This window comes from Neopelma chrysocephalum, unplaced genomic scaffold (assembly GCF_003984885.1).
Source record: "Neopelma chrysocephalum unplaced genomic scaffold, ASM398488v2 Primary Assembly neopelma1_62, whole genome shotgun sequence".
NCBI classification, from domain to species: Eukaryota; Metazoa; Chordata; class Aves; order Passeriformes; family Pipridae; genus Neopelma; species Neopelma chrysocephalum.
The window spans coordinates 7,610,529-7,682,617 of record NW_020897719.1 but is presented as its reverse complement, the minus strand read 5'-3'; the positions used below and the strand labels follow the sequence as shown (position 1 = coordinate 7,682,617).

The 72,089-nt window shown below is 38.5% G+C and overlaps 1 protein-coding gene across 1 annotated transcript; it reads left to right on the top strand.

Annotated features, from left to right (window-relative positions):
• The first annotated feature begins 37,817 nt into the window (after positions 1-37,817).
• On the top strand, positions 37,818-69,944 carry PPP1R3A (protein phosphatase 1 regulatory subunit 3A). Its single transcript, XM_027682200.1, has 4 exons — positions 37,818-38,617; positions 60,966-61,024; positions 61,133-61,269; positions 63,491-69,944. Exons 1-4 carry the CDS (start codon positions 37,824-37,826, stop codon positions 66,002-66,004), a joined length of 3,504 nt encoding a protein of 1,167 aa, XP_027538001.1. The 5' UTR covers positions 37,818-37,823; the 3' UTR covers positions 66,005-69,944.
• The last annotated feature ends 2,145 nt before the right edge of the window (positions 69,945-72,089 follow it).

The window sequence follows — 72,089 nt, the reverse complement described above, 5'->3', positions numbered from 1 at the left end:
TAAGCAGCAGTTACAAAAGCTGGAGATTTTTAAATAAATAGACATAGATAATTGATATTCAAGAGCCTTAAAAGAGTGGGATGAGGTTTTGCTTTAGTATTAATATGGATTTCCAATAAATCTGGGAAAACAAATGAAGTTCCAAAAGAACAGAAGAATGCAAAAGCTCTAACTGTATTTCTAAGTGGTAAACAGGACAGCATGGATGGGCTTGTCAATCCGACATCAGTTCCAAACAATTAATGAAATACAGGCTAAAGTGATAGATGGGAAAAAGGAATGCAAAATATACAGAGAATATTTACTGAGAGGGGCTGAGGGTGAGACAAATAGCATGTTTTGGAAAAAAAAACAGCACTTTTAAAAACCTACAGGGATCAGGACAGATAATCAACCAAACGAAATCCTCAGAGCAAGGCTGTGATCAGAAGGAATATGTCTGCCCTTGTAGAGAGATCATTAAAACCTGGAAAAGGCTAATGGAAGAGGATCAAAAAACATGTATTCCAATAGCTGGAATATGTTTTGATAATAGTGGGGTCTTCACTGTAGCAGACAATGTGTAAAAGATTCCAAAGGATGGCATCTGCAGTGAGACAAATTCAGATTAGAGTGCAGAGGGACATTTTTAACAATAAGACCATTCTGGACAGTGAGACTATTCTCAAATTATTTCTTACATGCTGTCAGGGATTCCCCATCTCAAGAGTGGAAATTTTCCTAGGAATATACTATTATAAAATAAAAATTCATTCAGGAAAATTGCATAGCCTAGGTGGTATGTGTGGACTCATGATCACAAAAGCCAGGTCTGACTATGTAATCTATGAGCAGTGTTGAGTTAGAATTGTTATCACCAGGTATTTTACACCCCATGAAGATAAATGGGACCATACATACTATTCCTTATGGTGGCTCTTTCAGGCAGTTTAAAAATTCAGGAACACTGCTATATTATATTTCATATGGGAAGATGTATTCATAAACATAAAATAAATATTTCCAAAAGCAAGTGTTATTATTATGAATATTTAAGATTTCTATGTCAACAGCAGTTAACACTTGCAAGTTGAGGACTCTACTCTAAAAAGTCTATTTCAGTTAGTTTACAATGGATCTTGAAGACAACAGTAATTTGTAGCCAGTGAACAGACATAGCCTTAGCTGTCGAAGGTATGCATCCTATTACTCAGAAACAGTCTTCCACTAACTCGTGGCATGTATCACTTTACTACAGCACGGAAAAATTCTGGGTTCAAAGCTTAGCTGGATTCTATTTTGTAATTATTCTTGATCTTCTATTAATGTGCTAAAGCAAGTGGGAAGACACAAGTATAAAAGTAAAAGACAGCACATTTGCAAGTATTTAGTTTGTTTTGTTAAAGAATAGTCTGAAATGTAAAATTTACAGGGTTTGGTAGTCCACAAAATACTACTACAACAGTAGTACTGTTGGTTTTGTATTTGACTTCTCTGTAACATTGCAGATGAGAGGAAAATTTTGCAATGACACAAAGCATCTAGCCTCTCTGGTAAAACAGAGGGATGTTCCTCACAAACTACGATTACAAGTATTTAAGAAATTTACAATTATTTCCTTCCTACCCCTCATTCTCTTATCAATTGAGAGTAAAGACTTGACTGCTGGGTGCAAAAAGCTTCATTTGAACTAGCCTGAGTGATCTCTGTGTCCAAGGAATACTTTGCAAGGCATAGCTACATGGGCTATGATGTAATGAGATCTTGTTAGCTAAGCAAGACCAGACCTCAAGCTTAAGCAAAATAAATTTGGATACAGACTCTGCCCCTTGACCCAGCTATTTTGCAGTCTTTGAACAGTAAAGAAACTTGGAATCTGGTCAGAGATGCCTGTGCAAAAATTCCCCTGGCATAAGGGAACTGTCAAATGGTGTAAAACCAGAGGAGCTGGTTCCCACTGCTTTCTGTTTTGTCCAAAAAAACATATTAATCAAAAGAAAGGTTGGGAAATTCAGAGGGAAGATGAACTGTATCTTTATTGTGATGATTTCTGGCGTGAATATGGTCCCTTAAGGACCAAACCCAGCATCATAAATTACAATCATATAGAGTTAACAAACTTACTTTATATTGTAACTTCAGCTGAGGAGCAAAGCAAGACAGGACAGATTGAGAAAAGAGAAACCATAACTAGTTCTGAAAACACCTCCAACATTTCCTCTGAGCACATTTTTGAAGTGGAGCAAATATGAAGCTTTTTGCAAAATCTTCATTGTTTGTCCCAAAGAAACAATGGGACAATAATAAATATATTTACATATATACAATATGTAAATATGCAATATACATATATATACTTGCAAATATACACAAATAATACATATATAATAAATAAATCTGAATAACACTGAAGAAAATAACCATTACAAACTAGAAATAAAGGAACACATATCATGTATGTCGTATTTCTAGAAAGAAGTACAATTAAATTACCCTTTTCTGCCCACTGAAGGTTTCTTTCACTTCTCATTACTTAATGCTTTATTTGAGACAAGTTGGAGGGATAGTAAATCACTGAAATCTTGAAATTATCTACAGTCTGCTTACTTTAAAGATGGGACTGGGTATTCCTATTCAGATACACAGGTATATTCAGTATACCTGTAAAATCTGTAATTTTGTGCAGGACTTGTTCAAATATCACCTTTGGCTAAATACTTTTCTTTCAACCAAATCTTATAGTTTATGCGTTTTTTAACAGAACTGTAAATTTTAGTGTTACTTTTCAATTAAAACTCATCATATTATGAATTTCTTTGGCTGAGAGGCGAGAAAGGATGTTCTAAGAAATAGCTGGGATTCAGGAGGAGTAGTGTTTTCTCTGACACTGATATTATGTAACCTCCTTTGCAGAAAAAAATATAGTTTGAGGAGATTTAATTGGAATTTTTAGAATTGCAAAGCAAATTTAAAGCTATTTTACCCAATCTCTGTATATGCTGCCATAATACATATATACAGTATCAGTATCAGGTTAATGTAGAACAAAGGAAAGACAATTCATTTTCACACAAGTTCCTGAACTGTGGTGTTCAATACCAAAAGAGGGTATTGAGTACGTTTACTTTGAAAGGTCTTTCTTATCAATGGCCACATCCAAATTTATAACTGGTGGAAAGAAGGTGATCACCTTCCTTTCTCATGTCTGTGGGATTCAGAAATGCATCTTACCAAGTTGTGCCTGAGAATTAGAATTATATCATTCTCATGGGAATATGTTATGAAAGAATCTTCCTTCATCTGCTGAAAATTAAAGACCAGGTGAACAATCAGAGCTGGGCTGTCAGTGCTCACATTTGAAAACAAAACAGTGACTGGGGAAATGGTCGTTACAAAGAGCAGGTAATCAAATCACTTGCAAACAGTTTACTATGGCAAATGTTTTTAACATAGCTAAAAATCTAAAAACAGTCTAAATACAGTCTGTATTTAAGAGAGTGAATCCTCAGTTTGGGGAAGTAATGCTTCTCAAAAGGAGTTGGGGATCAGAGTTCATAGTCTTCTGGGTATAATTTCCAAATGTGACACAGTGCACAAAATGTCTAATATGAGCTTAATAAATAGGCATCAGAGGAATAATGAATGAAGATAGGTGTCAAGAGTTATTATGCTACTGTTGTATTTAGCACTGATGAAATCATTACTGTAATATTTTGTCCAGTTCTGGGGTCCATGGTTCAGGAATATTGTTGAAGAAGTTCAGAGAGGAGTCACAGGCATGACTTGGGGACTGTTAATCATGCTTCAGGGTAAAAGATTCAAAGAGCTCAATCTGCTTAGCTTATCAGTTGAAAATACTAAAGATTTATTTGGACCTAACCTCTAAGCTGTTACCATGGGGAATTATACAGATTTGCTTATGGACTCTTAAATCTATCAAATACATGAAATTAGCAATAACACAAGGAGGTAAAATAGAAAATCTGGACAAATTCATGCTAGAAACAAAGATGCATATTTTTGCCAGTGGGAGTGAGCAACTTGCCTAGGTCTGTGGTAGACACCTTCACAATAGAAATCTTTAAATATTTTTCTAAAAAATAGTTTGTAACTCAAACAAGAATTAATGTAGGCAGCTCTAACAGCTTGCTCTATACCATAATACTTCTGGTTTTATCATCTGCAAAACTTTGAAAAGACCAGGCTGAAATACTGAGTTTTGGGACCTTGCAGCCATCAAAACAGAGGCCTCCAAATGTATCTGTACATAGTCTATGAGTCTAAGGAATGATGGGAGTCCTTACTGGTAGCATATAATTTTCAGAACAAGGCTTTTAGGAGCTACTGCTCTATTAAAAAAAAAAAAGGTGCCAAACAAAACAAAACAAAATAAAACCCAAAAACCCCCCACCAACCAAAAAAAAAACAACAACAATGAGAAGCTCCAGAGAAACTATAGTTATGGTGGCACTGGAAGTTGTTTTACAAAATTTAGACCAGTTTATTAAGTGTATACTAGTGTATAAAGTAAAACTAGGGACTTTCATATTACTTGCTAGCAAAAAAAAATTCATATATAGCAATTAATGAGTTGTGTCACTCAGAAATCCTGTGAATTCAGTAACTATTATTATTTGTGTTATATAGATAACAAATTGAGAAACAGAGAGTGCCCAAGATCAGGGAGGAATTCTGGGACTTGTCTGGAAAGGAAACAAAAGCTTTCTGAGACCTGTTCCTGGGCTTTACCAACTTATTTAATTTTTTTTTTACTGGGCAAGCTGTAAAGATACTGGCAGGTGACATTCCTGTTCTTGTGTCAGTATTGATCCAATGCTGTGTCCAGTGCCAGAAGCCACACTGATGCTGAAAGTGCCATCTCTTTCCAATGACACATAGAAAGTGAAGTCCTGAGCATTTACCCTGTAACTTATCCTCACTGCATTCATATAAGGAAGAGGTGATATTGATTTTGGTGTCTTGTCAAAATTCCAACTTGGGGAATTAGTTTATTCTTACCTAAACTCCTTGAATTTCTGTATTGATGATACTTTTCATACACCTCCCTGCAGAAAAGAATACCTGTACTATTACAACAGAAAATTTTGTGCTATTAAATGAACCAAACTGTGCAGAAATAAAATATACCTGCCACTTTACACAATTTTTGTAAAGGACCCTGCAGGAAATCAATTAATGGTGCATCACTGACTTTAAAGGGGTACAAAGAAAAATAAATTTTAAAATTATATTTTAATGAAAGACCATCCTGTACCCCAAATCTAAAATATATTTTTATGCCTGTTTTTCAAAAATTAAGGAATTGTCTTCATGATACCAAGTGTCCATTCTTATGAGTATGTTATGGGTGGAAGACGAATTCAAGGATAAATGATGAAAATGGCACCTATTAAGCAACAATCAGCTTACTGCACTTAGAACAACAACAAAAAAGGACTTTAGCAAGAAAAAACTCCAAGTCCCATTTGTTACCAGCATTGAACAAAATCAACATAAAATGAACCAACATTATTTTGGCCTTTGATCTCTTGGATGTTTTATGAAAGAGGTCATAAATCACATAATTATTATCTGATATCAAGACAGCTTGAACTAACCTCTTACGTTCCTAAGGCAGTGAGAGCCTTCATTGCAAGTAAAAATTGCTTGTGTGGAATAAGTAACCTTTCCGAGGGAAACTAATCCCTTTCCTCTCAGTTTAATCTGGAGTTTTGAAAAGTTTTTAGTGGTTCAGAGGTGGAAAACGTCATACTGAAATTCATCAAATCACGGACATTTCCCACTTGTTTCTGGAAGTTGTGGTTATGATTTGTAAATCACATCATGGCTTGAGTTCTGGCTACTTTTAATTGTAGACTTCCTCCTTCATTTTGCACCTCTTCATCAGTAGAGGTCAGCTCAAGGTGGCTCTAAGTTTTGGCTGCTAAGACCCAGGAAAATTTGGAAGGCCTTTAATTCTGTCATTTCATTCCTGCCATCAATATGAAACAGCCTACATTTGATAAGCTTCAGAAAACACTGAAGAGAAAAGTACACACTTGGATTTTCTTTTCTCCAATAGGCAGTATTGAATAAGACTGGGCTTTGTTTTTTTAATTCCTTGAATAGAAAATTTCCAGGAATACCTGTGCTTCCTTTTTTCTTTTTTTTAACATTTTAGAAGATTTACTGTAAATTGCCTAGCAAGAATGATGGGCACATCATGATTAAAACACCTTATTTTTATGTATACAGCAGACAATCATTTGCAGCAGGCACCATACATATATATTGTGAAAAACAGGAACACAATAGAAGTTCTTTCACAAAAGAAATGTACTTTTCCAAAAGAGTGATGTACCTGAAATACTGTGTAACAAAAATATAGCAGCTAGACTAAGAACATCAGAACCAGGTCACACAGAACCATGACCAATAATTCACCATTTCCAGTACAAGAACAAGAAAAGAAGACAATACATAAGCTTCATAATGAAAAACATAACAGAATAAACAGAGAAGATTCTTTTTCTGGCAATACTTGGAGCTGAAAGGCAGCTCAAAGGGAGATGGGCCGGGTTTTGTGCACATCCTCACAGGATTAGGTAGCACATAGAATGGTCTGTGTTTGAAAAACAGTTATGTATGATGGCTGCCCAGGCAGATGGCAGGTCCTGTTTTCAGGCAGCCCTTGCACTGATTTCCCCACCACTGAAATGAAAAGCTAACAATAAACACAAATTTGAGAATCAGGAGTTTCTTCTAGTAGCATGCTACTTTTACTCTGATCAGCGTCTTAATATTACTTTCAAATGTGTTCAAACCACTTCTTTGCTCCACTCCACTTTTTGTTCTACTTATCACTATACCTTAATGGTGCAACATTATTATTTCTCTGCTTTTTAAATTTTGGACTTAGAATAATAAAGATAACTGCTAAAATTTCTGAGTACTTAGCCAGAATTTTATACACAGATATTGTATTAGAGACTCCCATGAGGAACACAATTGGCTCCATGGCCTTGTGTCCAGCTGGATGGTACAAACTAGACCCAGAGCTCAAGCCAGCATGTAAGCTGTGCAGAGTGAGCTCCTACATGGACCAGAGCACTGAGCTAACGCAGCAGTGCAGGTGTACCCAAAGCTGACATGCTGCGCAGTCAGGATCACACCAAAACAACCCTTCTCTTTTCTGCAAATACTGCATTTGCCATTGTCTTGGCATTTGCAAGAGATTCTTAAAATCTGAGGAAGGCTTCTATTGCCCTTTTGTTTTACATACATGAACAAAAGACAAACCCATCCAGTTCACAAAACATCCAGGCTACAAGACACTGACTGTGAATAATACATCTGATAATTTGTCCAGTGTGTTGGGAATAAGGACTTACACAAGTGAGCAAGCACAGTTTACCATTTTGATAACAGATAGGAAAAAGTTAGGTTTTCTGTGATATTGAAAGCTTAGTTCCACTTAGTTCCACTTAGATGGATAATTCTGACACTGGGATCATCGTCGCTACTTCATGACTCAGTGTTCCTTCCTCATAAGAAAGAAAGGGAAAGACAGTGTACTGTATGGCATAGGATCAGGTCTCAATCTCATGCAGAGCTATGAAATTATGAAGGAAATTACATAGTTGGATATATATATTTCATTATGTAATGAAATTATATAAAGACAAGCTATGCATATTATGGTATATTATAAGGTTTATTATAACGAGAAGGAATGGAAAAAAAGATTTCTGAAAAAATTCTACCAGCACTATTACCTAGACAAGATTAGATCTTTTGAGCAAAGTCCACATTCGACATACCACTATAAATTAGGGTGAAAGCCCCTGAAAATAGCATTATTATTAAAATTATTAAAATCTTCTGCAAAACACAGGAAAATATGATTTAGGAGTAGAGTCATGGGAGAATGTAGCAACTTTTTTTTTTGTAAGCTAAATTGCAAATACTCAAGAATTTCAGATGACCTCAGATTCCTCTAAAGAAGGGTAGGCCATATCTCGTGATTAGAATAAGTAATCACCTGAAAGTCCAATGTAAAGTCCATAGAAATCAAAAGAAATCTATTGACCTCAGGGAATTTTAGATCAGGCTCTGGAAGAACTCTGGGGAAATAACTCCTCCTGCACATCACTTCATTCATCTACTAAGTGACTACAACATTCCTACACATTCTGTGACAAGCCAGAGTCTGTCAAGTGACTCCCACAGCATTTTCCCTTTCATCTGGTAAACTCCTTCATTAGTGATAAGCCTCTGTGCCCTGGCATCCATGTACTAGCCAAGGGGAGGAACCTGTTTGTAAACCAAATGCTTTGACATAGCTGGAACTTGGAAGGGAGGCAGCAGTACTTGGCAAACAAACTTGTAATAAGTGCACTTTGCTTGAAATGTTTATAATTTGTTCATGAAAAATATGCTGAGAAGATGGGCACTAAACTTACTGCTCAACTTTGAAGTTCAAGTTTGAAGGTGGGGATCCTGAATACCTCCCAAGGAACATTTAAAAAAACCAACCTGGTGCTCTATAAAGTAAAGAATGTGCTTGAAGGGGAGGGGTCGGGAATGTTACTAAGTCCCATTGTCATGCCATCTGCAGAGAAATTATCAAGGTCCGGGGAAAGGCAGCTTCATTTTTGCAGCAACAGTTAATATGAAGCCTTCCTAATTTGCTGGTAGATTTGCCGGTGGGAAGCACACAGATATACCACACATCCCTTCAAAACCACGTTGATACTTTCAATTCAGCAACAAATGCAAAAATTAGTCAAACATGTAAGTACAAAAGGAGTCTCATTTGCTGCCTTAGACTCTCTTAAAATGAGACGTATAAAGGAGTTACTTTGCTCAGCTGAGAGGTATTTGATGATCCACAAAATGCCGATTGAGAAGGAAAAAAACCTCAGGTGCTCAAAATCTGAAGACTAACCTGAAGGTTTCTTCCCTTTGACAGTCTCATTGTTCTGAGGACAGAGGAGAAATGCAGGTGTGGAGGGTAACCTGAACGATTTTCCGAAATCAGGCTCAGCAAACTTATTGGCATTTAGAATTTGGCTAAATAAAAAGGGGGAAAGGTATGGCACTTTTATCTTTATAATCCAAAAAACTGAGCTCAGTTTAGATCTCAAGCTGTCAGGGATGCTACCAACATGAAGCAGGACTGTGCGAAGTTCGAAACCCTCAAGAATATTCCATCCAGTTCACCTCCTGTCAACTCCATTTCTTTTCCCTCCATACCTCCCTTTCCTGCTTTGCACTCTTCTCATGCGAGAAAGACCTCTTTCCTGTAAGTCTGTAACAATTAGTGAGAACCAGGAGGACAGAGAGACATGGAGCTTGTGTAGCAAGTGGCTGTCCAGACAGGAGATAGCTCCTTGACAAGGAAGGTGATTGGTTGTGCAGAGGGAAGATCTGTCTTTGGGGATGCTGTGAAGCTCTGGAAGCAGGTAAAAGGCAGGGACCTGGCATGGGCAAGGTGAGTTGGCTAAGGCTGCCTTGGTGGGCAAAGGAATAAAGGAGTACAGAGGGCTTCTGTTGGAACATAAATGGCAGGATCTGGGGTAGGGCAAAGTTGGAAGGTTGGACTGAGGCATGTTTATTGGACCTGGAAATGAAGTTTCAGCAAGGAGAAATAGACTCTTGTACTCCAGGAATGGTCAGTGTGCTGAAGGTTGGGGACCTAAAATCCCACAGAAAAGGTAAAAGGCTGAACTGAAATGACTTGGGAACCACTGCCTTAGAGCCTAAGTCAAAAGATATGCAAGATGGAAAGAACGAAGGAAAAGAATACCTAGAGATTAACAGTGGCACAAAAAGCAAAATAATAATATTACAATTTTTTTCTGTGTTAAATTAAGCATGTGAATAATTTCATTGATACCTAGTGGGAATACATGTGAGTAAAGAGAAATACCCAAGATAGAAACCTGAAATAGGAAATGGTGCATGAAACTGGGAATAGTGGATACAGAATAGGAAGGGCTGATGAAAACAAAAGCGGAGAGAAAAGAGAAATATAATTTTTAAAAGAAAAAACCTAATTTTAAAAAGAAATTAATTAGATGCAGGAAAAAAGATATTTTATTGATTATTTTCTGTTGATGGTTTAAATATATGAAAACATATTTAATACTGATAATGCTTTCAAAGGCTCAACTTAGAATATATATAAAGAAAGTATATTCAGCTTCTTTAGATTGGTAAGCAGCAAGATTTGCATTTAAAATAAGAGTCCAGATCATGCACCCTCTCAGACAGGGTTAAACTAGACCAGAAAAAATGGCAGGGTCAGGGCCAAGGCAGCTGCCTGCATGCCTGTTATGTCTGTCATTGTTTGTTTTGTCTTTCCAGACTTGTAAGCTCTTCAGGCCTGGAGCACTCCCCATGGGGCCTGGTCAACCTCCACTGCTTTCATGGGCACTGACTAAGGCTTTGTTTGTCCAGCATTTGGCTCAGAGGAGTTAGGTCCTGATCAAGACTTGTAAGTTATAGATGTAATAGTGGCAAAATATCATATATGGTCACTGAGATATGGCTGAGCTTGAATGTTTTTTTCTGATATTGTGATTCTGTGTAGCCACGAAGTTGGATCCATGTAGAGCAACACAGAGTTTTGGGGTCTTTGACACCATAGTGATTGGTGAATGCAATGTAAATAACCCAGGACAGATCAAAAGACAGTCTAAAAGTTGCCCTTAAAAGCACATATGCTTATTTTCACCTAGCTGTGGTGACAGGAGCTCTGCTGGCACTAGCACCACAGGGTAGCACTCAGTGGAGGAGAGGGTCTGGTTACTCTTCTGGCGTAGGTGACTTGCTGTCCTGTTTCCATGTGCCAAGAATAGAAAGTATTACAAGGGCAGAGAAGAGCTATTTTTATAGACACCCTGCCAACACCCACACCTGCACCCTGGCGCTGGTAAATCCTCCATTCACACTTGACAGAAGGGGCAGTGAAAGCGCCTCGCCCATGACATCCTTCAGATGGCTCTTCCCTTCGCTCAAACACCTGCTGGTTCCTGGCTGACGGGCCATCGCTGGGCCTGCTCGTCCCGCGATTTGGCCCTGGGAGCTCCCGCACGGAGATGGGAAGCGCCCTGCGGCCGCCACGGCTTCAGCGCTGCGCTCCGCCCGGGAGCGGGGACCGGGAAGCGCGGGTAGCAAGGGATCAAGAAGCGCGGCGCTCTGGTGCCCCCGCGTGGCGGACGGCGGAGCAGGGGGCGAGGGCTGCCCCCGTGGTTAATTACTCGGCGCCGTATTAACGCTGAGGCGTGGGGGGGTTGTTGTTTCCGGGGAGAGCCCGTGCGAGAGGCACAGAGAAGATTCCAGGATTCAACAGCACTTAACGGTTAAATTCTTCCTTTTTTTTTTTTTTTCCCCTCTAAATTGTTGTTGTTGGTTTTGGGTTTTGTTTTGTGTAGAATAACACCGGACCTTCAGGAGCGGAGGAGATGCGCAGGGTGGCGGTGGCGGGGTGGCCGCTGGTGCCGCAGCTGCCGTTGCGGCGCAGAGCAAGTCCCCGCGCAGTACCCGGGAATGCGCCACTCCCTGCGCAGCGGATCCAGTGACAACAGGCGCGGTTTCGTTTGGGGGGAGGTTCGGGGCAGCCCGTGGTGCCTGGGGTGCAGCAGGCCGAAGTCGTCTTCTTTGTCTACTTTACTTTTTGCAAAATATGTGAGTTTGGGGTTTTTTGTTTGTTTGTTTTCAAACTGTGTATTCTCGGGGCATATCTTTCAGAGTCCTTGGGTGCAACGTTTCTTTTAACATGGTGCCAGAGGTCAGGAATTGCCTCTGACAGGCTGCAAATCCAGAGAAACCAGAATAAATCTCAGGGTAAATTTTTACTTCTGGAATTGGAGGAGTCTCGAGGTGAATCAGGTCTGTGCCACCCTATGAGTATTTCATCTGGAAGCCTTGGCCATAATTCAGAGTGTTAAAGGTGGTGTAATTTGGGCTGTTTCTCTCCACTCTGTTTGTTGCAATAAACAATGAATAAAGTCCATTAGAGAAACTAGAAGTAAGTATAATGCTTGCAGGGGAAGGATGATCCCTTGTTTTATGATGCATCTGCACAAAGAGCAGCAAAATGTTCTCATAGTGCAGCCGCTTACCTATTTGGCCCAGCTGTTCCCCTTCCTTCATGGCGCTTACCATCTGAGGAGCGGTATCATCCTCCTCTTCACATTTAGGGCATGCAGAAAATCCTGTGAACAGCCGGTTAAAGGACTATGAGGGGCCTAAATACTCTTCGTTACAGATTCCATTCTTGGACCTTTAGAGTTGAAATTTAAAGTCTGGGTTCATACTGCTAAACGTATATTTCAAGTATTACTTGCTGTGTACAAATATTTATGATGCTTGAGCATTTGGACAACACTCTTAGTCACATGGCGACATGGTGTGATTCTTGGGGTGTCTTGCGCAGGGCCAGGAGTTGGACTCAATGATCCTGATGAGTCCCTTCCAACTCAGCGTATTCTATGGTTCTATGAAAGTAAAATGTGCTGTGGGTTCAGTGGCAAATTTTGTTTGTGCAAAGGAAATTCTGGTCTTATTGAATGCAATGGCAGAAGTTCTAGTTTTTTGAGAGTGCGAGAATTTCCTTCTATCCTTTTTTGATATAAAACTGCTCAGAGAGAGTGACAAACATTGCAGAGTTTTAGAGCTATTTCTGGAAATGAATTGACCATAAATCCACAGGTATTTTATGTTCTCCTGTGTATTATTTCAACTTATGAATCAGCTTTGGGACTGCAGAAAAAGGTTCTGTATTCCTGATCCTTAGGTTAAAGTTAATATATAGTAGTTTAAAGGCTATATAATATCTCAATCCATATATACATCTAGCTTATGAACAAAGCCACTTGTTCATAGCAATGGAAAAATGCATAAGAGGTTTCATATGGAAAAAAAAATCAAATATTGCAAGCCAAGAGAGAAAGACACCAATACCATGCATTGCCTCCAAGCGGAGGATGAGGACCTTTCACATGCTGGAATTTAGTGATGACCCATCTTGCATACCTGAACATCTGCAAACTACTTAGAGCTACCATTAGCTGAGTCACTTGCTACTTTCAGTTATAGCTCCCTCACAGAGAAGTATATTAGAAAAATCAATAGAGAAATCAATACATTTTACCCAAGTTATCAGATGTGCTCCAGATGCTTAAGTTGCTAAGTAGCATTTGATTCAAATAAAATGTATTTCACATCCTTTCTATTAAATTGAGATTTGGCATATATTTCCCTTCCCTCCCTCTCCATTCCCAGTTGAGAAGCATTTGCACTCTGGCACCAATTTATGTGGAATTTCAATGTGTTTTTGGAATAAAATTGATTAGCATTTTCTCTCCTGAAAAACTGTTTTAACATCATTCCAAAAAGTATGGAAAATTAAATTGTATAAAAAAAACTTTTTAGTATATTTCCCAAATAAAGTAATAATGCAACATAATGAAGAGTTGTGCAAGAGATCTCTAGGAGTACTTGAAAAAAAGCAACAGTCAGTGAAGTGGAAAAATGAGGGAACAAAGACTGGATTTCACAGTAAACTGTTTCCATTGGATTTCATCTCTAGATATTACACTGATATTTTACGAGCATACAAATTATATTCCATGGGAATAGTATGGGGTGAATTAACAGTGCATTGCACATGGATTTAGGCATGCAAATGACAAAAATGGGAGAAGTATGTAGAAAATATATTCCTAATTCAGCATGTACTTAACTTACTGACAAACGGGAACATCAGGAAAGGATTTTAGGACACACTAGATTTTACAGGAAGATGCATAGCTTTTGGTAGTAGTGTTGGGAATGCTCTTATTCAATTATCTCACAACACCATTAACCTTTAATGTAAGACTGATAAGCACTTTCTTGACAAGCTAATTCTTATGGTAGGTACATGAAAAAAGCCAAATCCAGGGACTGCAAGTTTTTATGGTGCTCATGGGACAGAGTGCCTCTCATATGTAGATTAGAATGACAGCTTGGTACTCTGTCAGTGAACTTCCAGTGAAACAGGAATTTCAGGTATTTCCAAACCTTTATGACTGTATCACCAAAGAAACACACCACTACAATTTGCAATGAAGATAACCCTCACTGTCCATCTCAGTTTGAGATAATTTGGAAACTTCAGACAGAAGTTTCCTCCCTCAGATTCAATACCCCTGGTTTCTCCAGTACAGAGAGAGAGAGACCAAACCTGAATGTAACTGAAAAAATAACTCTTTACCAAGAAGAAATACTAAAAGCAATATTGATAAAACTGGGTTAAGCCAACCAATAAGGAGAAACTCCCCTAGCCCTGCCCACCAGACCAAATCGAGATGGCAGCCGGCCTCCCCCACCTGGAAAAAACACGTGGCCACAGCACAGAGACAAGACGGCCACTCTTCCACATGGTTCCCCTCCCCCACACCCAGAAAACAAGCAGAAATGGTTGGAGAGTCAGAGCTGGCAGGAAACAGCAGATAGCTGGGATTTGATACTGGCAGACACTTGTGTGGTGCTGGAGTGAGGCTGCGGTGCTGACACAAGGCAGTCGGAGCAGGGCTGCAGACCCCAGGTGACTGGAAGGATCTGCAACACACCCATTGGATCCAGTGATGAGACTTGGTTGTTGCAATTTCAATGTTCATTGGTCGAAGTGGTGTTTGAAGACCTGTCCAAGAGGTGGTTGCAGTCCGGATCTGTCAAGGTAGTGGTGGAAGCCCTGGGAAGCCCCAAAACTCAGAGTTACATGTGCTCAGGTTCAAGTGGGAAGGCCTCCCGTACCTCCCCTGGGGCGAGAAGTTTCATACTGGATGATGTAATAATGTCACAGGATACTTCAGGAGTCTTTGACACTTTCTAAAATGTTAGCTCTCTCTTATGTCCATTATGAGTTCATTATGGTCCATTATGTCTCATCAACAAGAGATGAATACCTTCAGGCTTGATGTGAATGTCCCCGGGGAATTATCATAGCTGAATCATCTGTGTAAGAAAAAAGAAACACTACCCCATCTTGCAGGGTTTGCCCCTTTCCTTATCTTGTTTAACACCCAGTTTTTAGTCTGAGGTGTCAAATGTGCACACCTGCAGCCCCTGGCCTGGTGTCCACTCTGCTCAGTGTTACAAAGCACGCTGCTGATTGAGCCATGAGCACCAATAGTCCAGTCTCTCTGGGCTGTCAGTGCAGGTGGTGCAATGTTTGAGTCATTAATCACTAGCATTCAGTCTCTTTAAAGAAGGCAAAACACCAAAAAGCAGAAAAGGCATATTTCAGTAAAAGAGGAAAGAAAAGGTGGATACCAGAACCTTTTTATAACCCAGAACACTGACAGTTCTAACTAGGTGACCAATGTTTGAAGGAATGGGAACTCTGAAACTATGAAAATCGGGGTGAAAGGGGAAGGTCGTAATACTGCCTGTGTAGCTCACCCATGCATACTGAATTGCATCTGTTTAAACAAACTTGCATCCATGCAGTATAACAAAGTTCCTCAGGGATTGGTATTTGGACTGGCACTGTTTAACATCTTTGTTGGTGACATAGGATTGAGTGCACCCTCAGTAGGTTTGTGGATGACACCAAGCTGTGTGGTGCAGCTGACACACTGGAGGGAAGAGATGCCATCCAGATGGACCTTGTCAGGCTTGAGAGGTGGTCCCATGTGAACCCTCATGAAGTTCAGTAACTCCAAGTGCAAGTTCCTGCACCTGGGTCAGGGCAATACCAAGCACAATTACAGTCTGGGTAAAGGGTGAGTTGAGGACAGGTTTGAGGGGAAGGATTTGGAGGTGTTGGTTGACAAGAAGCTTTTCATGACCCAGCAATGTGCACTTGGAACTGTGAAAGCCAAATGTGTCCTGGGCTCTATCAAAAGAAGTGTGACCATCAGGTTGAGCGAGGTTATTCTTCTCTACTCTGCTTTGCCGAGACCCTACTTAAAGTACTGCATCCAGCTCTGGGGTCCCTAATGTAAAAAGGATGTGAACCTGTAGGAGCAAGTCTAGAGGGCCTTGAAGATGTTCAGAAGGCTTGAGCACTTCACCTCTCCTATGAAGACAGGCTAAGAGTGTTGGGATTGTACAGCTTAGAGAAGGGAAAGCTTCAGGGAGACCTTCTAGCAGCCTTTCAGTACTTAAAAGGGGCCTGCAAGAGCTGGGGAGGGATTATTTACAGGGGCGTGTAGTGATAGGACAAGGGGTAATGGCTTTAAACTGAATGAAGGTAGGTTTAGATTAGATATTAGGAAAAAAAATTCTTTACTGTGAGGGTGGTAAGACACTGGAACAGTTTACCCAGAAAAGTGCATTCCCCATCCCTGGAAGCATTCAAGGCCAGGTTGGATGGAGCTTTGAGCAATTTGGTCTAGTAAAAGGTGTTCCTGCTCTTGACAGGGATTTTGGAACTAAATGATCTTCAGGGTTCCTTGAAACCCAAATAATTCTATGATTCTCTAAGATACTCTCAGAATAAGCTGTTAAGTCTGTTGTTGACAGACTACCAGCATCACTCAGTATCTTTTTTCAGATAGGTCAATGCACAAAAGGATTGCATCTTCTGTCTCAGTCTCTTGTGTCAGTCTTGTGTCACTTGCCTCCATAAAGAAGACTGATATAAGGCACAGCTTTGGATAGCAGGGTGCTATTGATTCACCCAGACCCAACCAGGACCTCAAAATATTGACCTAGCCCCCTCCCTTCAGACCCATTGCCAACCAACCTCATGCCACTGAAAATATCTCATTTTGAGCTGAGTATCACTGCTGAGAGGACTGAAGAGCATGATTGCACATGCTTTAATTAAAAGTCACAGGTCTGACAGGCTGTGACGTTATCTAATATATAGCTTTTCCTTTAGAGCTGCAGATCACCGTTTTGTGAGGCTGTACTTTTTCTGAGTTCTGAGCGCTGTCCCCGTTCACTGACTCACACTACTGATGTGATGGACCCAAAGTGTGATGAACTTTGTGAGAATGCAGTAGCTCAGCTTCTGCTTGTGCCAGGTCACTGTGACTCTTCTCTTTTCATGTTTCCTCCTGACTGAACAAGGTTTTTGAGAGGCAGCTGGAGTCTGTGATAAGCCAGAGTGAGTAAACTCTCTAATTCAGGAATGGACAGACTTTCTGCCAGAGTCTATCCCTCTTCACCCAATTTTCTGTCTTCTCCACACTGAACAAGTGTCTCCGTCCCTGCCACAGGCTCAGTGTGGTGGCTCCATCTGTATAAAACCTTGTTTGTCAGAAGTCCTGTTCTTGGTTCCCTTAATTCCCCTTACACAATATGATAACTGCAAAATATTCAAAAAGACCAAGCAGTACAAGCTTGTGTATTTGCCTTCCAAGTCCAAAGTGAAGAGAAATTCTCAAAGACAACAATTTAAAGGACACAGAAGAAAGAGGAAGGGGAAGGGCTCTTCCCCTTCCCAGGGCCCCTTTGTGGGAAGGTAGCTGCCAGGGAAAGGATGCACTGCAATCAGGAGTGGAGTCCATTCACGGCATAGGAAAATGCCACAAATGGCCAGAAACGTGGTAACATGGATGATGACATAAAATACATGGAAACTTCAGTGAGGAACGTGCACCCACATGCTGCTGTTGTCCCCTATATCTCTTTATTTCAGGATCCCTGGAAACTCACATCAACCTTGACCCTCCCCGGCACCCATTCTACAAACTTGGGAGCAATTCTTTTTGTTATCAGCCTTCAGTGCACATACTGTTCTTACTTCTCTTTCCCTTATGACATGTGTCCTTATGATGTGTCTTTTCCCTTATGACTCCTCCAATCAATCAGCCTCATTTCGTACTATTTCAAGAGTCTGACCTGATCTGAAATACCTCCAAGAAGCTGGGATAATAAACAACTGTGAGATGATCTGCACTGAAACAGGGTTAGCACGTTTTGAATCCTTCTTTTACTCAAAAATATGGTGTTGGCACTTTTAGGAACATGGAGATGGTTTGTTTCAAGTGTCAAATAATATAATTGCCGAAAAGCCATGTATATTAAATATACTGGATACCTCTCTCACACTTAGTTAAGAAAATATACAGTTCAACTTAGCAGGTACAGAAAACCCTTCATTTAGTCTGTCTCCTCTTGCAAATCACAGAACGTAAAAATTCGTAGAAATATATTTGAAACTAATGTCTTCACTCACATACCCAGAGGAGCAGACTTTGTGTCGATATTGGCTTACACCCTTCAGTAAATCCTATTCACCATTATTTTGCGATAGGTGTATATATGTACTTTGTCTGGAAGAGTCAATCCCTAATGTAGAAAAATCTTAGGTATTTTGTTAAGATACTATACAGAAGACTGCCATCCTGCAGACAAAAGGTCAGTTTTGGTTTTCGGAGTAGCTGCTTTAATAGTTTTCAGGAAAAAGAAATTTCTTCTGAAAAAAGTTCTGTTTTCCAGTAGAATTAAAATTTTGTTTCTTCTTTCAGTATTTATCTCTGGTAGGTACTATTTAAGTCACAGCATAAATTCACAGCAACATCCGCTGGCCATGTTAGGCTATATTTCTTCTTATGTCTTTCAAGTGAGAGTATTCTATTGAAGTAAAGTTAGAAAAAATTAGCCATTCCAGTTGTTTTTCATATGCTTACATCAAACTGCCCTTCTAATAAACAATTCATTGGCATGTTGGATTCTGGATACTTGTCTTTGCTTTTGTTTGTTAGTAGAATACTCTGTTAATTCCAAAGGTTTAGCAAGCACCTTTTTTTCATCAGAGTTTAATTCTTCTGTTCTCATTCTATCTGAATAGATGTCTTCTGGTCACTGAGACACAGGACATTGCTTTCACATTCATACGTTTTCCCCATGCTAATTATTTGAAGTGTTTGATACCCCAAATGTACAAACAGTCATTAGCCTCTGTGGAGTTTGTCAGACTGCACATCGGCAATGGATTTTAGAAAAGTATTTGGGCATGTTCTGAATCTATCAAGCAATGTATTCACTGTTGTACATTGGGCCTGTCCTTTACTGCCCTTCATAATCTTTTACATCGGCATAAAAGTCAGAGCTGACTTCCATGAGTTAAAGATCAGGCTATTAAGGGAAAAAGTAAACTGTAATATGTATTTGACAAATGGAATTCCAGTTTGTATTCTCAGAGTTATCATGACCAAAGTGGGTTTTTTTGTTGTTTGTTTGTTTTTTAATTTTCTATTGCTTAGATTCTTTTCTTAGCAAGATACAGTGCTACCAGCAATCTCAAACTTTCACAAGTCAGGTTCCTAGAAGACCAGAAGATTGTCTTGAATACTGTCCATTTTGACTATAGTCTGAAACAAAGAAGAAAGAGAATTGGAGAAAGGAAGAGTGAGAGTCTGTGGGTGTGTACATGAAACCCGTTTGAGAGGCGGAGGAAGATCTCTTCTCTGGCCTCAGACCTACCATGTATTTGGAGTGAATAGTGAAGGATGTGCTGCAGCAGGGACTGCATTTCAGACATCCCTCCTTGCAGAAAGCTGCCCTTTGCCACTGGCCTGTAGGAACATGCAACATCTAGTTTAGCTCTTACTGGCTGTGTGTTGCAAGCTTTGCAATGCAGAGGGAAACACCTTCAGCAGGAAGAACAGCCTGGAAAATATCCCATGACCTCTTGGGTGGTGCATCTTCCTCTAAACTGAGGTTTAAGTCTTCTGAAGGTACTAGGATTGAAGATAATTGCTTTGAAACTGATAGAAAATAAATTTCGATTTTTAATTTAAATAAATACACACCAAAAAATAGCCCTATTTTTTCAGCTTGCTGTAGGATGCAACAGGTTTACCTTTATGTCTGTATGCTTGTGATAAACAAAGGTCATCAAGCTGGCTACTGAATTATTTCCTTACAAGATCACTTAACTTCAAAACTTCATATTATACAGGTCACATGTTCTGGTGATATTCAGAAGGGAATTGTCACTTTTAGATGACTAATATCAGTCATTCTTCTATCTATATTTGGATTGCAGGCTCAGGAAAGTGTGATGGCAGTTATTAACTGCTCTCAAGAAATCCACTTGCAAGATGGATTTATTTCTTGATTAATGATGGAGATTATTCAAGTATTAATTCCAGTTTTTTATATTGCAAACTTGATATCATCCTTGTTCTCTCCACCCTTAAAATTACTATGATTACTCTAATTGTTAGAAAGCTATTATTTGATTCAGATTTGCAAAGTAATTATGAGCTAGTAGCACATCTGCCATTTCTTACTAAATTTTGGTATGTATTGTTGTATCTCAATTAACAAAAGATCTACTAACTGAAGCACTGCTGTATGAATTCTAGTAAGGCTTTCAAGCATTACATAAATTTTGTCCTGATTGATTCTGACTCTTACTGTGTGCTGTTTAATTTGTTGCTTTGCATTTCAGAATTGTCTGTGAACCTGGTGCTTGATGTTTTATGCAATGATTTCTTCATCTGCAGCAATCAGAGGTACATCTAGAGGTTTTAACTGATGAAGTATCCTTTATGACATTATTTCTACTTCTGCTTTGTGAGTTGTATTCTCATTACCTTTTTTCTTTGATTGTGTCACAGGCTACAGGGATTAAACAGAATTAAACAGTTTTTAATCTCATCTTTGAGTAAGTACTATTAACATAATGGGATAATTATCTGTACATATCTAGTTTTTCTGTCATGAATATGAGGAGGAATAAAGGCAGCCAACATACCAACTATTAATACTGGGACATCATTGATATGCTTTTTACACCAGCTATACTTCTTATATGAAGTTGTTCAGCTTGTTGCAAAGTTATAAACCATTTAAGGATGAGATTTTTAGCATTCATAAGTATGCACAGGTGCTTCTGTGCACACCCGAACACACACACACACATACTTCAAATGTCTGCAAACATTTCTGTATTAGATAAACAATCTCAACAGCCTACTACTGAGATGTTTAAAATATGTCTTGTACCAAAAATATACGGTTAGTTCAGTTCATGTGCAACATTGCTTTCTTAACACTGTAAACTCTTCTGGATTTCCAAGTTTAGTTTACATATGATTTCCGTAAAAATACTTTAATGAAGTTTTTAGATGCTATTATCAGACAAATTCCATTTCAAAGAGTCTTCAGGCTTTTTTCAAACTCCTCCAGTCTCCAGATTTAGAACAATCTCTGATTCCAATGGTTTTCTTTTACAACTTTCTCTTATTTCAGTAATTTTACTTGCTGGTTTTACACATAAGGATAGTAATTAAAATAGTCCTAGAAAGTTCAAAGTTAGAAAGCAAATTAATGTAATTTGTTGAATCTATATCTGGATTAAGAAGAGTGGAATATATGCTGTTTCAATTTCATTTAATGACTGCTTTAAATGACTATTTAGATATTTTTATTGTCCTTAGTATTTACATACATTACCGTCATATGAGGAACCCCAGCATGTTGCCTGTGTATTAGACTTATTAAATAATTCCATAAGCCTTGAACAGACTGGATTGTGATCCATAGCTTCAGAATTTTTATGGAAGTGAAGCAAAGAGGGATAATAATTTTTTCTTCTATAGTGGAGCTGTATATCCTAGGCTATAGAGATATTGCTTTTTGAATTGTTATCTGGACTTTTTTTTAATTTGTTGGCTTTTGAAACAGTATAGTATTCTAATTATATTTTTTGGATTTAAATGTTTATTTTTAAAATGGAATTTCATATTCTGCTATTAATAATTCTGGTCTGAGCACATATGGCTAAATCTAATCTATTTACAGTACAGATATACATATACATCTGTGTCATGGCTTAACCCCAGCCAGCAACAAAGCCCCACACACCCGCTCACTCACTCCCCCATCAGCGGGATCAGGGATAGAATCAGAAGGGTAAAAGCTAAAAAACTCATGGCTTGAGATAAAGACAGTTTAATAGAGAAAGAAAAAGCCACACACACAGGCAAAGGAAAACAAGGAATTAATTCACTGCTTCCCATGGGCAGGCAGGTGTTCAGCCACTTCCGGGAGAGCAGAGTCCTATCACACATAATAGTTACTGGGGAAGACAAACACCATCACTCGAAAGACCTTCCCTTTCTTCCTCCCCTTTATATGCTGAGCATGATGTCATATGATCTGGAATATTCTTTTGGTCAGTTGGGATCACCTGTCCCAGCTGTGTCTCCTCCCAGTTTCCCATGTATCCCTTGTCTCGTCACCAGTGTGGCAGTACAAAAAGCAGAAAAGGCCTTGGCTTTGTGTAAGCACTGCTCAGCCCAAATCCAAAACACAGCCCCATACCAGCCACTGAGAAGATAATTAACTCTATCCCAGCCCAAACCAGCCCAATCTGTCAACATCAACACTAGAATATTGGAGCATTTGAATTGCTTGGTACAGAATGTGCCTTTCCTTTTAGTCTTGCTTCTACAACAGCAAACTGCTCAAATTGCATGTTAAATCATTTTATTTAGGGTGAAATTTCTATTTCTCATGTCAAAAATTCTGGTATGTCATTAGAGTAGCTATTTGGATCAGAACTATGCTCTCCTGGGCATGGAGAGTGAGGCAGTTTCTGTTACAAGTTAGGTGGCCTCTATTCCCTCTCTAGTTGCATAAGTAAGTATATACAAACTGATACATAGGGGTTTAATTTTTTTTAATTTATTCTGGCTCGGCTGTGTCATATCTTTACTAAAGCTTTCTCTTACATGCATTTGGGCAGCATGGAAGCATGGAAACCCTTTTCCAGCAAGCAGATTGATGTCTTTCTTCTTACTAATAGGAGTGAGAAAACTATTCTGTTGCAACTCTCTACTTAAAAAAGCAGATGTCTCCAGCTCTAAAACAAAACCAATACTCTGTAAAATAAGCCTATTCTTATGCTATTTTTTTCACTACAGGTTCAAATTTGTTTGATTTTTGTCCTGGTGCTGAGGTTTTACACCATTATTTTTTTACTCCTACACTTGAAGACAGGCAGCCATTTAAGTATCCAGCAGGTCTGGCACTTTGTCTTGTTTCTGCCTAACAAGATGTTCATTTTCAGCTTAGACACACTAATACTTCACAAGCATAGGGTAAACCACACACTGTCTTCAAAGCACACAAGTAGGTAAGCTCTATGTGCTGAAAACACATTACGAAAATGAATGTTCAAACAGTTAAATAAAAATTCTTAGTGTTGAAAGCTCCAAAGGGATTTTGAATAGCTGACAATTCTATCTGGAGACAAGAACTTCCCAGGAGCAAGTCCTTTAACTGAGAATTTACTTGCTGAGCTTTGAGGTTGAGTCAAGTTTACTATAGATTGTGCTAAGAAATCTGTTGGGCTCACAGGAAAACTACTGCAGTAGGGTCTATAATAGAAAGAAATCTGCAAGCCTGAGTTCTACTTACTTAGTGGTCTATTGCCCAGAATCAGGACCTATAGCTTCTTTCTACATTGTCCTTACAGGAGTGTCATGTGAAAGTGGAAGGCTTTAGATTTTTGCCTGTCAGTGCCCCCAGTAAAGTCAAGATCCTTGTGTCTGACAGTCTGTCAGCGTCTCTTAATGAGACTCTTCATCTACAGATTCACAAGATCGGAGGGTGATTCGACTGCCCTTGTCGGGGCGTCTCAGTCAACAGCACAAAGACCCCTCAGTGGGCCCTGCCAGTATCTGGAAGCACTCACTCTAACAGTTCACAGAATAAAAATCTTTATTAATACAAATTGTGACAGATTAATAAGGTTCAAGAGTTGTTGGTGATAGTATCTGATTTCAAAAATACATTTTAAAGCAATCTATTGTTATGTTAGGCAAACACAATCTCTAATACAAAGTAATGTACTAATATACTATAGGGCAAGCACAAACACAAGCTCTAGTCCTAAAAGCAGCATTCAATGCTTGTAGAGCATAATTCTTACCCAAGGCATCCATGTGGGGGGAGAAGATGAACTTAGCCTGCCAACTGACCCCAGTGGTTTCAGTGGAGTCTTCTCCAGCTTTCCCCTTATCCCCAACTTAATTTTATACTATTTTTTTATATTTAGGTGGAGCTTGAGTGGCTTTAGTCATAAATACCTTTTATTTCTGATTGGTGTAAAGCTCTCTCGCTATATCTAATGCCGGGGGAGGGTGCATGGTCATGGCTTGGCACCTGAGGAGGGGGTTCGACAAGGTTCTTGGCTTAGCAGCAAAACACCTTGATTCTCCCTTGGATGACAGGTACTATGCAGTCTCATGACCTTCAAAGTACCACAGTGTTCCCCCTCTCTGCTGGAATTTCAATGGAGAGAGGCCACATAGTCTTCACCTCTTTCCATGCTCTGTTCCATCCTCTGAGCAGATTATTATCGTATGGGGAGCATGTTGACCACATTCCATCCAGGCAGTAGCAGCTGCATTTTGCCCTAGAATTCCTAGTCTCCCCTAAATTTTAACCCTATCCATCATCCCACACGGGACTTCAAGTCTTATTCCAGTATGTTGTCATAAGCTTCATCTGTCTCTGATGAACTGGGAATACTGGGATTCATGATTCTGCTTTGACAGTGTTAGCTGAGCCATACATAAGAACGTAACAGAGTAGAGCCACAGGAAAACTTGAAGTGGGAAGTTCAGATTGCAACTGAAAGACAGCAAAGTGAACAGAAGAACAGAATAAATGTTGGAGGAGGACGAGAAGAATTAAAGGATGAAATAATTGATGCAGCTGACCAGATCCTCAGCTGTACTAGGAACAGGTAAGACACAGAGGAGCCATTCATGGAAGTTATATCTAATTTCCTACCAAAACATAATATAAATACAGACTAAAGCAGTCTTAAATATCTCAGAAGAGTCTGACCTCCAACTTTTTTCAGCCACATCATCTATGCTAACATGTCATGGAGGCAAGGTGGTACACGGCTACTACAGTGCCTTTCAGCCATTTCAGATGCTTCTTCCAGGGCATTTCTCACGTGCTGGGCTGCACCTTGTCAGGAGCCTATATTGGCAAAAAGGTTCAAAACTCGGTTTATGGTACAAAGATTGTGTTGTTTGACCCATGTCCACATGATACATTTGGAATGACACTACACCTTAATAACGCAGATAGAATTAAATTTGTAAGTGATTACCGCTATTTGGTGTATAATATAGATTAGGAATGTTACAATTTTTTTCATAGTTTCAACATACACTTATAATGTTATACCAACCTGAGAAGATCATATTTAAAATTATACTTCAAAGAAATTCAAAGATTTAGGTACTGGAGGACGCATTTAAATGTCAACCACATATGTGTCCTATATTGATGCTGTATTGTTTCCGTGTGAATGCGACATTTTCATTTTCATAATCTCCTTTCCAATTACACTAACTCTCAAGGAAGCTTGAGTGTTTCCTTTTTTCTTTTTTTCCCTCATGGTGTCACTACAGCCTAAACCTAACAAATCCTCCTGCATCCATGTATATGAACCTCAGCACACTGGATGAGGTATTTATGTTCTGCTGCCTTCAAAGGTTGCCTTCCATGACCTGTTCAGAGAGTACAAGAAACGGATAACTATTGAGTGAGTGTAAGTTAGTGTGCATAAGTTTGAGTGGCTGTAGGGGCTTGGAGGCTTCTTTTTCTACAAAGCTTTGTGCCTCTGGAGAGTGGTTATTTTCAATTTGAAAGAGGACAAATCTCAGAGTCAGCAGTTTTACTGGGCAGCAAACGTATCAGAAATTAAACTGGATACCAACTTTCTGTGCTTAACAGGCAGCTAAATTTTATTAAAGTTTTAGAATAAATATTTGTATAAATTGGTGAAAGTCAACTGCAAAGGCAGTATTATTATCTTGCATAAAATTATTACATGTATAATGTGAATAAAAGGTTCTCATGTTGAGGCCTAGTTCTTTTACTTCTCATCATTAAGATATAGTTTATTGAAAGTGTTAGCAAATGTATGGTTCAAAATTTTGCTTAGTGCAGAAAGAAGAGGAGCGCAATTGGCAGTTTTTATTTGTGTGAGCATACGTGACCTCCAATCCAGCTATTTATGTCATATACTGGCATTGCATCTGTGGACTCCCAAAGCAGACCTTCTGTGAAAAGATGACCACTGCCTTATTTATGGGCATAACAGAGGACAATAGTCAAAATGCTGAAATTCTGACTTCCTATCATTTTTATCAACCCCAGTAATACATTTCAGTTGGAAAATGCTGATGTTGTCAACATGCAGTTTTTAGATTTTGTGTTCTTGTCGGATTTTCTGTAATTCAGCATCTCTAACTGCTAGTTTTACTTCTGAGGGAGTCTCTTACGCCGTAAGTACTGCCTCAGATATTCCTGTACAAGCATGTAATTAATCCATTCAATTTTCAACAACATTTCTGTCTTCTCAATAAGTGGTAATTTCCTGTATCAGAAGTCTAATGTCTTCCTTAATTGGAGGATTATATTTCAAGATCATAAAAATATTTATTTTTATATGGTAAGTGGATTTGAGGGTTTGAAATTCAGGTAAAATACACAACTTGATTTGTTTCTTATTGCTTTTAAATTTTTACTTCAAGTTGTTTGCAAAATAGTACTTTGACATTTTCATCGCAAAATGACGTACTAACCCTACCCCTTCAGCTGAAATGAAAAAAACATTATGAAGATTCCAATGTCAAGCTTTCAGAGGCTGGGGGGGGAAACAGCATCTTGTCTAAATAGTGTGTTTATAACTTTGCCCTTACCTCAGCTGAAGGCATTAAAATATTGCCTTTAATTATATGAAAAAGTCTGATGTTGTCTTGCCAAATTTAATATCCAAGGTAGACCTGTTTTGTAGATTAATTGGAATCGTGCAATGAGGAAATTCTGGGTATTCTTTGCATCAAACTCTGTTGGGGATTATAGGAAGAAATACTGTTGTCTATATTGTGGCAGTTGCAGCTTGTCTTAAAGAGGTGGATTCATCTCTTTCATCTGCTGCACGATTTCTGGACGAGTTACCAAAATCAAACTTATCACAGGTGGTCACTTGTTTCTGTGTTTCTTGGGATCTTGGAAATATTCTGTACACTAAGAGCTGAAAGCCAGAGCAATGGGAGCTGGGCTGCTGGGCTTTGAACACAAAAAATGTTACACAGTGATTTCACAAACATAATGTCCAAAGTGAACATGTACATTTGACCTCAGACTTTTAGGCTAGTGCTTCAAGATGTTCCTCATCTCTCAGGTTAATTTGAAAATAAATTATGTTATGGTTTTGAAGGATAATAATAAAATAGTGATTGGATATTTTTGTCTTCAGAGCAGTGTTTGAATTACACACAGTAGAAAAATGATGGATACCCACTGAATGATGAGGACAAAATAAATAGTTGCGTATTACTTGAAAAGAATCCTTCTCCACTGCAGTATGCAAGTGCTGTACAAAAAACAAAAAAAAAACCACATTGAAAAAACCCGAAAACATAACAAAGTATACTGACAGCTACATAATCAGAGTGGAAATGCCTAAGATGGGAGTTCTCAGGCCATGGTATGTGTAGTGGTATGAAAACAATTTCAACGTGGTCTTCAAATAAAATCTGAACATATGAACAGAAGAACGTTTCCTCCTTCATAAGAGTTCCTAGTATTGCATTCCCATAGGAAACTGAGACAAAGATCTAGAAGCATGCGTATGGTTTGGTACATCACATTTCCACCATTGTCACTAATCTGGTAAAATACAATTCTTTTTCCAAAGCAAACTAAAATGGTTACTTCAGACTTGAGGAGTGACCTGGTAAGTGGTAGGTCACATTAGCTCAAGCAAGGTGTCTGGTTACACTTACTCTCCTCCTCCGACTCTTCACTAGCAGGGAAGATGAAGTCAAATAACATTGTGTCATTCTAGGGGTATCCTCAGGTGCGCTTCATAAACTTTTGCCAAGTAAGCTAATGGAGCCAGTGAGAACAAACAGGAGTAACTTCTTCTCTCTGTAATTTTCAAGTAATCTGCTGACAACTAAAGAACTATGAATATTAAATTATTTTTCAGGCGTTCCAGTACATAAACTACAGCAGGCAGAGACTTTTCCCCACTGCTGCTCATCAAACCTGCCCTGATTCTTCCCTAGCTTTCATTCTCATCTGGTTATAATTGCCTTGAATTCACAATCTGTAGTCCTTAAACTTCTTGTAGCTCCTTGATCAACATACCTGAGCATCTTGTCCCAGCCCTGGTTACTTCTGTTGTTTCCTTCGGCTGATTCCTCCATCTGGCCAGGCCCTGCACCCCACTTTCTCTGCCTTTGTCCAGGTCTTAAATTTTGTCCACATGCAAGGGAATGTTGTGACTGAGGCACAGCAGTGCCTTAATCTATATTTTCAGTAAGCAAGTATTTCAAAGGAAGTTTTTCTAAAATTTTATAATTTAGCATAGCTGTTTTTTTTCACCATACTGCTTGCTGCACTTCCCTGGTTAAAAGTTTCTGCTATGATTTAATTGAGCACTTTATATCATCGAATACTCTGTAGCTATGTAAGCAACCATGTACACAAGTATGACTATGTAAACTAAAAGTATAGATACAAGCCTAAGCAATTCACATAGGTGACATTATCTGAAAAATAAAAATTTCTCAAATTGATTATACCTAACTAATGGGTAAACTCATAATTAGTCATGCTGTCATTAACTAATCACATAACTAGGTTAATAATGTGTGGCCATGCATTTAAGAACCAGATTTGAACTTAAAAATGTATTATAGATAACATTGCAGTCCTATTTCACTTGGAATATTTATTAATCTGAACATTTATTCAAACAAGAACAAGTATCCAACTTAACTGCTAAAGATATATAAATATACAGAAATTTTTGGATCAATACAATGCATCAGAATTAATAATCCCAAGTGAGTCCTGACCAATGTGTAATATTAAATGAGTAAAAGAATAATTCGGGATTTTCAGCAGTACAGGAGGTGAAAAGTAGCATTTCAAAGACATTCTCAGCTGACAATGAAAATATTAGTACTTCCTACTCAGTGTAATATAAAAGTAAATATATGGGTGTACGCATTTGAATACATAGTCAGAAATATATATTTATTTTTATTAATTTGAATCCAATGGAGCAGTAGTATACAGTAATATGATTAACACAGGACAATTTAAAAATAGTTTCATTGGGCAGTCAGTGCTAATGGATTTACTTTTATACTAAAGTAATCTATGCATGGTCAATGCATGGCCATTGACTAGCCGAATTATTAAAACCAGTATTCATTGTTATGGTTTCAAAGCTAATACACTTTGGTAATAAACATGGATAATCACTGGCATATATAAGTAAGCAAGTTCTTCTCCTGTCTTTAAACATATACAAGAGTTCAAAACTGTGCTAAATGTATTAATGCATTGTATCTTGACAGAGTCCCAAGCTGCCTCTGAAGTTATTACACTTCAAATACTTTCTAGTACTTACAGATGTGCCTGAATGCTTCACTTTGCTGCTGTTTTTGAGAGGAGAATAAAAGGGAATTAGGGAAACCCTGTTGAATATTTAAGAAAATATTCTGCTGCATAACTGAAATGGCAGGAAATCCATAAAACAAGTTTTCAGTAATGCTGGGTGGTTTATCACTCTGTAGTTGAGGTGAAAACTTCCCTGTGCTTAAATCACTGTTTACATTGCATTTTTGGTATTCATGCACAAATGTCAGTCTCTCAGCATACAGCATTTTCCACAGAGGATCCAGAAAATAAGGTGTTTGGTAAAGCCAATTTGGTGCTGAGCAGAAAGAATAGTGTCCCCATGGCATGAAATAATTCACAGCAAGGCAGTGCTCCAGCTCCTTTTGATGCCCTCGCTTTCGTGACCTTCGATGTTGCCTGAAGTCCCCATGAACAAAGTCATTTAATTTTGATGGGTGAATACTCCAGTAGTTTCCTTTGCCATCTTCACATCTTCCCACCTTGATGAAACAATCATTTAGTGAAAGGTTATGCCTTACACTGTTCCTCCAGCCTCCACCTTTGTTCCTATAAAAGGGAAAGTTATCTTCAATATATTTGTAGATAGCAGCTAAATTCAGCTTATTTGTAGGGGAAGAAAGAATTGCCTTTGCAATCAAGGCTATGTAAGATAGAGGTGGTTTTTCCAAGAATCTTCCTTCATCCACAGTCACAGGAAGACCCTTTTTTGCATGTATGTGAGAGCTGGGAAGTCGAGGTGCAATACTGTGAACCAGCTTTTCTTCTTCTTCTTCTACAGTACAGATGTCTAGACTACCTTCATTGTTTTCAGAAAAGTCTTCACTCATTGTAGCAGAATGAAACCTAGCATTTACTTTAAGCATTGTGATACTTTCCTGCAAGTAGCCAGTTGAATAACTGGTCCGCTGAATATAACCAGCAGGAGAAATGAAAGTTGGACTTTAAACGTGCTGCTCTCACGTACCCAGATTCCTATTTTATACTCTGTTATGTCAACATTCTTAACAATGAAAACCGAACTGCCTATGTTTACAAAAGTCAAGGTGCAAGTCCTAGCTGAATGAAAAAAAAATTATACTATGTTAAGTATGAAGATAAACAGGCCGTGACGTTAGCCTCTCACTTCATTATAATCTGAGAAAACACCCTTCAGTGTTGCCCACTGAAACATAATGATTAATGAGAAATTGATGGTGGCTAGACAGAGTTGTGAAAGGATTAGACCCTCCAGTGATATGCAGAACAAACTGAAACCAACATGTTGGTTCCTGTGTTCTACACTTAGTCAAACATGTTGTATTTAGTACAATAAACGTTTGTTTTACACGCTAATAGAAAGTACTGTGTGAAAGGAAACTTCCTATCAGATTTTATAGCTGCCCCTTCTTGGTGAAATTGAATTAAAGCAAAAAAACAAAAAAAAAAATCCAACCAACCAACCAACCAAAAAAGCCAAACACAATTTGCTCCCCTTTTTTTCTTATTAACTCTCTGATCCCAATTGTGTAACTAGCTTTCATGCTGAGTATGCATGTGACCACTCCTGCTGACCCAAGAAACCACTTGAGGGAGCAAGTACCTCTCAGAGCCAGTGGGTACTGTGCTCTGGCACCCTCAAAGCACCCATTGTCACTTGAACTTTAACATGGCCCTCAGCCTCCTGAGGTCAGACACTATTAAGGAATAGACAGTTATCTCATCTTTGAAAAGGTCGCCCCGTGAAGTTATGGATGCTCTGTACCCATAGGTGTTCAAGGCCAGGTGGGACTGGGCTTTGAGCAATCTGGTCTGGTGGAAGGTGTCCCTGCCCATGACAGGGGGGTTGGAACTAGATGATCTTTAAGGTCCCTTCCAACCCAAACCTTTCCATGATTCTACGATCTCACAAGATTAGTCTAGGAAAGTAATTAAATATGTTGAAATATGTTCTAAAGCAAATCAAAACAAAATGGTAGAATCTTTGAAAGAGTGTCTCCTTTTGGGTCACTTTCGATGTTCAAAATACCATAAATAAGATATGTGTTTTGAGGCATCAATAATGTCATCAAAGATTTAATCTTACAAAGCTAAAGTTGATGCTGCTCTTCAGCATCATGTGTTTTGAAAATAACCTTTGTTTTCTCCCTTCAGATGCTAATTCTGTCAAAGAGAGAGACTAGGGTATCCATTAAAATGATTCCTTTCTTCCTGAGCTTGAAGTTCCCATCCTGACTGATCATCTTGTTTGGGCACTTATAAGCCTTGTCACAGGTTTTCAAATCCACCAGCCTATGTTTCAGTTGGTAGCCACAAAGTTTTTACATCAGAAAACAAGACTCATAATGCAACACTATGGTTCCCATGGGTTATCTAGTATTTTTGTGCCAGAGCAGAATTGTCACCGGCTTGCTTGCAAGATTTAATAGAGCACTTTTCCAGTAATCATTGTAAATGGGACATACCTGGTATTTTAACAGCCTTGGCAGTTCAAAAATCCCATTGATGACATGACGAGCTATTTAACTGGTTTTCCTAGGTCTTTCAGCAATCACCCCTTTTGAAGGCATTCATTTGACCTGCTCTATCCCTACTAGAAACTCCCTGCCTGGACCATCACAAAGTTGCCATCATCTTTCTGTTACTGATAGTTTTCCATAACCTTCTGATGACTAATTTATGCAGTTTATTCTCTTCTCTTGTTTGCAGCTGAACAGTTGCCAAATTGTAGTAGAAATTATTGAGATTAGCTCTGAAATGTGTGATCTTGAACTTTAGACTATTTATTACAACCATCCCATTTCTGTTGCTGCAACTGTAAGCAGGTCATGCCTAAAGGGGTTCCTACAATAATAACATCAAAAGTTTTATTTCAATTCAGAATACTGGATTCGCTGTAGATTATTAGGTTATTTCTACTGAGATTTGTGTTTTTATGGAACACCGCAGTTGCAGACTGGAGAACAAATGCTGCTCACTGTAACAAGGACTATGTGTTCTTTTCCTCATATCTCCAACAAAGAAACACAGAATCAACTATGTTCTGCTTTTTTAGTAGTGAGTTTGTAAACTGAGAGGATTTAAAGGACAAGGCACAGAACCTAGACTTTAAGTGCCTACAAATATCCCAATTAAATTAAGTAAAACAATCTTATTACAAGTTTCTATTTTAAGGACTGGTTTTCAGAAACTGAGGAAACTGAGGTCATTAAATGGATCTGAAGAATTCAGAAATTTAAATGTGAATGCCCAAAAGTAAAAGGCATGAAACTTGAACTCAAATCCTAAGCAAGAAGAAAAATTGTGTTGAAAAGAGCTCCATACCTGAACAGATAAACAGTTCTTTCCGTAAGTAAAAGAAGATTCTACAGGGAATGAAAGATAAAAGGATGAGCAAAAAAAAGCTTCATTTGAAAGGGCTGAAAACCCTGATCACCAAGATTTTTTTTTTCTTCAGATATGCCCTCAAGGAAAATATTAATCCCATGCTTCTGAGACTCTTGCTTGTTCCTTCTTTCTCCATGTTATTTCTGGAGCTAACTTTTATTTTCCTCTGAGTCTTACTATTAAAGGTGAAAATCTCTCTTTCCCAAATCAAGGTTCCTTCTAAAAAAGAAAGACAAATTTCCTGGTTTATCCTTATTCTTTGTGAGAACCCTCTTGTCACTGTCTGAACTGTCTGCAAAGCTTTTACATTAGAGGGAGAACAGCTTTCATTGGCCCAATGTCCAGTTTTATCTGAAAAGAAGAATGAGAGGCAAAGAAAGTGTATTGTCTACTCTTACTATGCAGACTTTTCCCAACCTGGGGAAGCAGATTCCTCTTCAAATATCCACACACACCTTAATAAAGCAGCGTTTTTGTTGCCACATTCTCTACAGCGCTGCTAAAACACTGGATGGTTAAAAACCTGAGATTTCCCACAAAGCACCGTAGCAAAGAAGGGACTAACTTTATCACTCAGATTATTTAAATAGGTTATGCTGCAGATTTGTCAATAAATGAAATATTCTTGAAAAGATGAATAAGGATGCCAAAGTATTTGGAAATTCTGTTCCAGTAGTGTAGTCTGTTCTGTATTTTCACTGTGCAAGGATTGTTTCTTCCTCTGCCACTGTTTGGCTCTCTGTCATCAATTTAGGTTAAAGAGAGTTTTGTCAGTGACTTAGCTGTGATTGTATGAATCCAGGCTATCCCTTTACAGTAATTCTAATGTTTCTTTTTCTATACATATATTTACAAAGCCTGCAATGTTTCTGCTGGCATTATGAAAGCAAGCACAAGTTTTAAAGAGTGATTTGATTTCTACTGTGGGTCATGGAGTAGACCAGTTGCAGTCAAAGGAAAAATTTTCTTTAAAAAGTCTGACAGTGCACACAACCTGTAACTAAGAGCAGAAAACAATTGAGGGCAGCCTTTGTCCTCAGTCAACCTTTATTACTGATATTTAACTACAATCATATAGAATTTTAAAAGAAAGTCTTGTTTAAATGAAATACTGTGTTTTCTTCCTTAGCTCTACATACTTTAAGAACGAATTACTGTTTTAAAATATGCCACCAATGTTTTTTTCTAAAGTACGTAACCTTTAAAATATTTCTTCTGTCTCTGGTTCAGCACTTTTGATCATTCAAGAGTCGACTAAAATAGTGTGCTCTGCAAGGAGAAAATCTATTTATGCCTTATACTAATAGATTTATTTAATAGCAGTGCAGCAAGTAAAATATCATACTATCAGCTGAAGAAATGCAGTTTTCTAGGGCAATGGGGAATACACTGTTAGAAAGCCAAGTGGAACCAGATTTTTTACTGCCTATCTTCAGTCCATGCTTAAGACATTGTTGTTTTTCAGTTGACACAGGAAGGTATAGTCTCTTTCTCTCAAGTTAAGGCAAAGAAAGATCAACTGGTCAGTGCTAATAATAGGTATGACAAAAACATAGGCAGGGACAAGTATTTGTTAACTAAGGTCTATTTGACTGTAGTTTTTGTTGCTCTGCTGTGTGTTTAATTAGGTCCCAAGTCTGCTAATTCTGTGACGTTTTTCCCTATAATATTTACTATGCTGTTCAATAGAGAAACTAGCCCATATAAAGCTGTCTTGTTTTCTACACATTCTTACTCAATTCTACCTAGTGATTCCACTGTTACTTAAACAGTGTTTAAGGACACATGGAAAACGTTTGTCTTGGTTCAACACTTAATTTTGGTGTGTTCAATAAGGAATGAGGCTTTAGGAAAAAAGTAATTAAAGAAATTATTCCATTAAAATGTTCTAAAATTACATGCTGCTGTTACACGTTGAAAGGAAATAGTTATTCTGTTCTCTAATTTAGGTATTTTAGGGCAACATTTTGCAAGGTGCAGAGAACAAAGATTATTTTTCATTATAGTATTCTCACAGTGTTAATGCGATCCTTACCTGTATAACTGTGCTTGATTTGGTGTAACTCTCTCTATGTACACTTTTGATAAGGTATGTGCACTGTTACGAAAAGTTTAACTCACTGCAAACTGTCCAGACAAGACCTAAATCAGTTGGAGAACAGACATTAACCCTTACCCCTCTGCACTGAAGAAGATGAAGCTTGTGTATAGGAAATTGTTTTCAACAAGAGAGTGGTCTTCCTCTGTTTCCAGCTATGCTTATTGGTCTCCATCTTTACAACCACTGGTATTTCTTTTTTTGCAAAAAGGTAGAATCTTTTCCCTCTTTCATATTGTTTATTTCTTACACAAAAATTTTCTGTTTCCTATTTTACGCGCCCTTACTAAGTACACGGTCTTTCTCTAAATAGATAATAGGACAAAACTTAAGATTTTATTGTTCAGTGGTAGCCCTTAGACTAAAATAACAAATAACCATTTGCTTCCCAGCTCACTTGTTTCTTTACACCCAGGACAGAGGTATAAGAATGACAAGATAGTTACAGATGCACAGAATAATATAAGTTAATTAATGTCACTGACAATACTTGATTTAAACCGAAAAAAGTCTTTAAATATGTCTTTGTTTTCAGAACATCCTGCAGCATATCCTTCCTTCCTAAACAGCCTCTGTCATGGCATGACAGCATGCAGTGATTTCTTTGATAATTTGGGAGGATTGTCTGACCTAGTACCTGCTGAAGCTAATGTAAAGGTTCTTCTTAACTGAAGTAGTGTTGGCCAAGACAAATCACTGTTTGGTGTCAACAAGCGTTAGGAAAAGAAAAATTAAAAATAATCAACAGACCAAAACCCTCTTAAACCAGACTTACACCTATTTTCATGAAGTCTGGTGGCAATACTAGTTTCCACAGATTTTCTTTTTCCGCTTTTCTCCTTCCATTTTCAACTAGAAATGAATTAATTTTCAAATTTTGCCTTAGTCTGAGATGTGCCCAAGATTAGTCTGTCAGCAGGCCTCCTCTTGCCTGCACCTCTTACCTCCATGTCCCACCACAGTCCACCAGGGAAATTAACTTCCCATTTGCATTTGTCTGTGCAGCTTTTTGTAAGAAATATACAGAATGAAAAAGAGGAAAGAGCTTTTCACAGAAACAGGTGTAACCATTAAGGTAACAGTATCATAAATAAATTCTCCTTATTTGCATAATTACTACAGTAGTATTTTTTTAGATTATGTTGACAGAAGAAATTGAGTTGCCCTTAGACCAAGAAGCCTCATTTTCCAAGCTGTACCTAATTCACACAGTAAAAAGTCAAAATGTGCATGCAGCAAATCAGCTCTGCAGCTCTGCACAGAGCCATAAGCGAGAGCAGGCAAAAGTGATGTTTCTGGTATCCCACTGAAAAAAACTTTGAACTCTTCTATGGGGGAAGTTCTGGAAATCTCACTCCTTTCTTAGACACTCATGAATACATAAATGGATAGTACTGCCATCTATCTTTAAACAAGAAGTCTTGAATGCTTTTACTGTTGGCCCTTTTTGAAAAATACAGCACTGTACAGCACTAGTTCAAAATAAATAACATCCCTGGTGTGTAGAGGTTATATAGTTTGTGGTAGAAATATAATTTTTAAGTCTCTCCTGGTATGCCATTGTCTCAAAGTGTGATCATATTAGGGAATTAGGAATGTTTTTACAATTGCAGGTGGGATGGATATTGAGGGGTTAAGATGGAGAGTGTTGGTAAGACCTGGAGATGATCTCATGGTGTGGGAGGATGCCTCATCAGAAAAGATGGTACCAGATGATTCATGATAAGACGGGTTTACCTTATAATCTGGTAATAGTCACAGCCAGGTCCATGCTAAAGTTACCTATAAGCGAGACTATAGCAATAGGGTGAAAGATTCAAAGTTTTTCTAACGTGCACTGAGATCTGTGATCATGCCACTAATGTTGTGAGTCTCTGGTATGGCTAATTTCAAGATAGTCTTGCTATATTTCTTAGCTTGTACTGTGAGACAGATGCAAGGAAAGAAGTAGAGATTAAATAATATGATGGAAAAACGGTGACTTTTTGAGTTCAAGATCTTTGTTCTGTAAAGACTGAATCTTTCCATGCGTGGAATTCCATAAATGTGAAAGCCAAATTCTAACCGATTAAGTTGATTAAGAAGACCCTGTTTCATTTCATATCATGTGAAGATGACCTGCACAAAGATCGAATACCCTTTAAGAAATGCAGTGTGTTTCTTTCTCCTGTTTATAGCTGTGTGGTACAGATTTGTGTTTCAGAGTTGGCTACACAAGTTAGTTCTTTCCGTTGCTTTTCTCTTTGTTTGGCTGGATGATGCTAAATGCAGTCTAGAATTAGATGATTTCATAGTCTAATTAGTGTTGAATTCAGCCATATTTGCAATGGTGCATTACAAGTTCAGCTCCAGTGTACTCACTTCAATGTTTTATAATATTTCTGTTTGATTTAAGTTGTGATGGCTAATCCTTAGCTACAAAAAGCTGGCATAGTCCTAGTATCTGGCCTACTGAATCAGCATGGTATAATGCTAGGGAAGCACGTGACATTGCATTTCTACGTCTGAAAACATTGTAAAAATGGACTTGAAAATATTTAAAGGAATAACTTACAATATAGAAACTATTTTATATATCCTAATCAGAGATTAATAGCTCCTCATTTGTCCAATATGATTAATTTGTTCTGCAACATAAATTTATCATCTAAAAATAGCTCTGGTTGTGCAATTTGACAATGTAAGGAAGTTAGTTTTTAAATAGTGTTTTTCTTCTTAGAACATAGAGCCACCTAAAAATAGGCAATACAATATTTTAAATGTATCATTGAAATTATAACACCTAACACTGTCAGATGGAGAAAGGCCAACATATCTCTCACACCATAGCATCTATTAATAGGCCTGACTCCCTTTTGCAATGTCAACTGTAACATTAATCCTTGTTTTAAATCATAGTGTCTCAAATATCAGCTGCTATACAGTTCTCTTTCAGTTTATATCAGAGAGCCCAATGGAGTCTTTTGAAGAACCTAGTCAGGTTAACAGGGCTAACTTATTACAAGTCCCCACTGTAAATGATTTCGCTTCAGAGGATGAAGACATTAAAACTGACATTGAACTTCGTTACTCTCCACGACCCCGAAGGCGGAATTCTGCATCTTCAGAGGAAGAGGAGGCATATACTCCCACCAACATCTCAAGAAAAGTTTCATTTGCTGATGCATTTGGGTTTGATCTTGTGTCTGTTAAAGAGTTCAATATCTGGGAATTTCCAAATACGGGACAAGACAATGATATAGAAGATGGAGTTTTTCCTCAGGATGAATATTTTTTCTCTCAGCTGTTTACATTACCTCCTTCTCAAGAAGAACTTCTGCAAAAAGTACGAGAGCAAAAAGTAATGTTGGAGTCAATTCTGCTCCTGCCTGGGATTACGTGTATGAATGGCATTATACGAGTCCTCAATATATCCTTTGAAAAACAGGTGTATGTTCGAACGACACTGAATAACTGGCTCAGTTATTATGATATCCTCGCAGAGTTCATGCCTAATTCTTGTGGTAATGAAACCGATCAGTTCTGCTTTAAGATTTCTTTGGTGCCTCCTTACCAGAAAGATGGAGTTAAGGTGGAGTTCTGTATACGGTACGAGACTTCAGTTGGTACCTTTTGGGCAAACAATGATGACAAAAATTACACGCTGATTTGTCACAAGAAAGAAACTGCATCCAAGGTGGATAATAAACCCCAGAAAGAGGTTACAGATAGGTGTCTTAAAGGCTGCTTAAAGACAACACAAAACAGGTGAGGTTACACCTTAACTTTTGATAATTTAGATTATAGCTGGCTAATTCTGACTTTCTATGGGTGCTTGCTGAAGTCAAGACTGCCCATGCTGTTTTCTTCTATTTTATTTCTTTTTAATGAAAAATTTGACCAAGACTTGTTTTCAGTAAAGCTCTTGTATCTATCTGCCAGTGGTTTTCTGCAGACAGATTAGTTGCAATCATAGTTTTAATAAACGGCATGCTTGCCATTAGTTTGAAAAGCGGTGTGAGGGTCTATACATATGGGCTATGTACCAATTTTGATCTCTATAGGACATAAATTGAGCAGTGAGAGCTTTGTTCCAAATTGAGGTAGCTGTACGGTTAAAACACTCCACATCCACTTCCCTTGTAAGTAAAAAAAAAAAAAAGGCAAAAGAAAGGTGGGTTTTCATTATATTTATTTCATGGTTCATTCTCTACATACAATAATGAAATGGCACAGGTGGTTCAAGAAGTGGGTAACTCAGGGAAGAATCCTACTGCAATTACAACAGCTGGTACAAACTTTTCTGCAAGTGTTTGGACTATTCTGCAAGGCTCATAGTTCCTTTTGCCTGCCACTGGTAGATGCTTCTGTTTCAAAAATGGTGAAATGAATAATGTGAAATGAATAATTTCACATACCAATATGGCAGAATTGTAACATATTAAAGAAAAATACATAGAATTTATCTTTTATATACTGTTCTAATTAAATATAGACAATTCATGTTAATTATAGAGTAAGGTGGCAGCAGTTAAGTTATAATTTAACTGAATATAAAGAGAGACAATTAGGAATGGTAAATTTTGGCTTTCTACCATTTTTAACTATCTTCTTTCTGTAAGCAAGGCAAAGTTGCATGAAGAATCTAATTCTCAATTTCTTTGCTCCTCAAATTTGCTATGAATCAATTGGAGTTCTGCAGAGCCAAATCTGTATTTTACCTGTAGTGTGCTTTGCAATACTTAGATCCCAGAACTGAATTCATGTTGGGTTTTTGAATTTATGTTGAGTTTTTAGTTCCTACCCTCTTTCCAAATAAGGCAGTGCTGTTTGATTTCCCTGATGCTCTTCCACTGGGCTGAATTGGTGGGGAAGGGGAAACAGAACTGCAGCAGTGGTGGCAGCTTAAGGAGGAGGGAGACAGCCAGGGTTTCTCCCGTGCAGAACTTCCCTTCCCAAAACCCAGACTTGCTGCACGGGGAGCTTCTGCCAGCTCTAATCATAAAGGAGCCTTGTGAGGAGAGGTGTGCAATAAACATGGCTTAGTGCCTGCATCAATGCCGCAGTGTAAGAGCAGCCCCAGGGCTAGCCCAAGGCTTGATTCAGAGCCAGTCCACAAAGCTCCCCTGATAAGTGTCCCTTGGGCCAACTCTGGAGCCATCATGATGATCCTTCATGGGGGAACATCCCAGTATGTCAGAGCAGAGGGAATGATGCTTTTACATGCCATGTGGTCAACTCCTGACATTTGAGTCTGCTTTTGTACATAATTTCTGTCCTTTAAGAAGCGTCACATGACCCATTCTGGGTAAATAGGATAGCCTGAGATAACCTGCAGAAGGACACTGATGTCAAATACCATAGTATTTGATATCTTAACTGTCGTCTAAGTTCAGATAGCCCACATGGAGCAGATGATGGACTTGGAGAGCTGAGTCTTAATTTAGTGAGCCCTGGGCTTCCAGATACTTTCAGGAATAATCTGAAAATTTAGATACAATTGGACATCTAAGGTTGAATGGCTCCTAAGTGTCCAATTCCCTAAAGTTTCCTGTGACATGCATAGTGCTAGCAAAAGCTGTAGAAGCCTTTCTTCTCGGGATCCTCTTTTAATAGGATATGCTAAATGATTTATGTGTAAGTCAGACAGAGAGCTGATTAAAAAAATTGGAAAGGATAATATGTCTACTCCTTAATATAAAATTGCCTGGTCTCTAATCAGCCTGTAAAGTTGTCTCTTTCTCTATCAGGCTGAAGAGCAATGCATATTTGTGAATGGGTCTATACAAATATATGTGTATATATACATGTCTGTGCATATTTGTCCCTATAGACACATGTACACATACATGTATGTGTAAACCAAAGCAGTCAGATTCTTGTCTAGATTGTGATCTGCTCACTTCTGTCAAACAGTTAATTAGCGTGCACTTTTAAGACCCTCTTTAGTCGCAGAAGGATGTACAGAGATCTAACAGTAAATGCAAAAATGAGCTGAAAGTATCTTTGGAATATGGTTTCAGTGGTCACCAAGGCATCTGGAACACAGTTTTGGCAGTTTGTAATCCAGGACCAATTTTATGCTACACAGACTTTGTTGACTTCACAGGAGATACAGCTTTCACCAGTGTAAATGAGGTCAGCATCAGGGCCTTTTGTTTCAAAAGAACTAAGATGCCAACTTCCATTGCTCACTTGTTTTTCAAAGTGTCTTTGTACATGTTGCCCCTTTGAGTGAGGAGGAACACCCTGCAGACATCTGCAAAAGTACCTCATTATTCTCCTTCAGACCCTCATTATAACTCTTTTGCTTTGATGTCTAGAAAAAAGAGCAAGAAAAACAAACCCCCAAAACTGGCAAAGTGAGGCTGTTGATGTGCTATAATTCCTTCATATCACATTGCTACCCATTTATCAGCTCTCCGCCACCAGCCCATCTCTTTCTCTCTTGCTTTTTGTCTGGATGATAAACTCTGCCGCATTTATATATGCTCTGCTGGATGTTTATAGAACATTTAGCAAAGTGGGTGTTCCTCAAACATAACTAGCTTGTCTTTGGGGCTGCAGCAATGCAAATAGATATACACAGAAGTAAAAACAATTTTAACTTTGATTCACACAATAAGGAGACAGGTAAAGAATATTTGTATCCATGCCCATGAGCTGGACATTTTAGATTAAAGATTTCTTTATAGCAATCTGAATAGAAGAATAATTTAAGAGGTCACTAATTTAGGCCTCTATCTCAAATATAGAAACCTGGAATAACATTTTTTTTTTTTTAACTCTTGGCTCTGAGATATTTATACTTTCTCTTAAAATGTGCAATTTACCTCTTCAGTTAAAAAATAGGACATTAAAGAATCATGTTTTTTAAGCAGAGAGTCTGATCCACTCTAGGGCATACTTGTGTGGCTCATTAAATGTCATTAACGAGGATTAGTTGGGTTAGTTAAGTAAAAGGAATAATATGCACTTTCAGAGGAAGTTACTGAGGAAACACAACATGACTATATCGTATTACTCTTAAGAACATGATCCAGGATAAAGTTGAGTAAATGAGGGCAATAAGGTGGCTTCTGATGCCATTATTCAGAAATAAAAATTGACTTCAGCATGAAAAGTTCCACCTGAAAAAAAGAATGACAGTGAAAAGCAATACTGCATCAAATAATTAATGCTGAAAATTGTCTATATTTATACTCAGAACCACATGACTTAAAAGCCTGCCTATTCATTCCATGTTTCATTCACTTTTTCTTCCATGTCTAGGTATGTACAAATAGTCTTCTCTTAAAATTTCATGAAGTATTTGCTTTTAGATGCATTTTTTCAAGCTAAAAGTATTTCCTCAGAAACTTTAACAATTTTTGTGGTTTTCAAAAGTCTTGAAAGGATGTATAGGAAAAAAGTATAGTTTGGAAAAATAGTGTTTAAATTAATTATTTTATGGTTCAGTCTATCTGAAAGCATTTGCTTAATTATATACAGTCATATATATACTTTGGGGGAAAAATTGACTTCTAAAATTTTAAGACTGTCACCAGAAATGAAAGCGTTTCTGCCAATAAACAGACCTGATTTCTATAATATATTTATATGCACATATATATATATTTAAAAATCAGAAAAATGTAAATTAATTATATCAGCTTCACTCTTTTCTCTTTTTGTTTGACTCTCATGCTTTTGGGACATGGATAATGATTCTGAACATGAGTCTTTCCTGGTCCTCAGGTTTGGACCACATGGGGTTTTTTTGTGGACACCAGGATCCTGCATTGATCTGATAAGACAGGAACTGGCTGGGTGTTGCATGAGGCAGACTCCAGCAGATCATGCTGCACAGTGCAGTGAAAAAGTCACGTAGACTATTTCCACTGATGGAGCTTCATTTCATTTCTGTGCTTTGCCCTGGTTTGCCATCTGTCAAGATCAAGAGCAACAGCCCAAGGAAAATGGCTGATAATCAAGAAAATTGTTTTACAAAAGGATATAACATGCATTTGGACTCCTGTCCTCTGACAAGGAAGGGGAAGGCTAGTATTTATGTCATAGCTGTTAGAGTTATCCCCCTCTGAGCCCACAAATCTGTCACTCTGAACTGATCCACAGGTGTATCAGTGTGATCCAGCTGATGTGGGTCCTATGCTTTTATTTGTAATTGACAGACTGTACTTTTCTTGAATAGTAGTGCATCAATTCACTTACCTCCATGATGCCACTTTAAAATGCAACACAGTGATGGCTCTTACAAGAGTTGCTCTGTGTACAATGCATGATGAGAAAGAAGAGATTAAAACCCCTGTGTCTATGGGCCACCAGTGCCAACTGTGAAAGCGTAAATACTGAATGGTCTTAAAGCAATTGCTAGTGAGAAAATTTCTTCTGTGCATGAGTAGGTTCCCATCTTCAGCTGTTGCCTTATCCCCTTTCTGATGGGAGGCAAAGGAAGTTCCTGAAGACCCAGCTTGGCAGGACTGCATCGTGCTCAGTCAGTCTTCCCCAGACAGATGGCAGACCTGTGCCTAGGTTGCCCTGAGAAATGCAGTTTTGCATCAGCTCCTCTTGGCCTTTCCCACAAACTCATGATGTGATTAAAAAAATCAAAGACTTCTAAGGAATATGTTTGGAAATAGCTACTCGTGCACTTTGCTATGAGGAACAACTGTATTATTCCCAGCTAGACCATTTAAAATATGGCATTTAAATTATGTTCCCTTTTAATCCTTGTTCTTTTGGTTGTTGTTCACCACAATAAGAACAGGAAAAGAAGAGCAGAAAAGGTGTTAAAACACAGATCTTTGTGTACCTCTATTTAATCTCAAGGTTGTTTCTGGCATTTTAAGTCATGAGTTACAGCCTGATCAACATACAGATATGGGATTTGGCTAAAGTTTATTGCTATTATTAGAAAGTGACTGCAGTCACTGTTTTTACCAGGAGAGCAGCTGCTAGAGAAGCTATCCATTCACAGGGAGCCAGCTAAAAGCAGCATTCCTCTCTCCATGTTCCCAGCCCTTCTCTTGTCTCCTGGTCATTGCCAGTCTTTGTCAGTTGTACAAGGAGGTAGGACTGGCACAAAAAAAAAAGACTTCTCTAGGTACTTGAGTACCATGATTATCAGGGACACAGGGTAATTATTTAAGGTGCTCTAAAATTCAGAGAAGTGGGGTAAAAACAAGCTGTAGATCTGAGGCTGAGTATTAGGAATGCTTCTTAATAGCAACTCTAGAGTTATCTTTTAAGGAAATTGCTGCAGCCTTACTCTCCAAAGTAATTTAAAATAAGCTAAGATAAACCACTTGAAAAATATTCTATAGGGAACAATCCTACTTAGCCAGAAAATACACTTAATGTTTTTTTTTTCTGTCTGTTTAATCATAATATTTCAAAATCCAGGCATACTTACTATTTGAAATATGAAACTTATTAAAGATCCTAAAGATAGATATCTAAGTTAATGTCTTCAGGCTTTGAATGCTACCATAGAAGCGTTAAAGAAACAGGTGGAAGATATGGATGAGAATGGCATGCACTGACAAATAGACATATGCTTCCTGTACTTGTAGTCCCCTAATTGGAGAGTACCTGAAGACTGAAAACCTAGCACATTTTTGCTTTTGGTGATTGTGCACTGTGCTATTCATTTGCCATCCATTTATTGCACTAGAAATATTAAAAGAAGCTTTTAAAATTTTGGGGAACAACAAATGAAAATAGCTTGTTGCTGTAAATCTTAGCATAGTATTTACTCTGGAACTCTAATAGTATCAGTGGTTTCTCATTCACTTCCGTGACCTACCTTAGAAATTGCTCTCAACAGTGCTATAGAACAGAAATCTGTGCTCTCATAGGTGGGGTATGTTGCTTGTTATAAAGCTTATAAAATCCATATAGAAACTGTATAAAATCGGTACTTTGTAATCTGAGTGTCATCTCTCAATCATATGATAAGTACTTGTAATTATACATGTATTGCTTGGCTTTACACTTGTAAGACTTTTTTCAGTTGCTACAATTTCATTAGCTTATTTAAATATGCCAATACTGTAACACTATTACAACTGACTTTTAGAACTTTTTATTTCAGCAACTGGCTTGATCCTGCAATAGGCGCAATAAATAATTTAATGAACATCAGAAATCTCACTGAACTTTTTAGAACTCTGCATGTGTAAAACTATCATTGAATGTTAATATTTACAGGACCAGAGCTTATTTCTACACTCTTTCAGATTGCTGGTTAAGGACCCTTGGACAAATAGAAATATATTGCTAAAGGAACTCCTGTATGTTCAATGATTCTTTTGTTTAGGGAGGTATCTATTTTGCAAACTGAACCAGGCTGTAAATATCCATTTCAAAACTCTCTCCTGTCCACCATTCAGATATTTCAGTTCACAAATGTTCAGTTGGAAAAAAAAATTGTTCCATTGCATTCACCATCACCTGGCTAAATGTTAGTCTTGAAAAGATGTTTAAAGTTAGTGTAACATTAACTGAGAGCACTGGAGCCATATTTAATCATTGCATTCACTACCAGTGTCATTTGAGCTGTTTATGCTTATTCTGAGCTTTAAGCCATGATCTAGTCCCAGTACCACAGGTCTGACATTGAAGCAATTGATTCAGCTACAGTGTAAATCCAGAGAACCTATTGCCCATCATATTTTTAAGATAAAATGTGGACTATCTTCTCAGCTACTAAGGCAAAAACAATGGTCCAAATAAATATTTTCTAAGTTAAATGCAGTCCCTGCCTTAGGGCAAAGGAAGGGCTAAGACCTTTTAAACACCATGGGAGCATATTAGAAGTGGCTATTTGATCCCTGGAACTTCAGTGACACACATAAAAAAATATTAGTTGATATGCCAAAGGATAATAGGGGCTTGGTTTTCTGAGTGTTTCACCACTCTCCTCCTGATTTGGGAAACCAGCTGGTACTCTAGCACTAAACCTGAAGATTTATTACCGTTGGTTACTAACTGCAGTCCTGATAGGCACAACTGAATGTGAACTAGGTAAAGCTGGCAGGTTTTTCTTACCTTGCTCCTAGGTGCACGAAGTGGATTTGCATTTACATTTTGTTTTGATGCACAGTTATTGTCCAACCCTTGATCCACTACTGCTGTGGTTACTAGACCATAGCTCTAAGTGCCACATCCAGTCTCATCTTAAAAACCCCCAGGGACAGTGAATCCACCACCTCCCTGGGCAGCCCATTCCAATGCCTGATTACCCTCTCTGTAAAAGATTTTTTCCTAATATCCAACCTAAACCTCCCCTGGCAGAGCTTAAGACCGTGCCCTCTTGTCCTACTGCTGGTTGCCTGGGAGAAGAGACCGATGCCCACCTGGCTACAACCTCCTTTCAGGGAGTTGTAGAGAGTGATAAAGTCTCCCCTGAGCCTCCTCCAGGCTAAACAACCCCAGCTCTCTCAGCCTCTCCTCACAGGACTTGTGCTTAAGTCTCTTCAGCAGCCTTGTTGCTCTTCTTTAGACCTGCTCCAGCACCTCAATATCCTTCCTGAACTGAGGGGCTCAGAGCTGGACACAGTACTCCAGGTGTGGCCTTGCCAGTGCTGAGCACAGGGGAAGAATCACTTCCCTGGACCTGTTGGTCACACTGTTCCTGATACAGGCCAGGATGCCATTGGCCTTCTTGGCCACCTGGGCACACTGATGGCTCATGTTCTTTTTCCTGTCAATCCAAACTCCCAGGTCCCTTTCTGCCTGGTTGCTCTCCAGCCACTTTGTCCCCAGCCTGTAGCGCTGCATGGGGTTGTTGTGACCAAAGTGCAGGACCTGGCACTTGGCCTTGTTGAACCTCATCCTGTCAGAATGAGAATCTCTCTCCAGCTTGTCCAGGTCCTTCTGAAGAGCCCTCCTGCCTTCCAGCAGATCAGCAGTCCACCCCAACTTGGTGTCATCTGCAGATTTGCTAATGGTACACACAATCCCCTCATCCAGATCGTCAATAAAGATATTAAACAGGACTGGGCCCAACACCGATCCCTGGGGGACACCACTAGTGACCAGCCGCCAACTGGATGCAGCACTGTTCCCCACCACTCTCTGGGCCCGGCCCTCCAGCCAGTTCCTAACCCAGCAGAGAGTGCCCCTGTCCAAGCTGTTGGTTGCCAGTTTTTCAGGAGTATGCAATGGGAGACAGTGTCAAAGGCTTTGCTGAAGTCCAGATAGACCACATCCACAGCCTTCCCCTCATCCACCAGGCAGGTCACTTGATCATAAAAGGAGATCAGGTTGGTCAGACAGGACCTGTCCTTCCTAAACCTGTGCTGACTGGGTCTGATCCCTTGTCCATCCTGTAGGTGCTGTGTGATTGCACTTGGGATGATCTGCTCCATAACCTTGCCGGGCACTGAGGTCAGGCTGACAGGCCTGTAGTTTCTCGGGTCCTCCTTGCAGCCCTTTTTGTGGATGATTGTGACATTTGCCAACTTCCAATCATCTGGGACCTCTCCAGTGAGCCAGGACTGTTGGTAAATGATGGAGAGCGGCTTGGCGAGCTCTTCCACCAGCTCCCTCATCACCCTAGGATGGATCCCATCTGGTCCCATAGACTTGTGGGGATCCAAGTGGTTCAGCGGGTCGCTAACTGTTTCCTCCTGGATTACAGGGGGGCTATTCAGCTTCCTGTCTCTGTCTACCAGCTCCAGAGGCCAATTGTCCTGAGGACAACCTGTCTTAGTGTTGAAAACTGAGGTAAAGAAGGTGTGAAATACCTCAGCCTTTTCCTCTTCTTTGGTGACTATGTTCTGCCCCATGTCCAACAAAGAGTGGAAGTTTTCCTTGACCCTCCTTTTGCTATTGATATATTTGTAGAAACATTTCTTGTTATCCGTAACAGAACTGGCTAGATTGGGTTCAAATTGTGCCTTTGTCTCTCTAATTTTCTTTCTACATGACCTAACTATATTCCTAAACTCTTCATGAGTAGCCAGCCCTTTTTTCCATAGTCAGTAAGATCTCTTTTTTCCCCTAATTTCCTTTAAAATTTCCCTGTTCAGCCAGGCTGGTCGTCTTCCCCACTGGCTCGCCTTTCAGCACACTGGGGCAGCCTGTACATGCAAGACTTGCTTCTTGAAGCATGTCCATCCCTCCTGGACCCCTTTGTTTTCAAGGGCTGTTTCCCAAGGTACCCTCTGAAGCAGTCTTCTGAGTAGGCTGAAATCTGCCCTGTGGAAGTCCAGGGTAGAAGTTTTATTGATGGCCCTCTTTGTGTTCCTGAGTATTGAAAACTCTGTCATTTCATGGTCACTGTGCCCCAGACAGCCTCCAACCACCACATCTCCCACCAGCCCCTCTCTGTTTGTGAACAGCAGGTCTAGCAGGGCCCCACACCTGGTAAGCACATTTACCAGCTGGAGCAAGAAAGTATCCTCTATGCCCTCTAGGAATCTCCTAGACTGCTTCTTCTCAGCTGTGTGGAGTTCCCAGCAGACATCTGGCAGGTTAAAGTTGCCCACAAGAACAAGGTCTGGTGACTATGAGATGTATGCCAGCTGCTTGTAGAATAACTCATCACCCTCATCATCCTGATTGGGTGGTCTATAACAGACTCCCACCAGGATGTCAGCCTTGTTGGCCTTCCCCCTGATTCTGGTCCTCAGACACTCAACCTTAACGTTACTGACCTTGAGTTCTACAGAGTCAAGAGTATCTCTAACATATAGAGCCATCCCTCCACCTCTCCTACCTTGCCTATGCCTTCTGAAGAGCTTGTAGCCATCCATGGCAGCACTCCAGTCATGCGAGTCATCCCACCATATTTCCGTGATGGTGACTACATCATAGCTTCATGTTGGGGTAGAGGGTTGAGGAGTTTGTCAGTGTCTAAATCTACCCCAGTAAGTCTGAACCAGTATCTCCTGGGTTATATTCCATGTCTTCTTGATAGAAATATTGAGATCTATCACACAACTGCCTTCTTGCTGTGTGGTACTAAACATGTGAAAAACAAAAAAAGGTTATAAAAGTCTCTCATGGTGATAACACCTGGGAGTTTTATCTTATTGAGATACTGAATCTACAATTGCTTTCCAAGATTTAGATCAGAGTTGCCTTTTCTCAAGAATAACTCCAAGGGTTTTTTTTGTTGTCATCTGTTCTGTTCTCCTCCCCAAGAGTGGTTTCTGTGTCTTAGTCTCACCTGACTGCCATCTGTCCATCTGCTTCTTAAGGCATTTGTCACCTTCTTGCATACCTGCCTCAGCCTCATGCAGTCAATCTCTAGGAAATATACTCTCTCCTGGGAGGAGACTGCTCCTTCTCTATTCTTCCCCCGTGAGATCCAGAAAAAGATCAGGAGCCACTTTGGTTACGGTCTTTTTCATCTCAGATCTAGACAAAACAGACACAACTTGAGAGTTTCTCTCCTTCCATCTTTTAAAGCAGTGTGAGAAAGAAGCAAGAGAAGAACAGAGGAACACTACCACCATCTCCTTTCTACAAAATCATTTCGGTATTTGATCATGCCCCTTACAGAAAAAATACCAACCTAAGAAGCATATCCTCTGACCTTAGGTCAAACCTAGTCCTAAGAAAATGTGACTCCTGATTCATCTTTTCCTCTCTTTCAATATCTTGGTCCTGGAAATAGGAATCCCAATAGTAAGGTCCTGCAGTACTAATTCACAATGGAGCTGTCAATAGACCTGCTAACCCTGCCCAGGAGGATCTTTTTGAAAGAGGTTCTCTCTTTCTGAAATACTTGGCCCATTCTGTAAAAGGACTTACTCAATTTTCTGACTAACCCACATATAAAACAGCTGTGTAACAGGACTCCTGAACTGGTTTCTTTTCAACATTGCTGCATGGATACTGCAATAAGGTACAGCAATCATGACAGAGCTACAAAATGATCTGAAGAAAGGGGCAGTGTTCCTGTTTATAATTGCTATAGCTTAATTTGAGGTATAACTGTCTTATTTTGCAATTTTTTTTCTATAGTCTTCATATCTATAGTTATGAGATTTGGGGATAGACAGTGCTATATTAAAGGTTTGAGCCTGGCACCAAATTGGTGTTGGGTTCCTAGTTCAGATTGTATGGCACTAAAATCTTCTAATGGACAGATACACATCTGTATTTAAAAAAAATAATAAAAATCGTATTAATGTTTTGCCATTAAAACTCAAGGTCTTTTTTAATGAGCTAGAAAATAAAGACTAATTTCTGGGGACTTTGTTTGCTTTGAGGCTATGATTATTCTCATCTCAAGTCAAGCCAATGCATTTTGTTCTGTGCCACCTATGTCCCTGTTTCAATCATAAAATAAGACTGAAAAATGAAAATATTAGTAATTGGAAAATATAATCCCCTGGATAGCACCAATCCAATAATCTTAATAAAAATAGGTTTATTACAAACATTGCCTGAATCCTACTGGGAATTATCTTTTCAGAAAAAAACACTCAAATTCCCTTACAGCTGCTCTCTTGATCAATTGTCCCCCCTTGATACTATTAATCATCATACCATATACCGCTCATTCTGAGCATCTTTTTCCACTTCACTTTCCAAACTTCTTTTCTGATTTCTCCTTGTGCAGAAGCTAATGACAGTTCTTTATGATCATTTTGAAGCCCCACCTTTTTTCTTCTGGTGCCAGCCCCTTTTTTTAGGTGAGATGACCAAAACTAAGGGCTATTTCCTCAAGGTGGAGAAATATCACAAGTTAATAGTCTTCCTCAAATTTCAAACATTTAAGTACAGGTTCTTTGTGGCTCTGTTTTCATGCAAAATGCTTGTGAAGTTTGTTTGACTGACTCTCCTGATAATGCAGTCTTCTATTCTCAGCTTAGTTTCAAAATGGCAGCTGCAGTGCAAACCTCCATTGACATACCAGCCAGCAAATGTCCTCACCTACTGCTCTAATAATGAGTGGGCTGCTCTGTCTTCTGCCTCTGTCCTCTGTTTCCTGACTATCAACAAGGGAGCTAATTAGTGTCAGTCCTGTTTGTTTGGTGACACCTATTTACTAAGAACTAGATTGAGCCTTCTCTAACACTGCCGGTAGTTGAAGGTCATATAAGAAAATCAATCTTTCCTAGAGTTATAATAAGGGCTCCGATTTACATACAACTTCATCCTAATAGGATCAGTTGTAATGGCATAATATTTTAAAATATTATTCAGTAATTTCTACTTAATGTTCGCACAGCTATTCAATTATAGATGTTGATTTTCTTTGCAGTTTTTGCTTCTGAATCTTTACCTGTGTGGTCTATAATTTAAATTATTGTTTTCTGCATTGTTTACATTAAATTATTTTTCTGTTATGCTTCTATTTTCTAAAGACCTCCTGGAAAAAAAACCATAAAAACAGAAGGCCATGGTATTGCCACACATGACATGTAATAACAATGTTATGTATAACATGGCATCTCCACAAGGAGAGATCATTTGAAGCCAAAATGCCTTTAGGTAGGAATTGGCCATATTTTCAGGTAAAGCAAACTGACAAGTAGAAATTCAGGAGCATGCATTAGGAGCCCAGAACGAGGAATGATACTGGCTGAGTTCAGGTGTCCTCTGTTTTGCACGGACAGCAATGCTCCGCACCTCACTCGCACTGCTCTGTGCTGGCCTGGTCTGTCTGTGATTAGTGCAGCTGTTGATTTCTGCTGTACCTAAGTAAGGTCTAGTTCCCGGGGCTCAACACTGAGTTTTGGTAGGAGGCAGGTATTTCAGCCTGAGGACACAGCCAGTGCCCAGGCCCACAGCCCAGCCACCTCCCAAGCTCTGCTCCCCAACACCACCCTGCACTTCACTGTGGCACCATCAATGTCCAACACAGCTCTGACATCCTACCTAACATTAAGATCAGCTTCTCTTAATAGTATGTAAAAGCCTGAAAATTACAGAGAATTTTCCTGAAAACTGTTACAGCTGCATGTTTAGTTTCCTTGCAACTTGCTTTCAGAGACATTTTACAGCATCTCCCCACCTGCCCTGACTAATGGGTTCTGTAGTTCAGAGCTCTCATATGCTGCAGACACAGACTGCCCTTTGCTGCTTGCTCTGCTGCTCACTTTGTCGTCTCCTCCAAACCCTGGACAGACCCTTCCCAGTTCTGATTTTATGTGCCCAGCACCTTTGCCTTCTGGGACAGCCATAATTATGTGTCCAGTTGTTTAGTGCTCTCCCTAGGGTCTAATACTTGAATTTTATTTCATTGTCTTTTACCCTTATGTCTTGTCTTAAAGAAACAGAAGACTGTTTAATTTTCTTGTTCAGTATTGTCAATTTTCCTTTATCTTCTCTCTGTATGCCATAGTCTATTGCAACACATCCTCTTGTAGGGTGCACATCTTTTTTTTTATGCACCCTAAACTTCGTATGTTTCAAATCTAGTTTGAACTACTGAAATTCTTTAGCAATCATAAAACCCCTTTTCCTATATTTAGATGACTCCTAAGAAAAAAATGTATTTTCTTAATTTCTGGCAAATTCTTATCAATATCTTTATATACAAATTGTCATAAAGATAAGCTATTCTTATCTAATTGTTTCTAGGAGTTTAAGATTGTCTCAGCAGGAGTTGCTGAGGGATGAAACTTCTAATGATGATTTAAAGCACTGAAGTGTGTAGGCTGAAACTGAAATAATTACTGCTGTAACCCTCTAAGCACTCCAAGTTCCTCAAGAGAAAATACTTTGTTCAGAACAGACCCTGAACAACAAAATGCTAAAAAAGTAAAATAATAATAATAAAAAAACCCCAAACCCTTGGAGCAGGATGATAATTTAGAACTAGCATCAGTATAATGTGGGGATGTTCTCAGCAACTGCTCACAAATGCATCAGACATCACAATTAAAAAGGGATAATAATTATTGCCCCATTCTAAAGTATGGAATACTTTATTCCATTCAATAAGTCATGAACACTTTAAAACCATCAGTGTAATCCACAAACCTATATTTACAACATTAAACTGGATGTTCTGCCTTTTCAATAACTGTCATCTCATCTCTATTATTTTCACCTCAGACTCTAATTGTTTCTTTTATAGGAGCTAACCTACCAGCGTCCTTGGCAGTACAGTTTATGGCTCATGCATTTACAGTAATTGTTTGGGCAATTTGCCACACAGTATAACAATCTTCACATCACAATCAGTTTTTATAATAAACAGCATTAGTTGTGAAAAATACAAGTGATGCATGATTCTTATGGTAGATAAAGGGCACACTGAAGATGCCCTTTAGAAAAAGAAAGGAAAGTGCTCGAGCCCTGAACTACTTGAGAAAAATACTGATGTCACAATAGAGCTAATTAATTTGATGGTACAAACAAGAGGGGGAAAAAGCCTTGCATTCATTAGTGTCAATTTCAAATGAGAGCATACTGTTCATAAAAATAATATTCTGCCTTCGTTTAGACAAAAACGTGCAGGTAAACAAATCAGAAATAAGCACCAGCTCCAGCAATAACAGTGATTACACTCCTTAGCTTTATCAAGGGTCTTTCTCCTCTGTAGCCACAGGTAGTTCAGAGCCTGACCAGATACAACTTGCAGGTAGAACTTTGGATGAGGCCAGATCCTACTGCCCACAAGCCTGGTTGGCTCCAATGTGACCAGCACTACCAGACACTACTGGGCACTGAAGCCTCTATACATGTACTGATCTGCTCTTGGGAAGCCGAGCATGAACTTAATGGCTTATCTCCGTAACAAGTGGGTGGTTGCACCTAAAAGTGTCTTACTGCATGTGTCTCTGCTGCAGACAGTTTGTGGCCTCTTGGTTTTCAAGTGGCCCAAAATAAGAGGTCAAGCATTGCTCAGTGGGGAGGCTGTAGGACACACCTCCAGCAGGCAGTCTCCCATGTCAGGAATTCTCCAGATGAGAAATAATATATATGCCCTCTTATGGTAGTGCATAGGCAGGTAATCCTCAGCCTCCTTGTCATCTCCATGCCACCTTATGGACCCTGGTTGGTGCTGAGGCACAGCAAGGCAAGGCCCCAGGAGGCACAAATGTGGCTTCGAGCCAGGGCTGCACCTCCCGTCTTGAGCTCAGATGTGAATTCTCTGGCAGCACAAGGGCTTGAGACTAAGAACTGCATGTGATAATAAACTGGGGAGTGATTGTATTCTAAGACTATCACTTCAGCTTCTGATAAAACAATTCTGATAATATCAATTTAAATCAGTGGGAGACTTGTCCCTATAGTGAATTTTGGACTGAGCCTTATGGAAGCAAGGAGTGAGTTTATCTTTACTCATTAAATATTTAGTTCATATATTTAGTGAGTGAAATAGAATAAAATGAACCATGGAGACAACATCACAAGAGAAGTCAAAGTCTTTACTCTGAAAATCCACATCAAGATTCTTGGCGGCTCCCGAACTCCTTTAGTTGTCATACAAAGACCAAGAGGTCAGGACATGGTTTGGATCTAGATCCTGAAGTGTGAGGGGATATGTCTTCAGTAGTTGTCTCATCATGATAATGAGATCAGATTATCAAGATTATGGTTTTAACATTTTTTTATTTTAAATAGTACCATTTTCTTTTGCCTGTTGTCATTTCCATCTCCTTATGAATTGATTTTGGTAATATTTTCTCCCCTGTCCAACTGTTATTTTAGGACCAGTATAAATAGAGCAATATTTTAAATGTAGTTTTCCAGTAAGTCAACCGTTATGAGGTTTACGTTAGTTATGTTAGCAAAAAAAAATCACCTCCATTTCAAGATAGAATTTTGATTTTTTTTTTTTTATTTATTTTGAACCTACAGTAAAAATCAGAAGCATGAAAGATTCTGTAAGACCCCAAGACTTTCTGGATTTTTAAATAAAATTGTGTTGAAAACTTTTTTTCCTTTTACATATTTTTAACTAAATATTTAAGAAATACATTCTTTGAATACTTTAACACCCTCATACCTCTCTGAATTTCAGATTAAATAATATATTCCTTTAAAATATATATTTCTTTTAAATATAAGATAGTATAAAATTGATCAGTTTGCATTAATTTCAAGAGTTTTACAGGTAGATTTTCTCTTTCTATACTCTGTAATCCAACTATTTTGGCCTTTTTTTACATTCTTTAAAATAAATATTTCATGATTTAAATAGTAAGATCTAGTGTAAGTGGATATAACACAGAACAAAGTGAACAGTGCTGTGAGGTATCCAAACATACAGACACAATTTTAGCCCAATATTGGTGTGTGAATTAAAATCATGACAAGCTATGATAACACCACCCATTATGGAAAAGTTAGTAGCTTTTGGCTTTAGTCCCAAACCTATTTATGACCAGACCTAAGCACCTGCTATTCCACAGTGAAATGTGCAGTCTTGAAAGCATAACTCTCAGGGCATTATAGCTGCACAGGAACATTTGAAATAGGACTGGACTGGGACTATGGGGTCGTGAAGTCTTATACCTTGGGAAATGTGTTGCATAATCCAGTTCACAAAAATATATCCATGTTTCCATACTGAGACCTTCTCATTTTCTTATGTGTGGTATTTGCACTTAAAAATTATGGGATATAGTTTTCTAATGCTTACAGAGCTTGTTTTAAGTTTCCATAAATAAATATTTTTGTAAACTCTTATATTAATTTTACATTAATAGCCTGGCTGCTTAATTTAATTTTATCTTCTGAGTACTTATCCATTTACTATATCAATAACATGCATTATTTCTCCTCTCAGACTTTATTTTGTTATGCTGAATAGAAGTACTCAGTTTATCTTCTTGGTTAATATAGATTTTTCATCCTGCAAGCCTTCTTGTAGTCCCCTTCTGCACCTGTTCCAGTTTGAATCAGTCTTTCAGTCCATAAGAGTTCTTATTGGTGCCTGGTGCCACAACATGAACATTTCTTGTAAATCTTTCATTACTGGGAAAACTTTCTCTGACTCATTACTATAGAACTTGGCTTGCCTTGATATCACAGTGTCCTGCTCATCTCACACCAGTGGCCTGGAAATGTTTTATGATAAAAAAAAACCCTCAGATTTTTCTTGTTCATCTGTTTCTTACAATTTCTGAGGCCTAGTTTTGTGGCGGAAACTCTTTCTAGTCCCTAAATGTGTAACCTGGCACTTTATAATTTTGAATTTCATCCCTTATCTATTATCCTGATCCTCCAGGCCACCTATTTCTTTCAATCCTCCTCTGTGTTGGTCATGTCTCCCAACTTCCTATCTGCTGCGGATTTAATTTAACTTTGACTTCTTGTGCTTTGGTCTGTAATAACATGACTGAGTAAGTCTGATTACATGACTGGTCCTCTCCAGTTCCTCAGTGGTGCCTGCTAACTCCACACAGCCCAGCTTGTGGGACCCTGCTTGGCACTGAGAGCCTCTCTTCCACCACCCAGCTCTTATACTCATATCCCTCTTCTCCTGTTTAATTAATAAATTTCCCATGTGACTGCACAACAAATGCTTTAATGAAATTCTGACAACTGATTTTTAGACAAGGGAAATGTAGTAATTTTATCAAAGACAGATATAATCAGGTGAGTCTGGTATTTTTATGCCATTTTCTATTTATCTGTATTTCTTGTCTCACTTAAGTTTTGTTCTAAATCTGTTGTGAAAAGTTTTTGAAGACAACTGGACCTGTAGTTGCCTTGACACTATTTCTCTTTTTTTTCCTAAATATAGCTACTACTTTTTCAACTCTTTTAATACTGTTACCATAGTATCAGGACCAATTTGATAGATTTGAATAACAAAGGTTTTAAACCAATATGTGTTTTCCTCTCTTGGGTCTCTCAGATTTGGGTTGGAGATTATCTGCTTCTCTTAACTGGAGCATATTTAAACAAGTTCCACTCCCAGATTGGATGAAATAATATAATTTTCTAAATCTGTATTTGTATCAGTTATGTCCTGTAAGATCTCTGTTCCTATAGGACTCTACCCCACTACTAGCTCTGTGGTAGAAAATTTTAGGAGAAGTCTTTTGATTCTGGGGTTATACATAGATCATCTGAAATCTTGATCAAACCTCCCTTCTAAAAAAAATCCCTATTTAACTTAAAAAGGCTATTTAGAAAGCCTTGACATATCTTAGTTTACCCCAACCCTTCGTGAAGTCAAAGAAATATTTATTGGCTAATTATTTTTTTTCTCATCACTTATACATTGTCTATCTAGTCTTCACATCTTTAGTACTCAAGTTTAACATTTCCTTTCTGGGATGCCAATTCCATGAAGTTTTGGACTTCTGAACTCCTTCACACAATGTCCATCAAATTTTCAGTCCTCTCTGTCCTACTAACTAGGCCCTGAGCTTTGTATATGAATGCAAATAACAATGATAACATGGTTTTATTCCTTATTTATTTTTATAATTCAGTCCAAGTGAATGATAATTCCATCAAGAATGAATCATATGAGCGTAAGTTGTTCAGTTTTTTAAGATGGTAGAAATTCTTAAGTTCCTGGTGTACTTTATGAAGATGTGCCCCATTCAGCTGAATGAGCAGAAGCAACAGAGGTTCTGCAGGTTTACAGGTACATATGCTGGAGGAGAACTGCATCAGCTGACATCATGGATTTTTTTCTAGCTTTAACTGTTGTCAGAATGCCTGGACATTCAAAAATAAAAATAAAAGATTTTTAACAGAACACAAATTTGTTTTCTCTCACAATGTAGACAAATTTAGACCACCTTTCACAACAAAGTGTGATAATTAATTTCTAAAGCAAAAGCTTAATTAACATTCTAATTTAAAAATCTGCTCACAGAATTCTGATAGTGTGCTAGGAGAATATTTCAGAGAAATATGGAGAAAAACTAACTAGACAAATACCTTCTAATTGCCCCTGTTTGATGAAGGGGATAATTTCTATTGGCTTTTGGGAAGTATTTCAGTCCTTAGGGTATACATATATGTTTGAGTTTGTTCTGTAGTTACATGCACTCATAGTCTCAACATCTTCATATCACTTCTTATTTAAATTACTATCATTTTATGCTCCTTGTGATCCTCAAACACTGCAGTATCAACATCCTCAATTTAGGTTAATTTTAGATTTTCCAATAAAATAGTGTTATGAGGATGGATATTTTTGATATAGAAGTAAAATAAGGGAAATACCTGTTACATTGAAATTCCCTGTACTGAGGTATTTGTGGGACGCGTATGCACAAATAATGGGCTATAAACCAGAAATCTTTATAAAATTCAGTGCAACAAGCAAGAAATTATGTTACAAGCCCCGCAGTGTGGATCCCAGCTGTGAGACTGTGTTATCATTGCTGTTTATTACCTGTGTTGCAGTTGTGAAAAGAAAGGTGTGGACCAGGGCTCTAGATGCTACTAGAACAAGAGTTAAGGAAAAATTCAACTCCAAACACAGCAAAACCAAAACTGAGGGGCTCAGGTCACACATACATTGAGTGTTACAGCCCCATACACTAAAACTCCATAGCTACATTACAGTTAAAATTTATACTTACAAGGTGAGATTCATGCAGCTTTCAATAACAGCCTAAGCTGTAAGTTTCCTTTATGGTCCAGAGGCAGAGAAGCTCCTCTGAAGGATATGTCACTTCATCTTATTCATGATGCCCATGTTAGAGGGAATGCATCTCCTTTTGGAAGTGTTAATCCCTCACCACTGATGATAGGCATGATAGACAAGACTGCCTGAATACAGACGCATGGGAGACTAAAGCTAGATAAGGTAACACCAACCCAGCACACACCTGTAATTATCCAGCTTGAAGCATCTTTATACCTGTTCATTTAAAGGTTTGGGAAATAGCTACTCATCCTCAGCATCTTATTCAAAGACTGTGTCTATATTTTTACACTGAAAATTTATTAATCAAAACGAAAAATAATCACTGGATAGGGAATATAGGAAACAGGGGGCAACTCCAGTTTCTCTTTTCTCTAGGGAATGAAAATTAAGCTAAAGAGCTTGTACATCCAACTTCATGAAGAGTAGAGAAATTTGTCCTCCAGTTTCTACCCAAATGTTCTTTATCCTGGCAATTTGGATATTTTTTGGATGCATGTGATGCATTTTTATCACATGAGGGTGTGACAGAAGCTGAAAGTGCCACTTCATCTTGAATGTGAACTGCAGCTGCCTGTAGACTATGCTAGATATAGGCATCAACATCTTCCCTTCTTCTGAGAATGTTTCTTGAATGAAAAACTCCATTCCTTTAACAAGTAGATGAGAGTCCCTTCTAGCAGCAAATTATGCCATCCCTCCTTCCCAAGAGTTGCATTCATATTGCTGCATGCTGCAGGTAGACAGCTGCATTCAAAGAATTCAGCTACATTCAACAGAATTCCCTGCTGCGCCCATGTGGCTTTAGGATTATTATTTTGGGGTGATGATTCAGTTCATGTGTTTTACATATCTTGGCTCCTCATTAAGGGCTTTTACGTACACCTATTAGTGCCTAAATGTTTTAATGCATCTGTCTTATGGTTAAGCCCTGATCTACAGGGTGTCTAGATTTATGGAAACAGGTGAGTGAAAAAGATGCAGAAGGGCAGAAGAAAATTTGGAACTAGATGTAACACTAAGACGAGCATTTGAACAGTAGAAAAACCCCAATAAACAAACTAACAGCTCTCCCCAAAACCCTATGTATAAATAATAAGCACTAATGATTTACGTTAAAAACTCCACAGTTCTACTGAAAATAAGGGCCTGGCTCTGAATTCAGGATTTAATTCAGATCATAGCAACTGCTGACAGGAGAAAGTCCATCACGGTGTGAGTAGGAGAGTGAGAAATGTGTGGAGGCTATGCATATGCCAGGATTCAAGAGTGACATGACATTCATACAGATTGCAAGAATATTCAACATTATTGCAATTAATGGTAAAAAAGAACCATCGAGACAGAATTAAATCTTGCACTTCAAGGACAGCTTCTAACAAAAAATGACCAAGAGGAAATTTAACAGGCTGTGCAAATTACTTCAAGTACTTTCCTACAAAAACTTTACATCTTCCCCTGAAGTATCTGATGGTGGCCAGTGTCAGAGATCAGACGCTAGACTGGCAGCAGCTTCTGTCTACTTTAGTCTGGCAACCCTATAAAGAGTGGATTTTAAAAAGTTGCTGACAGTCAAAGTCTAGATTCTTTTTAACAGAGTATAAATTTAGCATCCTCCTTCTGAATTAAGCATTTAGGTGGCAGAGTTAATGTTATATCAATTCAAATGAAAGACACCAGGAGAAAAATAGAAGGGGAAAAGATTAATATTTGAAAATTAGAAAGTAATTTGCAGTAACTCAGGTGGACGGCTAGTTGAAAATTGCATAAATTAAAACCTACGGAAAAAGAAATCGCTCCTCATAGAGAAGTCATTAGGAGTGATATAATAATTTACATTTCACATAAGTGATATTATTTTAACACTTTTTTGCCTTTTGCACTAAAGATTAGATCCCTATAAGCACACAATTCAAGCTGCTATCACATTGCATTGATATAGATGAGGACTGCAGGCACTAAGCATCTCTCCGTAGGTGTTTTTCATGTTGGACCTGGCCTTTGTTTTCACAGCCAGCAAAACAACAGAAAAAATTGCACTTGCTGCAGGGAAGCAGAATTCGTTCCTGCCGGCCAGGCATAGCTTAGCAACAGGATTTATACTGTACATATGCAGGGAGAATCTTTAGATTTATTTCAGGTAACAAAGATGTCTTTTTCCAGCCATCCCTGTATATATACAAATATTTGAAAAACACAAGCAAGAGAGAGCCCTGGCCTCTTGAACACATATATCCTCCCAGACCCTTGCCTGACCCCAAAATTATACTCTTCTGTCAGTGACCCATCTAATCATCTTTGTGCTGCTTTCTCAAAAAAGGCCTGGGAAAACCCATCAGCTTTGCAATGTAATCTGAAGGTCAACACATTCTCATTTTCTTGGCCAATTCTTTCTTAAGACCAAGCCTTGATATCAGGTCACTCAAAAAAAAAAAGCTACATTTTATATAGCTGTTATTTTCAGAATTTCAAGCAGCATTCAAAATTTTGTGTAATTAACTAGCAGTCTTTATATTTGAGTCTAAGAGGAATTAGAACATAATTTTTGCAGAATAACACAAGAAGTTTCTTTTTGTTTAGCAGAAAGGAAGAAATATTGGCAACGTCTGATGATGACACATGGAATAACTCAAAGACTTCAGGTACAACACCCGGTTTAATTAGTTCTTCCTTACTGCACATGTTAATTAAAAATACTGTAACAACCAACCTCGTGAAAATTATTCAACTATTTTTTTTTAACTCTTCAGACACAAACATCCCAGAGATTGTTTATTCGCAAGCAGAAGACAAGGGCACCGAACAAGCTAATGAAAATATAAAAGAGAAAAATGCAGAATACAAGCAGGATGATCACAAAGATGATGAAAAAGAATTAGAGTTGCTGGTAAGTGTTATACAATTATATCTACAGTATTAAATGATTTGAATCCATTTACGCTTCAAAGCTGGTGAAATGCCCCCTTTTAACAGAGCTGACTGATGTTCTAATTTACAAATGTAAAGCCTTGGTCTGTACTTACACTGAATCTCTAACTGATTCAACAATAGAAGGTGCTTTGATTTCAGTATAGTGCATCAACTTTTTCTGGTCTTAAATTAATGACTTCTCCCTTTTACTTCTTTACCAGAGGCTCTAAATGACAGTTTGAAGGAATTAGAAGAGTAGCATTTAAAAAATCTCCTCTCCTAGTCTCTAGGGTGGAAATATTCTTAAATACATGTTTTATATTTGGTAAAATTTTTACACTTATACTACTGCTTGCTTTTGAGGTTTTTCAAAGTATAACTATGTAGCCTGCTGTATAAGCAAAATAGGTATATATATTTATATAAGCAGATTTTTATGTATCAGTATTTGACATTAGATTTTTTACAATGAATTTCACACTCAGTGAACATTCAATCTATTTGGATTTGTGTGTGTGGATGAATGTGTGTGGTTTGCCTTGCACTTTTCAGTATGAAAGAAAAAATGGCAATAAATGAGACACATACAGCAATCTATTATTCTCAGTGTCTGTTCTCAGCTCATATCATTTGGGTGCATAGATTCATAATCATAGATTATAATAGCTATCACCTGTGAAAATGTGGATGCTGAATCAGACAGGAGAGGAAGATGAGAAACATTCTTTTTTTTCCTCATTGACATGGAGAAAAAAAATCCTCTCATTTGAATATAATTTTTTCTCGTCTTTTACTTTAAAAAAGTTGAAAATTGTTGCATATTGTGAGACCTTTCACTGACTGAAAGTCAGTCTCTTTATTTTTCCTGGTGAAACAGAGAAAGGAGGACCTCTAAAATTCCTTGCTGTTCTCAGTCCACCCTTTTAGAAAAAACAGGATTGAATATAACCATTTGTTTATCAATTGCCAGACTTGTCCATACAATAAATGAAGGGGGAGCTATAATTTAGATGTTAATTTCCACTATGGACTCTTTAATGAATTAAACAATGAAGGCTTATAATAGATGGAAATACAATCAAATCTTTGAAACACACAGGCATTGGCTCACAAGACAGCTGTGCAGTTGACAAGTAACATGAGCCTTATGTGAGAAGAAGGGGAAATCGTAAGATTTGCATATAATTATTGAGATCATGCAAATGTCAGTTATGAGGAGGGGAAAAAAACACAGGCATCTCACTGTTAAATCCTGACAGTTGGCATCACCGAAGAACTCAAATACACTTGAGCACTGGTTGGCAGAGGGTCATTAAAACAGAATTTGCAGAGACATTAGCTCCCTCACTTTTCTTTGAGTGACGTTTTACTATTAATAGTTTGCAGAGGCTTTGCAGAAAACATATTAATAAGAGAAACTGTAATGGGGGTATCTACAGCAAGTGCAGATGCATAAAGGGGTACCCAAGAATCTAGCCTCTAATTGATCAGCTAGTGCTACCAGTGTGACTGTGCTAAAGTGAGAAGAGAGTGCAATGACAAGCCAGCATAGCTGAATAATACAATATGATATTTGGGAGCTAGGAGGGAGAGTGATTAGTTTCTGGCCTTTTACTTTGCTAATCTCATTTCCAACTTGTGTCTTACCAGATTGTCTAAAAACAGTCTGGTTTGAAGCCTGTAAAATGGTCCCTGAGAGAAATGAAGCACAGATAATCCTTACAGAATTTGTCAGTGTGAAATGTGTCTTTGTTTTACTGGACAATACTATACATTACTGGGCTTTGATGTACTGTATCAATGCCCTCATTTAAGTGCCAATCCTACCCCCTCGCCCCACGGCTTCATCTCTCCAAACCTAGAATCAAATGTACAGAGAATGAATTAGCCTGCCTTTAAGGGAATATTCTCTTCAGATTTAATTTGTATAAAATGTACTAGCAGCTTGCTGAACTCATGAATAAAGCTAGAGGGTTATGAATGCTATTTTATTTCCTGCTCCTTTCGGCACCACCATAAAGCTCATTACCTATGTTAAAAAATACATCCAATGTAAATTTTGCAAATGGTTTGGAACATGTTTCCATATAAACTTTGTTACTGAAAACAAAACTTTCCATAATGAAATTCTACCTCCTTCATTTGGCGTGTTTTTGCAAAGCACTTTTTGATCATTCTTTTCTATTCTATTGTTTCAGTTAAATCAGCACTTCACAGAAGCTAGAGGTACCTCTTCCAGAGATGAAAGGAATTTATACACTACAGAACCAGTTAATTTTCCAAGTGAAGCTGAAAGATTGGTGAAAAAGCTAACCTGTATAGAAAGAAGCAGTGACTTGCACCCTGTGTCTATCAGTTCGTCATCTGAAAACACTTTACGAGTGATAGGAGGAGAATTAAAAGATGAATTTAAGTATTCTGTAACAGATTATATTAGTCAGCTACCAGGGAAGGAAGTCACTGCTAGCTCAGTAAATGGTGGTGAGCGGTCTTTGGAACATACCAGTGAGAGCCTTTTATCCACAAAAGATTTTCCTGTGACAAAGCAGAACGAGGCTATTGGTATTACGGCCACTGTCTCAAGCCGACAAGGAAAGAGCCACACAGATATTTCAAAAGGTGAAATAGATAGTGCCTTGGGAAGTAAGACGATGGAGAGGGTATTCATCAGTGAGGATGCTTCTGCTATCTCAAAAGGGGCTTGTGAAATGAGACCAGAAACCATTTCTCCGGAGCATGATGAATCCATGCAATTAAACACATGCATAGCAAGGACGCTGGATGGCAATGCTAATCCAGCTCCAGAGCACCAGGCACCACAAATGTCTCACCACACTCCGGATTTGTTGTTATCAGATGCTGATAAATATGAAGGAAAAATCAAGATGATTGAAAGCAAAATTCAGGTACATTTAAGAGAAGATTTATATGCTGGCACTTTTGCATATGCTGATGTCTCAATAGATTCCACACAAAGACGATACACGCAAGAAAAAGGAATTGGTGAAATGTCAGGAAAAAACTCTAACACTGATGCAGGGAAGGAGAAGAAAGTCATTGAAATAGCAGACTTGGCATTAATCGGTGAGGAGGAAACTTCCAAGCCTTTCAAGTCACATAGGAAACACAACGCCAAAGCCCTGAACATAACACCTCTGCCAGCCGAGAACAACAAGCAGACACCCAGGGCCACATGGGGGGATGAAAGGCAAGTTGAGGACACTCAGGAAAACAGAGGATTCATGAGGTTAAAAGACAGAGATAAGCCAGACAATACAAATAAATGGAGACTGATTGGAAGGGAAAGTGAAGCAAACTCTGCCAAGCAGAGGTTGCAAGAAATGGGGAGCAAGGTTCAGTGGGGAGCAAGGGGGAGCACGGAACCTCAGAGCACAGCTTCCAAAAAGGAGTTGTTCATCTACCAGGAGGCAGAGAGTTGTGAAAAGTCTTCTGTCTCTGAGCAGGATATTACAGAGGAAGCAGAGGCAGGTACAGCTTATATAATTAAAACAACATCAGAAAGTGCTCCAGAAAAAATGTCTGCCAGCGAAAAAGCAGTAATTGCTAAGCTACCTCAAGAGACTGCACTAAGTGACAGGCCCACAGAGGAAAAGGAAACAGCGTTTGATACACATGAAGGGAGAAATGATGGTTCACATTATGCTCTTTGTCAACTCAACACAGTGGGTGTATTATATGACACTGAATTTGAAAAGGAATCAGTTTTAGGTATTTATAATGCATGCGTTCGTGAAACACTGCAAGGAGAAATGAAGTCTATACGCAATAGCAGGGAAAAATGTGCCAAAGTACAACCAGACATAGGCAATATTCTACCTGTAGGAGAAGCAGTAAAAGTTTCTGATACAGGAAAAAAAGAAGATTTTCAGCAGGCATTATATTCAGAAGTATCTAAATGTCCCCTGAGCACCCAGAAGCATCTATACAGTGAGGAAGCAGAAGAGCTCTACAGGGAAGAAAGCCATGTTGGTATGCTTTCCCATTTATGTGCTAAAGCTGAAACAAAAATGCCACCTTCTGGTACAAACACCATTCCTGGTCACCATTTTAAAAGCTCTTCAGTAGCATATTCTGAAGGGTCCACTGCAGCAGGAGGTATGGAGCACCTGTATAAACACTTTGAATTCAAAGTCTTAGACAAGGTTGCTGCTGAGTCAGGGTACAATTTAAATCTACCAAATGAAATTACATGTATTAATAAAAACTTCCCTCCCAAAGTTGAAAAAGGAGAAGTACCTTCCACTTCAGACACAGTAATTTCTAGAGAAGGAGGAGGAAGAAATATAGGTCAATGTTTCCATCAAGCAGAGCTCCAACAAGAGAAGTTCTGGAGTCCAGAAATTTTAATTAGTAAGTCTACCCAAGAAGGTGAAGGAAGAGACTCTCAATCTGACCATTTATTAACTGACAGGAAAATGCTAAACAGTCTTGATGACTCACAGAAAGAAAGCCAGCACATTTCTGATTCTGCAGATATTTCTAACCAGAAGAGTGAAGCACTTAAGTTGCCTCATGAGTCTCCGGGTTTAAAACACGTTGCCTTCAAAATATTCTGTTTCTTCTTCTTTCTTCTGTTTTCTGCAACACTCTACCACTATGATTTGATGGTCTGCCTTGCACTCTACCTGTTCTCCTTGTTTTGGCTTTACCATGAAGGAGGAAGAAACAAGGAGTCTATCAAGAAGAAATAACACTTACTGTCAACTGTGCTCAGGATCCATGGTCAATAATCTCCAATTCCATCAAAGCATTTTCACTGTTAAAGAGTTTATTCATTGTTAGAACCAAAGCAACAGATTTTTAACAGATTACATATGAACTTGAGCCTTCATATAAGTAATTAAACTATACAGGACCATTATGTTTGGATCATTAAATACCTATATGAGTATGAGTTCTGAAGCATGTCAAGTTAAAATGAAGTACAACTGTTGCTTCTTAGCAGGATTTGAAGAAACAATACTTCATATCTCTGTAGTACTTAAACCCACCATTTACTTGCTTTAATTTCTTTTGTAGTAAAGCTTCATATTTTTCCGGGAATTTTTTTCTAAGATTCTGTGTAATAGGTAACAACACAAGGAACAATATAAAACCTAAATCAGTATTTTGGTACTGACATTGCAATTGATAATCTGCTAGTGTAATTCTCAATGCTCTGAGCAATGCATCTCTTGATAAGTTAATACATTTTTCCAAATTCATATTTCATTATTTTGACTTAGAGCTCCAGTGGTACCCCTGTTTGAAAAATGTAAGGCTTTGACTTAGTAACATCATGAAACTTTCAGGATGTAATGTGTAGCAGAATAGATGTTCTGTTTCCACCCTGTAAAAATTGAAGACCACAACTGCAGGCCTGGTACAATTCACTCAGGTGCATGAAAGCTTTTGGTGTTTGTAAATGAGGACTATGTAACAGAATCTCACTGAACTGTTATTTTAGGCAAAGCCTTTGAATGACATTTTTTCATCAGTGTTGTTGAGCGTATCTATAAAGCATTAAATAAATTTTACAAAGGAACGCTATGATTGTGTGAAGCATGTCTGAATTAGGTTTACTGCTTTTTTCCTATGGCTTGCTACATAAAGCTAACCAAACACAAAGAGAAAACACAGGGCACAACACTGGTGTTCAGTGAGGCTTCCTTGTGTGATTTTGGCGAAGCAGAAAAGGCAGTATCTGCCCTAAGGAGAGTCCAAATTGATCCTGTGGATCAGGATTCCTGTGGGGTAGGCATGCTGGTGACTTTGCTGCTCCAACATTGCAGGTGTCCCACACAGGCTCATGGTGAAAGTTTGTCCAGAAGGAAAAGGAAGGACAGGTTATGATGCTCTTCAGCCATTTCCCAGAGGATGGTCACAAATGCCTTCACAGGTAGCATGTTAAAAGAAGCACCAAGGCTGCATAATGTTACTGGAGCCCCAGAATTTAAGAAGGGAAAAAAGTTGTTTTTAAGCTCTGTTTGTTTCACTTTCCTTACTGTCACTGTGAAATACCACAACTGTGAAAGTCTTGATTGCAACATATGGCTGAAGCTATATGATAGAAAAATTATTTAGTCACTAACTTAGCTCTGAAATAAACCTTTTAAAGTTCATTTAAAACTTACTCATATGTTTCAGGATGTTAGGACACTCTGCTATAGCAGGCATCTTAACATTCCTGTTCTACAGGGGGTAAAACTTTGAAGCATTGTGGGAGCAGTGCATTCAGTGGGGTGAGCAGATGTGTGCATGGTCTATTGCTAATATATGTGCTGATGGCTGGATACCTTAACAACTTTTGAAAGCAATCCATGAATGTGTTATAGCAATGGACTAGAGGCATTAAGGAGAGACACTGAAGGTTGTGTCCAGATGTTCAAAGATATATACAAGCAAAATATTAATTGAGATAAAGAAATTAATCCAATAGGCATTAGGAGCTGGATCCAATAAAAAGCTTAGGTTTAGACTTAAAGCAGGATTGAAGTTAAATCAGTGTAATCCAAAATCATGATCGCAGACCCTTCTTTACCTGGAGACAACAAATGCTGAAAGAATCTAGGTTTTCATGACATTTAGAGTCACTTCTCCAAAATGCATGACATTGCCTTACTTTTGGGAGTTCACTCCCTGCAGTGTGACAGGTCCCTGTCTAAGTCATTCACAATTTCAACCTCACTGGGATAGAGACATCAGGTATTGCTTCACTTCCCAGTACAGTGGAAGCTCTCAAGCAGTGTCTAATATATTCTGGAAGGATCAAGGTCCTCAGTTAGAGGGATAAAAAGGTGAAGAAACACCCTGCATTTGTGTGATGCACCCTGCTGAAAGTGTCACCATGTAGTCAAGTACCAGACTCCTCAGCTGAGAGAGATCAAGGGCATAGGACATATTTTAGTCTGATAGTTAAAACCACCAGGGCAGCAATTAGACTTTTTAGTTTCAGTTGCAAGCTAAAAACCTTCTACAATCTAATTTGCCACATAATTCTTTAAAGCAAAATTCATAAAATTCAGAGTAAGGAACAAAGTCCAGGTTCCTGGCCTGTTAGGTAAAAGTTCTACACATGAAATCACAGGATTCAAACCCATATTTGAATATTTTCAGCTTTACCAAACCTTGGCCTGCCATCCTACAGGATGTATGTTAACGATTGGAGGAGGACTGTGAGGAGGACTGTGGCCACCTGGGTTTGGCTGTACCTCTGTGCATAGTTGGGCTCCTACTTTCTCAACTGAGTTATGCTGAAAGCGATTCACTGCTCAAAATAATAGATATTTCACTTTCCATTTGTGTGTAGACACTTTCATTTGGAACTTGCATCCCAGGGGAATTTTCTTTTTCCAGAAGTTATGATGTCTATTTTTTAGAGAAGTCTTAATCTGGCAGTCTAAATGCCTAAGGACCCAAGATAACTAAAGAACTTTGAATATCTTGGAAACAGGCCTTATTGTACACAGAGCTGAGCAGTTCAGCCACCATGGAAGAAGTGGGAAAGCCTGGTTGTGTTTTTTATTGCATCTTGGGGCCTCCAAGGAGTGTGCATTTTAAGGACTCTTGCTCTTTCACATGGAAGCATAGGCATACTGGAGCCATGGGAACCTTTGTGTGTTGGTTGGCTGTATGTAAAGTGCAAGTTAAAAAGAGTTTTTCCGATTTATTTGAACCCAAAATATTTGGTTCATTGACAAAGATTCAGCTCAGCTGATTGGACAGCAAGAAAGGGGGTCAGGGACAATTGATGGGCCCAGGACTATGGGTGGAAGAAAGTCATTGAATTGAATGAATCTCTGGAGAACAGCAGAAAAATGTTACAGAGAGCTCAGGAGAGTCAATATGACCTGCAAAAAGAATGCCAGGGATAAATAGAGAGGATCTATTAATACAGACATTCATTAAAAATTAGTAGGCTTTTAGCGTGTGTCATAATCTATTTAAACCAGTTCCTACATATCAGCTAACATTTAGCTAAGTTAGTTCAATCTCTGCTGAAAGCATGCTTAGGCTGTACTCCTGTGTCCAACAGGTTAAACATCTTGATTTGCCGTTTTAAAACGTATAGTCATTCAGAGTTGGAATTTAGGGCAAATATTTGAATGTTAGAATAAGCACCTTGCATCTACGCACAAGTGGAATACTGTTAGCATTTCTCAGATTTGGATTGGGATTTTATTTTCTATATTTAAAATATTTAGTGGGCATAATCAGTTTATGATTGCAAAACAGGACTCTAGACTGATCTGTGGGCACAGGTGCCTGAAATTTAAAGTACATATGTACTTAAAACAACAAAGCAAGTAATTTTATCTTTTTTTATTTATCATGTGATAAGATATCTTTTTAAAATCCTCTTACTTTTGTTTGTTGTATAGAAGCAACACCTTTATAATGTTGGCAAAATATTGGATTTCTACTTATTTCAGGGAATAAGTGCTGTGTTGTATTTTTGCAATGATTCATATTTAGTTTGCATACCAGGCCTTAGTAACGTATTTCTAGTTAATACTTTCATTTCTAGTAGCTTCTAGTTATTTTTTCAAGCTATGCAACAGAAAGAAGGTATGATCCTATGTGGCAGGCCTGTGGTCACAAAGGGCTCGACTCCAATACAATGCAATAATTAAAAATAATATAACGGAAAAAGGCTTCCTTGCATTACTATTAGACATATGAGGTAAACATACATCCCTATCACGGGAGGTGTGTCTCATGGCTATTATCCAAAGTGCACATGTAACAAATAAATTAATTTTCATATTGCAACACCTCCAATCTGTTGAATTTACTTAAATCTATATTCAGGGCAGCAGAGAGAGGAGTGGGAAGAATTTCTGTACTCAGATACCTTGTTAGGAGATAGTGAGAACAACCATTAATGACCCAAGTACTTGTTGTTGCTAATTAATGGTTCTTATCCATCAGTGACTTTTGGATCAGGAGAGGAGAGGATAGGCTTTGAAGCAATCTAAAGCCTTTAAAGGACTATTTAATATTGGAAATCGAAAAATAAACAGGACAGGGTATGAACTAGATCCCTAAAGGAAGGTTAGAATGAAAATGTTCAGAGTCACTATACTAAATTTTATATGCCTAGTGGTATCTATGCCCCTGAATAAAACACGTAGGCACTCTAGTCATTGAACATAAGAATGAGATTCAAAATAGACAATGTGTTAAATAGGGAGCTGCTAAAGTTTTCTAATAGAAAACCCTGATGGCAGAGTTGGGTCTTACACCCTTGCCCTGCCAGCGGGATTAATTACTTAACGCTGGTGGGAGGGACGTGCCTTTATTGGTGTCAGGGCCATGCTTTTGTCAGGTCAGGTTTCATATCCTGCAGCCCTCTTGTGCACTGAGGCACGTAAACTGCTGCCTTCAGAAACAGAATACTTTGCAGAAAACAATCCCAGAGTTTTGGGACTGGAGAAAGGGAAGGTTAACCCTTTCTGAGTGTAGATTGGAGGGATATTTGGATATAAACTGTTCCAAGAATAACTTGTGCGTTTTATGTAAAATTCTATTTAGATAGAATACAAAACTAACATCAAGACCTTTACGCCTCCTCAGTGAGGTCTACTTCTTCCTTAGTCTACAAAGTTACTCTTACAGGTCTACATCAGTGCCTCATGAACTGGGACGGGAGAATTGTTCTAGCCATGAGGGAACTGTGGACTTCTCTTTTAGACCTACAAAGGTTCTTAAATTCCAGCACAGTTCCACTTCAGCGGACCATGTCCTTTTGTGCATCCCAGCTGAACTTTCTAAGACTTGTGGCTCTTCTGAGAGCACTGTCTGCAAAGCAGACCATAGAGACCCATGGATAATGAACAGACTGAGGATGCTTTTCTGATCTAGGAAGTCTTGATGCTGCTGAGGATTCCAAGTTTAGGTGGATGTCAGGGGAGATTTTTTGACCAAAACTACCTATGCCTGAGTGAGGACAGGTTTTTTTTTCAAAAAAGATGGGTAGATTGAAGGGAGCTGATAATTTCTGCATTCAGAGCAAGCATGATCTAGGTGAGCTGAGACATTTAATGAGTGAGGTTTGGATGGCTTGGTGGTACATATGAGATGTTTGTGTTCCTATGTGTGGGGGTGGCACTGAGACAAGTGGGTTGGAAGGTGAGAATTAGGTTTCATGGGTGAATGGAAAAGAAATAATAAACAGAATGGCTAATTTGAAAGTTTCTGAACAGCTTTCTCTAGAGACATGAAAGTTTAATAAGTTCTGAGTAGTTTGGACAGATAACACAAATATGGTATTAGCTATATAAAGTAGTAAAAATTGAAGCATATGCTAACTTCTTTTTGTAACTTATCAATTACCACTTAGTGGAATTACAGTGGAGATTATCTTGCCCTTGACCTTAATATTAAATGATTCAAGATTAGAGCATCACGCTGAGGACTAGAAATTCAGGCTCCTTCTGAGGATGTTATAAACCTTCAGGGAGGGACAGCCTCAGGCTGGAGCCACAAACCCGCCTCATGGCCATTTAAGCAGGTCGGTCCCCAATGACGTGAAGTTATGTGTGTCAGGAGAAAAAAAGTCTACATGTCCACCTGTGCTTATTCATGCAGAAATATAAAACTATCTGTAAATAGTTAAGCTCCCACAATCCCTGCACTGTCTGGTATAGTTCAGGGCCATGTAGGAGCTTCTTTGATTTTTTTTTTAATACATGGCTGTAGGAAGACTTTCCTGGGGACCACAGGGCATGAGCATGTTTCACATATGTATGATGGCAGGGAAATCACAGAACATACAGACTCATATGAGCCACTATG

Coding starts and splice junctions, on each gene's coding strand:
- PPP1R3A (XM_027682200.1), top strand. CDS start 37,824: ATGGAGTCTTTTGAAGAACCTAGTCAGGTTAACAGGGCTAACTTATTA. Junction 38,618..60,965: donor TTAAAGACAACACAAAACAG/GTGAGGTTACAC, acceptor TTTGTTTAGCAG/AAAGGAAGAAATATTGGCAA. Junction 61,025..61,132: donor GAATAACTCAAAGACTTCAG/GTACAACACCCG, acceptor TTAACTCTTCAG/ACACAAACATCCCAGAGATT.